General features: G+C 34.0%; 5 protein-coding genes across 6 annotated transcripts in view; 1 reads left to right on the plus strand and 4 right to left on the minus strand.

The window, feature by feature from the left end:
- The window catches only part of LOC111998153 (DEAD-box ATP-dependent RNA helicase 37-like), a 4,932-nt gene extending 802 nt beyond the window's left edge, over positions 1 to 4,130 (minus strand). The window contains 7 exon segments of the mRNA XM_065781034.1: positions 1,029 to 1,142; positions 1,309 to 1,439; positions 1,442 to 1,475; positions 1,904 to 2,146; positions 2,685 to 2,768; positions 2,873 to 3,727; positions 3,860 to 4,130. Coding sequence (XP_065637106.1) covers positions 1,029 to 1,142; positions 1,309 to 1,439; positions 1,442 to 1,475; positions 1,904 to 2,146; positions 2,685 to 2,768; positions 2,873 to 3,622 — 1,356 coding nt within the window. The 5' untranslated portion in view covers positions 3,623 to 3,727; positions 3,860 to 4,130.
- Positions 4,131 to 14,287: 10,157 nt separating this feature from the next.
- LOC111998147 (serine/threonine-protein phosphatase PP2A-4 catalytic subunit) lies at positions 14,288 to 24,508 on the plus strand. Its single transcript, XM_024030249.2, has 11 exons — positions 14,288 to 14,569; positions 14,701 to 14,757; positions 15,455 to 15,538; positions 16,473 to 16,544; positions 21,279 to 21,350; positions 21,736 to 21,776; positions 22,845 to 22,911; positions 23,295 to 23,486; positions 23,652 to 23,741; positions 23,828 to 23,935; positions 24,064 to 24,508. Exons 1-11 carry the CDS (start codon positions 14,486 to 14,488, stop codon positions 24,127 to 24,129), a joined length of 933 nt encoding a protein of 310 aa, XP_023886017.1. The 5' UTR covers positions 14,288 to 14,485; the 3' UTR covers positions 24,130 to 24,508.
- A 941-nt stretch (positions 24,509 to 25,449) lies between these two features.
- On the minus strand, positions 25,450 to 29,669 carry LOC111998148 (lipid phosphate phosphatase delta). The gene is made up of 8 exons (XM_024030251.2): positions 29,388 to 29,669; positions 29,160 to 29,255; positions 28,982 to 29,056; positions 28,742 to 28,872; positions 28,068 to 28,171; positions 27,851 to 27,979; positions 27,055 to 27,170; positions 25,450 to 25,966 (listed from the first exon to the last, which is right to left on the minus strand). Exons 1-8 carry the CDS (start codon positions 29,547 to 29,549, stop codon positions 25,565 to 25,567), a joined length of 1,215 nt encoding a protein of 404 aa, XP_023886019.1. The 5' UTR covers positions 29,550 to 29,669; the 3' UTR covers positions 25,450 to 25,564.
- A 10,559-nt stretch (positions 29,670 to 40,228) lies between these two features.
- LOC112009246 (disease resistance protein RPV1-like) lies at positions 40,229 to 53,633 on the minus strand. 2 transcript variants are annotated; one of them, XM_065781036.1, is made up of 11 exons: positions 51,833 to 53,633; positions 49,177 to 50,287; positions 48,728 to 49,000; positions 47,611 to 48,597; positions 46,716 to 47,506; positions 46,520 to 46,605; positions 45,599 to 45,704; positions 44,564 to 44,612; positions 44,390 to 44,439; positions 42,923 to 42,978; positions 40,229 to 40,609 (listed from the first exon to the last, which is right to left on the minus strand). In XM_065781036.1, the coding sequence occupies exons 1-5, from the start codon at positions 52,333 to 52,335 to the stop codon at positions 46,856 to 46,858; spliced, it is 3,525 nt and encodes a 1,174-aa protein (XP_065637108.1). In that variant the 5' UTR covers positions 52,336 to 53,633; the 3' UTR covers positions 40,229 to 40,609; positions 42,923 to 42,978; positions 44,390 to 44,439; positions 44,564 to 44,612; positions 45,599 to 45,704; positions 46,520 to 46,605; positions 46,716 to 46,855. The 2 variants fall into 2 exon arrangements, with proteins under 2 accessions (XP_065637108.1, XP_065637107.1); XM_065781035.1 differs by having other exon boundaries at positions 44,366 to 44,439.
- Positions 53,634 to 62,593: 8,960 nt separating this feature from the next.
- Positions 62,594 to 63,460, minus strand: LOC112015567 (uncharacterized). Its single transcript, XM_024047976.1, has one exon. It carries the CDS (start codon positions 63,458 to 63,460, stop codon positions 62,594 to 62,596), a length of 867 nt encoding a protein of 288 aa, XP_023903744.1.
- Positions 63,461 to 72,089: the final 8,629 nt, after the last annotated feature.

Here is a 72,089-nt window from a genome sequence, read left to right on the forward strand (position 1 = left end):
TAGAAAAGATAACTACAATAAACAGACAGGGAAATTTTTTCTTCTGCCTGTCAGGGCAGGGTGATAGCTATGTGTTGACTGGCTTGGCTTTGGCTTATATCAAAATGAGCTTAGCCTGACTGGCCTGAGGCATATTGGTATTTATGTCAGAAAAGACACAAGCTCAGATACTGTAAAGACCCTAATCAACCCTGCATAGAGATCTTTTTCTCACTTAATATTTTGTCAGGGCAAAATCCTAGTTGAACCCAAAGAGAAATCATCAAAATGTTGGAAAAGGTAACAAATCACTATTTTGAGCTCCAGTAAATGACAATAAAAAATGAAAAATAAATCCCCTGGAAGCAAAGAATCAGTGTGTGTCATCAGGAATTGCTGATTTACCATTTATTTTTGTTGGTACATCTGCAACACATTGCAATGACAAAATAAATATCCCACAAATATTTTAAATATCTAGTAAATGATGTTCTGCATCATGAAATTGTTGCTAAACATAAGTTGTTGTCCGGATTAATCACTCATGAATTCAATTAATCTGTAACACAATAATTAATCCTCCAAATTAGTTAGTGATCTATTCCTATCATTTCTAATCTGGAGTGTGATAAGCTTAAGCTAAAGTTTGCTATAGCTTATTTTTTGTGGCTTATTTTGCTTAAAAATAAACTTGGCAAAAGTGCAGTTGTACCTTCAAAAATTGAATCTTTAAAAATCTGAACAAATAAGCTAAATAAGATCCCCAAAAAAAAACACCAAACCAAACAAGTAGGAGGAGAACAAATGAGAGCTTCATGAGGAGGGGAGGAGAAGGGATGGGGGGAGGGGGGTACTTTATTCAAATAAGACGGAAAAAATACTGTCCTTGGCACTTCCCCCCTTATAAGTGCAAAGTGAAGGGTGAGGTTGTGGGTTCAAGACCCACGGAAGCGTATGTAACTTACCAATAAAATTGATAATAAGAAAAAATGGACAAGATTGGAATCCATCCAATACTTCATTCAACTGATCCATTCCAACCAATTTACCTGTTGTGTTCTATCACCATGAATGGTAGTTGCAGGAAATCCATTGATACACAACCAATGTTCTAATGAGTCAGCTCCCTTCTTTGTCTCCACAAAAACTAACGTCAAAGATTGCTGCAAATTCAAAAAGGCAATTATGAACATCGTGATAACTCATCAAATTGAATCAGATTGGATATTATCTAAATTGGCAGTTTAAATGGTAAGTTAAATTGGTAGGTAAAACATATGGAACTTCATAGGGAAGTCCAAATTGAAGACTGAGAATGTCTCATGTTACCTTGCCATTAATTCCATTTTCCCTCTGCGCATGAAGAAGGTCCATAAGATGGCTTCTCTTGTCAGACTCATGGACAAATTCAACTCGTTGAACAATCAAATCAGTGCTTGAACCAACCCTTCCAACAGCCAAAATATATAATTTGAAAGAAAATCAGATGCCAATCTCTGCAATGCCAAACCAAAAATGCAAAATTCAATTAGATAGATGCAAGTTGCAGCGATCTTTTTCAGAAAAGGTTCAATTATTAACTCTCTTTGCATAAAAAATGACAAGGCAATCTAAAAGAGCTTGCCGTGCCTAGGAATATGATAGAAGTAGCACACACCACCCACTCAAAAATTATATCCCATGAGGATGTCAAAACAAAAACTCAAAATCACAACTTGACCACTCAACTCCTCTGCATTTTATATTCAGCTTTCTCACAAATATGCATATAGATGCTTAGATTTATGAAGAATTCAAAAGGCAACTTCTTATACTTCTTCTAATAATTAAAATAATATCCATAACACTACACTGAAAAACATAAAAAGTCCATAACTTGCCAATAGCTAAAGAAATAAATTTAAATGCAACAATAAAGGCTAACCTGTATCTCTTTAGGAAAGGTAGCACTAAACAGCATGGTTTGTCTCGCACCTGGCGGAGGCATGTCCATTTGCTCCACTATCTTTCGGATTTGTGGCTCAAAACCCATGTCCAGCATCCTATCTGCCTCATCAAGAGCCAAATAATTGATCATCTGCAATGACACTCGAGCTCTCTCAAGCAAATCAACCAATCGCCCAGGAGTTGCCACAAGAATATCAACTCCTCTCTCAAGCTCTCGCAACTGACCACAAAACACAACATTAGTGAATGGTAAAAGTAGTAGGTTGTAGATATTCACAAAGAATGGTCACCAAGCTGAAAAAAAAAAAAAAAAAAAAAAAAAAAAAAAAAAACTTCTAAATTAGCACCCCCCCCAACACAAACCCCAAAAAAAGAGCTATCAAACCAATTCCGATATGGTAAAGACAAACACAAGTGCAAGATATTACGATTACGTAACATGTTGGCTAAGATTCATGGTGAAATTTAAAATAAACTCCAATCTACTCTCCAACCCCGCTTCAAAAGTACAAGGGCCACCTTAGATATCAAATGCAACGCAAATTCTCTTTCACAGTATTTTCATCATTATACAAAGTTATAAAGAACACAAACTACAAATACAAGAAATGTAGTACAAGATAGACATATTGTGTCCATGATATGAACTTTAAAGTCAACCAGTTGATAACTTAGAAATAACAGACCATATATTACAGAAGCAAACAAAAAGAGGACTAGGAAGTACGCCACCACAACTATTTCGAATATAATGAAACCTGCTGGTTGATTGGCGCTCCTCCATAAGCGACCACCACCTTGACACCAGTTTGATAGGAAAACTTCTTAGCTTCATCATGTATCTACAAGTAAATCACAAAAGAAACAGAAATCAGCAAAAAAAAAAAAAAAAAAACAAACACCCACAGTGAGAACACACATCAAGTAGTAGAAATAGGGAACCCACCTGGCACGACAGCTCCCTCGTAGGGGAAAGAATAAGAGCAAGAGGGTACACAGTTCGCGCTCCGCGCGGTCTCTGAACACCGTGGCCCCTCATGATTCCACTGATAATTGGAAAGCAAAAGGCAGCAGTCTTCCCCGACCCAGTCTGAGCACAGGCCATCAAATCTCGCCCCGCAAGAGAAATCGGTATAGCGTAACGCTGAACTGGAGTCGGCTTCACATACTTGCACCGCCTTATATTCTCATTCAACGCATCCCCCAAGTCTATCCCTGCAAACGTAATCACGGGCGGCGGCACATTGTCCCCGCTGGTCTCCACGGGGATATCCTCATAAGCATCAAAGTTAATACCCGAATTCTCTTGCTCCCCAAAGGCTTCCTCAGCATTCTTCTCGTCCTCACGAAAAGGGTTCACCTCGCGCTCCCTCCCGCTCCCGCGATCCCACCCACCACTTCTACCACCATTCCAAGCATTACCACCGCCTCGACCACCATATCCTCCCCCGCGCCCAAAATCAGGCCTAGAATCTCCACCCCAGCGCGACCCAGTTGCCCGGTCGTTAACTGGTGAAGGAGCAGGAGCAGCGTGCGGTGGTGGAGGGAAGGGATCGGCTGAAGGTTGCTTGTTTCGAAGATGGGGCGGAACATAAGTCGATCGGGTTGGGCGTTTTAAGCCATTGGTACCAGATGAATTGGTGGTTGCATTTTCAGATGCAGAGTTGGCCACAGAATCTGCCCATGAAGTTCTCATAATTGCTAAAGCTCTTTTTTCCCTTTTTCAAATCCGCCTAATGCAAACTCCAAATCAAATTAATCCTCTTAAGCCTTTACCCTCTACAACAACTTGATTGATCAACTACAATTAAAGCTAAACAAACACGAATCAAACAATATACATGTATAAATTTGAACAAAAACACTATGCAATTATAATAATGAAATTAGTTTTGAAAGCAGAAAAATCAATAAGCACTTTTATTCTACGAACCTCGAGTAACGAGAGAGACAGAGAGAGAGAAAAATGAAGAAATTGGATCTAAAAGAAATGGAATTTTGGGGGAAAACGCTATGACTTGGTGAAGAAGAAGAGCTGGATCGGACAAAGAAAGCGAAAATATCGGTATCGATTCGAAGTTGTGAAAAGATCAATGAAATGAGATTTTTCAGGTTTTTTCGTTTCTTTTTCTTTTCTTACCTTTTTTTCAATACTCTTTCCTCATTTTTCAATTCTCGTCTCGCTACCAACCAAACCCATAAAACCAAAAAAACTACTGATGTTGAGTTGTAAATAATACTAATAAAAATGTAAAATTTTGTGTCCGTACAATGTTGAGAGAAAATTTTGCGTTACTTGAAGCTTGTGTTATTAATTTTAGAATTAAAGTTTTAAAATAATGGTGGTGGAGCGTGAAATTGTGTAGGCTTCTAATTTTCTAGTTTTGATTTACTAGCGTCCATTAATTACTGTAATTAATTATTATTATCATGGTTAATTCTCCACCTGATTTTTTTACAAGTTCGTAATTTGCTTTGTGTTTAATGGGTTATTTTTTAAAAAAATTGATATTTCTTTTATAGGAAATATAAAACGCTGTCAAGATAATCGGCTATTCTTTTTCTTTTCTCTTTTTAGAATTTCGACTAATTTTCAGATTGAAGATGTTACAAGTAATACAAATTTTATCATATTAAGACAATCCAAATGTTTTTATAAAATAAAAAAAAAGTTTAGTCATAAGATGTTAAAGCCCACCAATTATATTTATTGTCACATTTATTTATAAGTTTTATGTAGTAAAATTATACTACATTTAGCATTTTTCATAAAAGACAGCTGCTTTGCTTTCCTTAAATGGACAAACTAGGTGCTTACACGTAAGTTTAATTTGGAATTTGGTTTAAGCAAAGTTGGTATTTTTTTCTTCTTGCGGGCAAGTTTAGTAGTACTAATAAAGGATATCACTTGACACTTGGCTTAATAGTGCTAACGTGTGTCTTCATTGGTGGATCGATATTGAAGCAAAGTTTTCAACTGAATTTTGGCATATTCTATTTGTGAAAGTTGACATCCAATCTGATGGAAAAATATATGTTTGTATAACATACAAAATATACGCAACTGAAAATTAACGGATCTACTTTATTCGTAATTGATAACATATATTATGTAAGTTTCAGAATATAGAATTAAGAAAGTGTACCTTGGTGCGGTGAAATTCAAAATCAAATATCAGAAGTTCTTGATAACACTTTTAATTTTCACACAAATTCCACTTGTAGCCAAGAAGTGTGGCCTCTCAATCAGTTTATATGAATGTGTTCAAGAGAGAATTAGAGAGTGTCCAACACTCACATACAAAACCATTTCATTCTATTCTTCTAAAATTATGTATGTTTCTCTTCTTATAACTGATTATCTAATTTGGCTAACCTTTTGAGCATTTTTAATTGGGCTTTAGTATGTGGCTTGGAGTGGGACCAAAATAGAACAAATAAGACACTAACTCTAATGGGTCTTGGACTTTTCTGTCAACTCTTGACAAATCTAAAGTTACCATTAATTATATTTAATACCACTATATAAATATAATTGCACTTTAAACCTCATTAATAAATTATATCCCAAGACTTTATTGTACATGCAACCCCTTCATAAAATATATCCCAAGACTTTACTGAAGTAGTTAGGCCTAACATTCTGAATAACCAAACCTATTAAACTTATCTCAATGGAATATTTTGTATTTCTGTTAAGAGACCATGAATTCCATCTTGAGAATATATATTCCATCAACACTAAATGTGGTTGCCCAACATACTGAAATTTTGACCGTGACTTTAGATCTCACTCCTGATATATCAAAGCAACTTACGCTTCATGATCATGTCCATTATTCTCTCAAGATTAAGATTTCATGTAAATAGAAGTCGTGAGATTTATTATTTATTTGATAGTCGATAGATAAATAATAAATCTCACAGCGGTCCAGTTCAATATGTCTTAACTCTTAAAACATATCAACTAGAAATCTCCACTTCCATGATCAAGACAAATCATCTTAGTTAATGTGTTATAGTCTTCATAGATGAAACGCCCAATTTAATCACCGATTACAAACTAAAATTCTGGGTTTACAAAGAACTTGTGATTTATATCTTCTGTGACTTTTCACATAAATCACATACTATGCATGTCATGGACTATATGATAATGTTCAAATATTCATGTTACCATTATTTTAAATAATAATAAAATAAATTTATTAATCACAACATTAAGTCATACATAATATCATACATAGCATCATACAATAGGATTTAAGGGTACTAATCCTAACACAAACATCAATCGACACCCTAGGAAGATCTATTTTGAAGATTCGGGCATCAGTTTGTAAGAAACCAACATAGATGTGCAAATTAAAATCAAGATGGCAAAATATCTTCGTCCGGGTGAGCTTTTTCTTTTTTCCTAGCTCAAAGTTGGGATGAAACTAAAATGATGGTCTATTTGGTTGGAGTTATTGAAAAATAAAAGGATAGAAATAAGGGGAGGATAGACAAGTAGAGAGAGATAAGATATTTTAGTTTTATCTTATGATGTTTGATTGAGGATGGAAAAGTGGAAAGATTGAAAACCTTTTGTTTGGTTGAGAAAGAAAAAATGAGATGATAGAAAATATTGTTTATAAAAATTTATTCTCATGCACCTATAAAATAATTTTTTTTTAAAATATTATATTAGAAAAAAAAAAATCTAGAGCATATATAAAAAGAACATGCCAAACATTAACTTAAAGTAGGAAAAAAATAAAAAATAAAAAAATGGCAATTATCATCAACCCTCTCTCCTCTCTTATTTTCTTTATGAATTTGGGTGATGGGGTTGAAATTTGGTGAGCCCAAGGAAAAAATTGTCAAGCCTCACCATTTTCTTATCCCTTTTTCATCCCCAACCAAACACTCCTCCTTCTCCCCCCCCCCTCCTTCCCAATTTTCTCTCTTATTGACTATTCCTTAGTTTTCCACTAAACCAAACAAACTCCAAATTCTGCATGTCTTACCACAAGTACGAATGTATGCATTTACTATTTTTATACATATTTTATTATTATTTTTGTCACTTAATATTCTCACTAGTCCCTCCCATTTCTCTATCATCATTCATTCTTTCATCCTAATTTGAGATGGCAAAATGCCCTTTATCTCAATTTAAACTACCCCACCTTGAAGAATGGCTGAAAGACTGATAATCCGATTGAACTACTTACCATTTCTACCCCTAAATTAGATGGTGGGAAAGTTGAAAAGAAAGAATTTAGGTTGCAAAAAATTCACAAACTAAAAGGAGCTTTTACTAGCATGTATGTGCAATGAATTCAAGGACTAGAACTCCATGGTCATGGATTTCCAAACCAACCAAGAGCTCTCTCTTTCACCTCTTAGGAATCGCTTATAACTCTAAATAAAATTCCACAACCTTAACGCTGCTTTGCCAAGGTTATGATAGTCGATAAGGTTAATAGTAATCCCTTAGTTTTTTGGTTTGTGATCCCATTGCTCAAAGCTTAATGAAACTATGTCTTAAAATGATCTATTGGGCCACATAATTCAATCGTAGGCTCGTTCTTTAAACCATGTCACCCATATCTTATCTTGGGACTTATTTGTTATGTCATAAGATTTGTCAAGCTCAAACCCCATACCTTTATTCTCTATACACTTGACACATTCTTTAGGCCTTCTACTTCCCTTAGACACTCCCACTAACCATTGGAGATAATAATCCCCAAACCTTGTTCTTCACCAATCTTCAACTAGCTCCACTACTCCTACCTTAAGGAAGCCAAGTAGTGAATGACCAAGCTCGGCTTGACAATAAAAATAAAATATTCAAATTTGGCTAGCTTAAATTGAGCCTACAAACAAAGTTCAAACTCGAGTTCATTAAAAAATCCAAAGCTTGAACTCAATATCAAGCCCTTGATCTCAAGCAAAAACACAAAATTGATATCAAGCTCAATATCAATCTACTGAGCTTGATATCACATAGAAGCTTAAGCTCTACATACCAATTAAATTATATTTCATATCACACTTTTGATTTTTCTTTAGATATCGTTCAAATTACAACTTTGCATTCATTCACCATTTGTGCGAATTATAATCTTCCTATGCTAGACATCATGCCATTTACCAAAAAAAAAATCATTAGTTTTTTATTCTAAAGTCCATGTCTTGTTCAAAAAATTAGAAATATGTTCCATGAAACACCTTCAATATGCACCAAATTACACAAACAATAACTTGCATACAAAACTATCAAAATAATAAAAATGTATTGGAAAAAAATAAAAAGACAATTGGGAGAATTTGAATAAAAGAGAAAGAGAAAAATTCTCATGAGCTTTCACAATTAAATAAAAGGGAAGAGATTGGCAGGTTTGAATTTGTTACTCATTTAATTTTACACATATTGATTGCACTTAACCACGTTAGAATTATGGCTACTGCAAGCATCCACATCTCTCATGTTCCTCATAAGATAATACTTCACACTTGACAAAATGTCACAGAGTTTCCATCCCCGAAAGAAGCCACATTTGGGACCAACCTAATCATTAAATTTTAATTTCACAATTCACAATTCAAATTAATCACAACTGATAATTCAATTCAATTCAATTAACTTATAACATGGCATTGTTGCTTACCTTAAATTGACTACAACCCAGGAATCTCCTTCCAAAGTTATCAGCTTTCAGACTTGTTCGCATGACACAATTCTCATGGGCACATAAATGCCAATCTAAAGCACGGTAAAAACCACTAGTTGTAGAACCATTGCCACTTGATGAAGACGTAGCAAAAATAGTTGATGAAATTTTCACTAGTAGCACTAAGTATCCCTTCCACCTTTAAAAAATTACAAACAAGTATACTAAAGATTAAGCCTTGAATAATATCTATGGTATATACTATATCAAGATCATATATGATACGAGCTAATTGAACCCATTCCTCTATCTAGTTCAAGTTTATAGACAAACCCAGAATTCCAAGAATTGAAGAAAAGAAAAACCTGGGAATTCTCTTCTTCTTCTTCTTTTTTTTTTTTTTTTTGAGAAGAAAAACCTAGAAATTCAAATGCCCAAATTATACAATGTCTTTATCTAATTTCCAAAAACAATTAGAACCCTAGGTTCAGATTAGTACTTAGAATGAATAAATTTCCAATAAAGGATCTGTGGGTCTCCTTCTTCCTTGGTTTCCTTGCATGATTAAAACCCAGATGATTCTTGGTCTTATATCTTAGTGGGTAGCAATGCAGGAACCTCAGTTTTGAGTGGGTGAGCAAGCATGAGATTGTGTTTTGGGAAGAGGAGTGTTTGATCTATTTTATTATCTGATTTTGGGATAAAACATGTTAGAGTAACGACATGTGGGGAGGTGGGTTACGGAGCATTGACAGAATGAACCATAAGTGGGCAAAGTGTCAAAAATGAAACCATATATAGGCAAGTTGAATTTCAGACAAACCACAGGTGAGTAAGTTATAATTTCCCCATATGTTAATGCATATGTAAAACAGATGAACAATTTGAGTATCAAAAATTTCTCTTCTATGGTATGCATGAAAGGTTTCTTAATTTGTTTACCCCACCAAAAGTTACTCAACTTTGAGTTTAGTTCCCAACATAGTGAGCTATGTAGATCAAATACATCTATTGTATATGGGATAGTCTAAGCTGCACCTTTGATGAGGGTTTCTTTACCCATTGAAGATAAGAATTTCTCTTCCCATATTTGGTTATTTTAACACATGTAAGAACAAAATTGCATACCACTTTATTTATTTATTTAAGCACCCTTCAATTTATTAGCAAAAAAAAAAAAAAAAAAGTACCCTTCAAGTTTGGGATATTTTTATTTTCTCTCAAAAATTTTCAAATGTTCATTCACTCCCCTAAGAGCATTCCCATCAGGTCTCTCATAAAATATGCCATTTTAACACATCAAAAACCTACTTTATCATTTTACCACATCATTTTACAATTTCTCATTTATCAGATGTTCTATTTTTCAATTCTATACATTAAAATAATATTTACAACACAATAAAATAATATATTAATTCCTCCCATCATCAACAACAACAACACCAGCAATAACGGCACAACCACCACCACCACTGCCACCAACAACCACAGCAGCAACATCACCGACAGCCACCACCGGCACAAATCCATATCCACCAATGCCACCTTAAAAAAAAAAAAAAAAAAAAAATCCATAACCCACCAGATACATAAACCTCAAAACCCATCCCAAATCAAACAATCCAATCCCAAATCATTGTTATCCTCCAATCCAATTTCTCAAACCAGATTCAACCCCAAAATCAACCATAAACCACTAAAGGTAAAACTAACGCACACAAATCAGGACAAAACGACAAGTAAAAGATTCAAAATTTTCAGCATATAGTTTACCATGACGGACTCGCCGTTTTCAAGGCAGTTGATGGATTCGGACTGGAAGGAGTCTAAAGTGAAAGGGAACTCTTTCGCCGGCGCCGAAGCAGGAAAGAAGGAGGAGGAGGAGGAACATAGCCTTCCGGATACGACACGTCGTGTAAGCAAGCAACGGGTTCTTCATCGTTGTTGGCGGAGGGAAGCGGCGAGTCGCTTTCTCTGTGCTTTTGTTTCGGCGGAGGTAGAGGTTCCGCTGCGTCGATTTTCTCTTCAACGAACCCATGATTGCTAACGGCGGCTTGATCGGTGAGGCTTGATCGGTGATCGGCGGCTTGATCGCTGTTGATTTGAGGATGAGGGAGGGTGATCTGAAGAAGAAAGAGAGAGAGAACATCGGCTGGAGAGAGAGAAAATAACGAGAAGAGAGCTTGATCGGTGAGGCTTGATCGGTGATCGGCGATCGGCGGCTTGATCGGTGATCGGAGATCGCTGTTGATTTGAGGGTGAGGGAGGGTGAGCTGAAGAAGAAAGAGGGAGAGAACACCGGCTGGAGAGAGAGAGAAAATTATGAGAAGAGAGAGAAAATGTTGAATTAAATATTGAGAGGAGAGAGAAAATGTTTAATAAAAAATTAATATTTAGAAATGGCATTTTGGTCCGTACCGTCTCAAATATGAAACGGTACTGTAGCATGTTGCATAATTATAGAACATTTGAAATACCTGATGAAGCTTAAACAGTAACTTTTGGTGTGCCAAATGCCAAATATTTGGCATTTGGCACACCTGATGAGAGTGCTCTAATTTACCTATTTGAGTGTCACTGTCACCATTTTGTTATCTTCGTACCATGCATAAATGAGAGAGAGAGAGAGAGAGAGAGAGAGAGAGAGAGAGTTTTTATTTGATGTTGATAAATTGGTTATGCTTTGTCGAGAAAGGATTGAAGTCTTGCGCTTGGATCTCTTAGTTCTTAGTTGGGTTTTTGTTTGCATGCCAAGAAAATGATGAAAAGAAACAAATTAGCTTTATTTTAACTAGTAGTTTACATAATTTTAAGATTTTAGAAAATGAGAGCATGTTTAGTGAGATTTGATTTGAGTACGCTTTTGGTGTTTGCTTTATAATAAAATTTCAATTTTTGAGGAAAATGAGAAATTGTCACTAGCATAACAACAAAGAAGTAAAAATTAGAAAAATAAAAAGGCCATTGATATAAAGGTTCTAGTCGATGTGGTTCTTGGCAATGGAAGGTTTTTTATTTGCATGTCTGTTTCTTGTAATTTAATTTAATTAATTTAAAATAAATTACAATAAAAATTAATTTAATTAATTTCTTGTTAGAGTTTTTATTTTAATTATTTTGGTTTTTTTTCATAAATTGTGGAGTACAGTTATTGTAGGGTCACAATTTGTAGCCCAAGTCATAAAGATATGAGATATAGGCTCAATGAACTTAGTGCAATAAATTTGGAGAGAGTGGGTGAAAGAGCTGGACTTTTTGTGGATTTGACAATGGCTAATAGGGATTTAAAAGATGAACAAGCAAGAAAGACATGTAAAACTGAATGAAATGATTGTTCGAAGAGATAGACTATGAATTAAACCGATAGAATTGAATGTTAATATAATTTAAGTGCTATAGTAGTTCTTTTCTCTTTTTCTCTCTTCTTTTTCTGATCCCCCTCTCATGGGACATCTTTCACCTTATGTAGTTTTTTTTCAGACCATCTTGATCCTACACTTGTTAATCATCTAGACCTTCACTTGAGTGCACGTCCCATCAAACATCATTTTTGGCTTTCGGTGAGTTGTGATAATTGAGACTACACTGTTCAGGGGTCTTCTTAACATAAATGCGGCTAGAAAAGTTGCTGCAGTGCATTTAATGCGGTGGTAGCAACTTTTCCTTTGGATATTTTTGAGTTCCTATCGCCTTTGTACGTACCTGGATTTTATCCTTATCGTTGAAATTTCCTGGAAAGTCACCCAAATTGCCCAAATACAGACTTGATCAATATTCATCGTATCCGAGAAGGAGCTCCTCCAATATTCATCGTATTCGTGAAGGAGCTCCTCCTCGGACTATATTCCTCCATTTTTTCCTGATTCAATTCTCAATTTTGGGGTCTCTCTCAATCATTTACTCCTCCGAGGACATGTCACTGTCCTCAGATAAGGCCTAAGGCCCAATATACGAATTTGGGCCCTTACTCCCACAGTTATAATGAGAAAGAATAATTTAAATCTTAAATGTCTCCGTATAAGATGTCCATTGAGCTACAAAACTAGCAAAATGTTTTATGTAATAGTTAAATAAAATGATTAAATCCGTATGCCATGAATTATTTTATTTAAGAGATAATTTTAACCTATAACATGATTTTAGTTGGATTAACAAACACATGTGAGAGGTTAGGTGTCACTCAAATACTTGCTATTAACAGAAGCACTCTCAATCATGGTTGTCAAAATCGCGATCTGGATCATAGGATCGCACGATTTTACGATTCCACCTCACCAAAACTTTTAGGATCGTACTAAGATCGTAAAAATGATAGGATCGTACATAGGTTCGTGTAGGATCGTATAGGATCGCAGGATCGTATGAGATCCTCCCAATCCTACCAAAAACATAAATTTTTGGTTTTTTTTTTTTTTTAATTTTTTTATGGGATAAATTTTTTGTTTTGATGAAACTTTAAGGGCTTTTATTTTTTCATATTGTGATGGTATGAATTTTTATTTTATTTTTATAAAATTATGTTAACCTAAGCAAATTTTTTTATAATTTCTAGTTCACTTGTAATCAAAATGAAGGAATGCTTCTTCATTTCTTAATGAATAATTTGATGTTGGCTTTGCTACATTTTAAGTTATAATGTTATTAAATTTGTTTGATCAATATACTAATTTGTGTTTTAATATTACTAAAATATTTTTTTATATATAATTTTATCAATTATGCTTGTACAGTTGTATTTGTATCTTGATTGATTGATTTTTTTTAGCATGCTCTTTAATTGTTGCTAAGTGGTATAACTTGAATAGTTGAGGGTGAAATTGTATTTTGATGTCTTTTGTAGCTATAGTATACAAATATATAATGTCTATATAGATGATGAAATGAATGATGATGATTAGGAATTTAGGACGGTGGTTATAAGAACCTTAGAATGTGAATAATTAAACGTTCACTTCACCTTAATATTCATCTTGCTTTTGGATTTCATATTGTAGTTAGCTAGTTTCCATTTGCTAGCTTATTTTGGATTTCAAACTTGGAACTTAGAACTTGGAAAATATTTTCCACATGTTTTGATAAATATTTTGGTATTGCAGGTTCCAATTAGCTTAATTGGTAAAGTCTTTGATAATTGTATAAGAGATCTAGAGTTCAAACCTTGCCTACACCAAAAACTGATTGGTGTCTTGGTTTGATGATAAAGAGACATCATTAGAGGTAGACGCTATAGGTTAAAAATCTTTCTAACAAAAAAAAAAATTGGTATTAGGTTGCTAATTAAACATTTATTGAACTTTTTAGATACATTAAGTTAAAACTTAAATATATTAGTTTCGTTAGTATAGACTTAAAGATATATGACATGTCATGCAATGCATACATTAGTTTTTTTATGGATGAATTTATAATTTACGTGATTATTCAACGTACAAAGTTATTATCAATGTGGTTTTTGTTTTAAATTTAAAAATATATAAGATCTTACGATTCAGGATCCGACCCTATAATTTACGATTCTACTTACCTTTAACGATCCTACGTAAAATTCAAATTTTAACCACCTTGCTCTCAATCAAATTGTTTAAGTAATAAGAAGATAATATCCCAAACTGGAAAGTATAATTTGAGATTTAAAAAAATAAAAAAGAAAAAGAAAAAAAAGAAGAAGCCTGTTCTACCGTATAAGGCGAGTGCTACGCGCTCACACATTTCTTCCTCCACGCGCTGTCCCATTTCGACTCTACTGCATCTGCAGGAGCAGAGAGAGAGAGAGAGAGAGAGAGAGCGAGAGCGAGAGCGAGAGCTAGCAAGGACAGGAGAGAGAAAATCTCAATTCTAGGGTTAGGGTTTTCCCCTATAATCTTCACCTGGTCCGATTTCGAATCCAGAGCAAGATGGGCGTCAATTCGTTGCCATGCAACGATCTCGACGAGCAGATCGCTCAGCTCATGGAGTGCAAGCCACTCTCAGAGCAACAGGTTCCATTCTATCAAATTCTTATTTTTCTGAAATGGAAAATAAATTTAGGATCTGTTTGGTTGCCGAGGAAACACGAGGCGAACGATAACGAATTACAGCTTATTGCAAATCTGTATTGGCTTTGCTTCAGGTTAGAGCTTTGTGTGAGAAGGCTAAGGAGATACTAATGGAAGAAAGCAATGTCCAGGTAGCAACGGCTATCCTTGTTTTTCCTAAATTTTCAACTTCTGTTTCTGTCATTTGAATCCATTTTTGTTGTTGAATCTGTTAGTCTTAGCTTCTGTTCCATTGGTATTTCATATAATTAGGGTGTTTTCCTCATTGATATGATTATATAGTGGAAACTCAGATTCTTAGATTATGGGTGCTTGAATCAGTTGGGAATATTGTCTGTCTTTCTAGCTAACCTTGACAAAGACAAATGAAGGAAAAAAGAAAGATTTTTTGATATAGAGAATGAAAGGCTCATTGGTATTTCATATAATTAGGATATTCTTCTCCTTGTTGTGGTGATAAATTGGAAACTCAGATTCTTAAAATTATGGGTGCTTGAATAGGTTGGGAATGTTGTCTTTCTAGCTAACCCTGAGAAAGACAAATGAAGGAATTATTTATTTATTTATTTTTAAAAGAGAAGATGAAAGACTTGCTATTCTTTTGAATTAGTAACTATCCTGCAATGGGTTGTTGATGATTTTGGGAATCAAGCTTTGTTTTGAAGGAATTTATATTATGAGCAATAGAAATTTGCTTTTTGAGTTCTATATGCGATTTTTTTATTTGCTAGTATGTATTGTGATTTGATTCTTCTTGTAATATGTCATATTACTTATCTTATAGGAGTTAAACATTTATTATCTTTTTATATTTTTCTTGTATCACAGCCTGTGGAAAGCCCCGTTACAATTTGTGGCGATATTCATGGGCAGTTTCATGATCTTGCTGAACTTTTTCGAATTGGAGGGAAGGTATTAGTTCTGGCCATGACATATAATTTTTTTTTTTCATTCAACTCTTCTGTTTCAGCTGGGGAATGTCTAATTTAACTAAATGAGACATGTCAGAAATGCTTTTGAAGGATGAAGTGCTCCAGAGGTATTGTAGAGTACATTGCCAGTAGTCAGGGAACTACTCATCTATATCACTGCACCATGGACTTTAGTTCAGTTCATTGCGATTATTCTGCTTATCTATATAAACCTTTTGTTTTCCTTGGAAATATAAAGTTGGTATTAGTAGAATAATAAATAGAAGTTAGGGCCTTGGTACAATGGCAAGTGCCTTCCACCAAAATCAATAGGTCGCGGGTTTGAGTTCGGGACTCAGCCTCTCCCAAAAAATAAATAAATAAATAAAATGGGGAGGAGGGGAAGCCTGCCCACCTATTATCTCTCCCAAACCCCACAAAAGTGGGAGATTTGTGCACTACGTATGACCTTTTTTTAGTAAATAATAAATATCTCACTCAACTTTGTAGAAACGGGTTCTGTTTCAATCATTTTCTTTTTGTGTGTTAATGGTCTATTAACTTTATTTAATTAGAAAGTGTACTCATGACTAAAGCCAAGTCAGTGCAGTTTTAACTGAATTTGGTTTATATTATATCATTTCATAATTGTAAAATTCTTCAAAATGAAAATCTTTTCCTTTGTTCCTTCATTTCTAAATGTTTTCTATGTTTTTATTTGAGTGATGTTACATTTCCCAATTTAAAACAAGCTCAGCAAGACTAGTTCGCATGGCTCTTTCATAGCATTCTAAATTAACATTGAATCATTATGTTTGTTGTTAACTTGTTATTATTATTTATTTTTGAATAATATGTTTTTTCCAAATTTCCTCTGAATCTTCCTTCTTATTAAGTTTAGAACTAAATTATACGGTTATTTGTTTCATTGACAGTGTCCAGATACAAACTACCTCTTTATGGGAGATTATGTGGACCGTGGGTATTATTCTGTTGAAACTGTGACGGTATGTAAGTTGAATAAAGAAATGGCATTATAATTTTCCTATCACGAAAAAAAAAAACAGATTTGAAATGGCTTCAAGTATTGGTACTATCATTTAATGTTTTAGAGTTGGGTTCTGGTTACCATATTTTTGTATGCAATGTCAAGTGCAGAGCACAAGTTGGTAAATTGTAACAAGCTTGGTACTTCTACATTTTTGTTAATTTTTCTTGTTATTTTCGTTTTTTTGATAGTTGTTTCTTGTTATCGTGGTTGGTATTAATAAAAATATTAGGTCTTACTATAATTACTAAGGTGCTTCTTCCAATATATTCTTGAAGTGTGCATTTGGGTTCCCTGCATTTGTGTCTAGCTCCTGCGTTTGCCTTTTTTTTTTTTTGGGAACCAGTGCCTTCCATGAACAGTGCATAAGCCAATGAACAGTAACTTTTTTATTATTTTTTATTATTGTTTTCCGTTTTCATCAAAATAAGCTGTATCCAAACGGACCCTAAGTGTTAAAACAGTACAGCTTAACTGTGCCATAAGGACTCCTTTTTTTTTTTTTCCTTTTCCTGATAGGGGTTTCTTGTTATTGTGGTTGGTGATAATAAAATATTAGGGCTTACCATATTTACTAGGAATTTCTTCCAATATATTTTTAAGTGTAGAAACAGTACAACTTAAATGTGCCATAGGGACTCATTTGTGGAAACGGATCATGGCAATAAGGTATGGGGGAATGGGGGAAGTTGGACTATGAAGCAAGTGCTAAGAACTCATAATTGTCGCTTAAGGAATAGCATTAGAGCTGGGTGGTGGGATAGATTTTTTTCAGCAAGGTGCACTTCAATATGGGGTTTGGTGATCGAGTGAAGTTTTACCATGATAGGTGGTGTGAGGATCAATCTTTGAAGTTGCTGTACCCAGGTTTATACTTCTTTGCAGTTGACAAAGATGCTTATCTTCGTACTTGGAATGTAGAACTGAAAGGAGTGAGAAGAATTGGAATGTCAAGTTTAATAGACGTTTTAATGATTGGGAAGTGGGATATGATGATTCTATGCATGGAGTACTATATTCTAGTATGCCAAGGAGAGTAGGTCTTGACAGAAAGAAAGTAGGTGATTTCAATACTATCAGGTACCCAAGTGAAAGGCTTGGCTGTGAGTCTTTTAGCCCTGCTATGTTTGCATTCTCGAATTTTATAGAGAGTAATTCTTTAGTTAATTTACCTTTAGAGGGGGCTTGCTTCACTCGTTTTAGACATTTTGGTCTTCCCTCTATGTCAAGAATTGACAGGGCTTTGGTTTCTCTAGATTAGGAGGAACATTTTGAGAATGTATCCCAACGAGTGCTTCCTCAAGTTATTTTAGACCATTGCCCGCTTTTGTTGGAAGCTAGTGTTGTTTGACGTGGTCAAAGTGCCTTTAAATTTGGAAATATGTGGTTGAAAGTTGAGGGTTTTGTTGATAGAGTTCAGCAATGATGGAATGGGTATAGTTTTGCGGGCTCTTCAAGTTTTATTTGGCACAAAAATTGAAGGCTCTGAAAGCAAATTTAAAAAAGTGGAACAAGGAGGAGTTTGGTGATTTGGCTTTTAGAAAGAAGAATTTGCTGACTGAACTGATGGGTTTAGATGCTAGAGAGGAGTTGGTGGGTCTATCGAATGAGGAACAGATTCGTCGTATTCAACTCAAAGGAGACATAGAATAGTTGGCTTCTCTTGAGGAGATTTCCTGGAGACAAAAGTCTTGGGCCTTGTATGTGAAGGAGGGAGATAATAATATTCTTTTCTTTCATAGATTAGCAAACTCACATAGAAATGCTAATCAAATTAAGAGGATCGAGGTGGATGGTGTTCTTTATGAGGATGAGTCTGACATGCGCTCTCAGTTAGTTCTCTTCTATCAAGGGTTGTATGAGGAAATTGAGGTGGGGCACCCTACCATGGATGGGTTAGATTTTGCATGTATTGAAGAGGATGAGAGGTTGTCCTTAGAGAAGGAGTTCATGAAGGAGGAAGTCATCCAGGTTTTGAGGGAGATGGAGGGTGATAAAGCCCCTAGTCCTGATGGTTTACCATGGCTTTTTTTCACAAATGTTGGAATGTTGTGGAAAAGGATTTCATGGATTTTTTTGATTATTTTGAACGGTCTATGAATGCTTCGTTTCTCACTTTAATTCCTAAGAAGTGTAATGTCGTTAACATTAAGGACTTTCGCCCTATCAGTTTGGTAGGTAGTGTGCACAAGTTGCTGTCCAAGGTGTTGGCTAACAGGTTGAGGGTGGTTTTGGATAATCTCATCTCTGAGACTGAAAATTCATTTGTTGGCGGAAGGCAAATTCAAGATTCAGTGCTCATTGCAAATGAATGCCTAGATAGTAGGTTGAAGAGCTGATTACTGGTTGTGGTTTGCCAGCTTGATATTGAAAAAGCATATGACCTTGTGAATTGGGAGGCCTTGTTTTATCTGTTGGGCCGTATGGGTTTTTGGTTGAAATGGAGGGGGTGGATTAAGGTTTGTGTTACTTCTATCTGTTTTTCAATCTTGGTAAATGGATCCTTTGAAGGTTTTTTCGGAAGCTCTCGTGGGCTGAGAAAAGGTGACCCATTATCCCCTATTTTGTTTCTCTTGATAATGGAGGTTTTAAGCAAACTTTTGAGGAAGACAAAGGATAATAATCTAATTTGGGGTTTTCATGTGTGAAGTGAATTTTGTTGGTGTGCGTATTTCCCATTTGTTGTTTGCTGATGACACTATCATATTTTGTGATGCTTCTAGAGAACAGATGTTTTCCATAAGGTTGGCATTGTGTTGTTTTCAGGCTTTTATGGGTTTGAAGGTCAATGTTGGGAAAAGTGAGATTGTCCTTGCTGGGGAGGTGAATAATCTAGATGCATTAGCTAATATTCTACATTGTAAAGTGGGCAGTTTGCCTATGAAATATTTGGGGATGCCGTTGGGAACTTCTGTTAAGACAACTTCAATTTGGAATCCTATTTTGGAGAAGATGGAGAAGAAATTATCGAGTTGGAAGCGTCTTTATTTATCTAAGGGTGGTAGGCTCACGTTACTGAAGGGTACTCTCTAAAGTCTTCCAATGTACTTTTTATCTCTTTTTACTATTCCTAAAGCTGCGGCTGCTAGATTGGAAAGTATTCAGAGGAATTTTCTTTGGGGGTTTTCTGAAGGGAGTTTCAAATATCCTTTGGTGGCTTGGGATAAGGTGTGTTTACCCATTGAATAGGGTGATTTGGGGATAAGAAGTGTGGTGTCATTTAATCAAGTTTTATTAGGGAAATGGTTGTGGAGGTGTGGTCATGAAGTTACCCATCTTTCGCGGAGAGTTATCTCCATAAAATATGGTAAGGGTCAAGGGGGGTGGAGTACTAAAGTTTGCAGGAGGACTTATGGATGTGGCCTTTGGAGAAGCATTCATGGAGGGTGGGAGAGCTTCTCTAAGCATCTGTCTTCTGTAATGGGTGAAGGCACTCGTATCCGCTTCTGGCATGATAGGTGGATTGGTGATAATCCCTTAAAAGATCTCTATCCTGAGCTCAATGTGTGTTCAGCTACCAAGGGTGCTTGTATCTTTGAGGTTTTGTGGATTCTGGAATGGGGTACTGTTAGAGTGTGGGATTTAAGGTTTTATAGAGCTTTTGAAGACTAGGAGCTAGCTGCATCTTTTTCTCTACTTTAGTTTATCCAAACTCGTATTCCTCGGGGTGATAGGAGAGATACTCTTTGTTGGTGGCTCAAAGGTGATGGTAAGTTTGACACCCGGTCTTACTACCATGCGATTCAAGGTACTTCAAATTCTTTGTTTCCTTGGAAGGGTGTTTGGAAACCAAAGGTTCCTAAGCGAGTGGCTTTCTTTCTGTGGACAGCTGCACATGATCGGATTCTCTCGTTGGATAATCTCATGCTTAGGGGTCACCCTTTGGCAAATCAGTGTTGTATGTGTTGTTGGGATAGGGAGTCGGTGGACCACCTTCTTCTTCATTGTTCTGTTACACATACCTTTTGGACTTTTATGCTTCAGGCTTTTGGTATACATTGAGTTATGCCAGGATCGATGGCAGGATTGTTATCTTGTTGGCATCAATAGCTTGGGAAGCATAATTTGAACGTTTGGAATTTGATTCCAGGGTGCTTAATGTGGATTGTTTGGTTGGAATAAAATCGTCACTCCTTTGAGGACAATGAGAAAACATTGGATGAGTTAAAGGTTTTATGCTAGCGTAGTCTTTTTGAGTGGTCTCGTTGTTGGGGTTTTACTGATTATTCTTCTCTCTCTGAGTTTATGTTTTCTCTTAGATTAGTTTCCTAATTACCCTCTTTTTTTTGCTGTTTGTTTTATCTTTTTCTTGTTGTTCATCATCATGAACAACTTGTACTCTTCCTTATTTACTCATTAATAATAGTTCTCTGATTACCTATTAAAAAAAAAAGCGAGATCATCCTTTGGCATTTTGAAGCTGTTTCCCTTCTCATAGTGTGGGTTGGCACATTCAAAATGTTTGGGATTCACCTTTTCAAGCAATACTAAGAGGCATTTATCCTACTAGATTTGTCTTGAATTTGGAATTTTGGTTTAGAGAGTATCTGCTTTTAGTTCACCATTCTTGGGATGTAGTGTTACGCCTTTGAGCTAGAGCTCATTTATCTGATAAGTGTATGCTTTCTTGGGGTGACCCACGGTATTTTTGTGGTGATACTAATTTGTTAATCTATTTTGTTAATATATCCAGCTCTTGGTGGCCCTGAAAGTGCGTTATTCTCAGCGGATTACTATTCTTAGAGGAAACCATGAAAGTCGTCAGGTATACTTCTGCAGTTCTGCTATCTTCTTTTTTTCATTTTTTTATGAAATGTTTCCTTCTGTTTCCAACAACTGTGATGAGGCTTGCATGCTGATGGCTGTGAGAATAATGTTGTTTGTTTCTGTTACAAAGATCATACATATACCTTGGAGAAATGATCTGAATCAAAGTATCTAATCTTTCATTATTTGTTATCATATAGAATATCTTATTTAAATATTGGGTGGTCTTTTTTGTCCATATAGGTTCTATTATTCTGATAACTTAGTGTTATTCAGCATGTTATAATAGAATAATTTTTACCCTGAGAACTGTGTTCTGGTGAATGCTACAGTGAATCTTGAGCTAATTATTTCTTTTTCTCTTTTGTTTTTCTTTTTGGCAGATTACTCAGGTTTATGGATTTTATGATGAATGTTTGCGAAAGTGAGTTTTCTGTACATTACCTTGGTCTCGTCCTAATTGAAACAATATATGGTAACTTTCATTAAGAGTAATTTATTTTTATACTTATGGAGTATTAAATGACATTTAAATTTAAATTTAAATTCCTCATCATTGATGCTTATAGAGTTGAAAACTTTTTTCTAATATGAAACTTGTGTACGGAAAATCTTTCTCTTTTGCTCTTTATTACTGTATCTGGAATAATCCTAATACAGAGTTTCTGAACTGGATGATTTGACAATACTCATGGTATGTACCCTTGCTGGATGGAATACTAATCTGTGCAAATCCCATGGCACCACTCAGTGGGAATTTCAAAGGATTTTCAGATTGGACATGCGAGCTTCCAATTTGGATGTATTGGCATTGTTTTCAGCAAGTATGATTTTTTCATTGAAAATGGTGGAAAGCATGTGCTTTTATTGTACTGCCTAATATTGGACAGAAATGAAAAAAAGAAAAATAAATGATATTAAGGCTATGTTTGTTTCGCGTGAAAATATTTCTGATTGTTCTGGAAAAGAAAATATTTTCAAGTGTTTGGTTGCATTTTTAAAAATCTCCAAAAAACAATTTCAATAGGTTGGTTGCATTTTTGAAAATGCTATGGAAAGCACATTTTTTCTACTACTTATTCCACATTTTCTTATCTTCGAAACATGCATATGTGTGCGTGCGCGTGCGCGCACACACACACATATGTAATAAAAAAGGGAGAAGTTTAGCTGGTAATCGGCAACTGGAGACTGGTGGAATGTCTTGGGGTTGAGTGATATTAGTGCTGTCAGAGTTTAGTGCTTCACTTTTGTTTGCATGTATTTCTTGACCTATTCTTTAGACCACCTTGTGTTTTTTCATACACGAGGTAGCTTTTTGCAATAAAATACATTATTAAAAAAATAAAAAGAGTCAACTTGACTAAAATGTGTGGTTGACATGCTAATATGCACCTGTGCAGAAAAATGTATTTGGTTCTTTCTCCTCTTGCAAATTGGTGATAATTCTCGTTTGTTTCATTTTTTCTTCCTTCCTGATGATAATTTACAGGTATGGCAATGCTAATGTGTGGAAGATCTTTACAGACCTTTTCGACTATTTCCCATTGACTGCCTTGGTTAGTAAATTTTTTCCAATTAGTTCTTGCTATTATTTGATGCTAGTACATTTGCATACTAAAAGGACTAAAAAGTGGGGAGGCATTTACCTATTAACTGAATCCCTAATATTATATGAGAGAGAGAGAGAGAGAGAGAGAGAGGTGGGAAGGGGAAAGGGTTGGGGGGAGTTTTTTCTAGGCTCTTAGCTGACTGCTGGCTCTTGGCTATCTATTTTCTGGGTTAATAATACAGTCATTCTTAAACTGACTTCTACAATGAAGTGAATGGTGCATAATTTTCCAATATGGCTTGCTTGGTAATTGAAGGGAAAATGATGGTAAAAGGATTTTGATTGTTGATTGGTATCATAAATGTACATGTCCTATTGTCTTGTTTTTAGGTTGAGTCAGAAATTTTTTGTCTGCATGGTGGGCTGTCACCTTCAATTGAAACCCTCGACAACGTAAGGAATTTTGATCGTGTTCAAGAGGTTCCTCATGAAGGACCCATGTGTGATTTGTTATGGTCTGACCCAGACGACCGGTGTGGTTGGGGTATTTCACCTCGTGGTGCTGGGTATACTTTTGGACAGGTAACTCTCTCTCTCTCTCTCTCTATATATATATATAGATATATAGATATATATATATATATATGTTTTCTCTATTTATCTATTAATAATGCCACTCTTTGAAGTTTTAATGGTCCTGTGGTCTCCTCTATTTTCTCTGATTTAATATTCACGTTCTTCTCACAGGATATATCTGAACAATTCAACCATACAAACAACCTAAAGTTGATTGCTAGAGCTCATCAACTGGTTATGGATGGATTTAACTGGGCCCATGTAATTATCATTCTCACAGATTTTTGGCTTTCTTGTTTAGAATTATGAGGTTAAGTATATTGATATAACATTCTTTGCTGGAATAGGAACAAAAGGTGGTTACTATATTTAGTGCACCCAATTATTGTTATCGCTGTGGGAACATGGCTTCTATATTGGAAGTTGATGACTGCAGAAGCCACACGTTCATTCAGGTCTCTCTCTCTCTCTCTCTCTCTCTCTCTCATCCACATGATGTATGCTACCAATAATAATTGATGCATATAGTTTGTTGTTGGATGCATCTAGTACTTGCATTTACTTGAGTTGTTCGTTGTTGCAGTTTGAGCCAGCTCCTAGGAGAGGAGAACCAGATGTTACCCGCAGAACACCTGATTATTTCCTATGAAACAGCTGTCTTTGTGTCATAATGATAACCGGTTCCTTACCAAACTAGATATTCTCATTACTCTGCTCTGCACCTTTGTGTGGGAGATATAAAATTTATGACTTCTTCCTTGCCATGCTTTTCTGGTGGTGGTTGTGGGAGCCAGTAAGATGTATTATAGGCAGGTAAAATGCTCACTGATTTTGTCTTGCACTTTAAACCTTGCTGGATTTCCTGTCAGAGAGATTGCCTAGCTGACAGCATGGAGTGCGAAATGTATTATTTCTACTGGAAGCGTCAGTATATTTTTTTTTTTGGTTTCCAAGAATGATTGGCTATAGTGGTGACAAGACAATTTTGCTTTTCTCAATTCAAAGTCTACTAGTTTCCATTTTGATAACTTGTTCTGAATTTGTAACTTGGGGGGAGAAAAAAAAAGAAGGGGGGGGGGGTTTTTTTTTTTTTTTTTTTTTTTTTTTTGAGGCCTGGAGATGGGGGGTGTGCTGTCATGCAGACTAATCCAATTGGCTTTAGCAAAAATGGGTTTGCATGCATCGTTCCTGTTTGAGGTCAAAGCCATGATATAATCTTGACCATTATTCATTCCACGTAAATTTTCTTGAATCTCTGACCAAGGAATTTGTTATCTTTCACAACGCACATACACGGACTTCTTGCGCTAGTGAACTCATCCTCTGTAACGTTTCTCATGGATGTACTTCTGTACTAATTTAATTGTTGGGTAAGTGATGCATAACTATCTTCTCATGTTGTATTGGAAATGTTTGCTTTAAGGGTAGTGCCAAAGAAGCATGATGTTTCCCTGCTCATCTAGCATATAGAGCACAGGAAGCTTAACAAAATTCTCTCCCACCGGTGGGAGTGCCAGTCCAATATAGCCATTTGCACCAATGCATGTTTCTTCTGTAGAATACAAGATCTAGCTCATCATTCCACTATGTGCTACAAGGCTCTTGAAATCCATGTGTTCGTGAAAATCCAATTGACCAGCCTCACTTTATGAGTACAGTCCTTCCAGATTGACATTACCAAAGTTGACTAGAAAGGCACTAAAGTATTTGGGGTTGCAAGAAAAATTAGATGTTTTATTAAGAAATCGAACATCTTAAATTTCCGATAAGCAGTCTTAGCCAATGAAACTCGCAGGGAATTTTATAAATAGATACCTGTTTCTGTAACAAATTGTAAGGAAATTCAAATGTTTACACAGCTTTTATAATTAGATTTTCACTAATCAAAATATATTATATACATAAATAACATTAGCATATGCCCGTTGAAACTAGCTAAGAACGTAGTAAAATTTATGATATACATAAATAGAGCAAAAAATGAATGGTTCTCACTAATCAAAATATATGATATACAGAAACAACATATCATACGCCCGTTGAAACTAGCTAATAGCGTAGTACTATTTTACGAAAACTAAGAATTACAAGCTCAGGTGAGAAAAAAGAGAAGGAACAAGGTCTACCACCGACCACGCAAGGCCTGCATATTGAATAAACCTTATACCCGTATCAACATCAAATGAACCTTGTTGAGAAAAAAACAGCCTTTGGATATAACCAGATTGTTTACTCTCATCTGATTTTTTCCCATTTCCATTCAGAGTTGGAATGTAGTTGGTTGATTTAATTGGGACGCCCAGTGTGTTTGATACACCAGGTAGAATCCATTTCGCTAGAGCCTTGCTACAGGACTTCACAAGAAGTATTGTTGGTATTCCAACCAGCATTCTTCCCACAAAGTTTGATATTGTGAGCTGTGGGGTGAATATGCGCGCAACGGCTTCATGGTGAAACTGATGGTATGTTTGCTGGATCCCAGATACCTGAACACAATTAAATTGATATTTCAGTTCATGATTATTAAAGCACAACATTTTGGGAAGAATACTCAAATTTTACATTAATTTGATAGCAATTTCCTTGTCTTTTCCTTTTATATACAGCATATGACATTTCTATAAAAGAATAAGAAATTCATGCTTAATAAGATCACATTTATGTCAAATACAAAACAGTCAGTTATTGGGAAAAATGCCCTAATACCCCTTGAACTTTGGGGTAGTTGCATTAACACCCTCTAAACTTTTGTTTGAGCTAATTTGGTACATAAACTTTGATACAGTAGCAAGTTTTTTTAATTTATTATTATTATTATTATTATTTTAAATCTCTTCTGCACCACATTCATTTAAAAAAAAAAAAAAAAAAAGAAGTGAAAATGAATGGGTCCTACTGCAACAACATAAAAACTTTAGTTGGTCTATTTGTTACAATACCAAAATTTATGTATTAAATTGGCAAAAGAACCTCTATTAACTGATTGCAGGGACCTGATGAAGACATTCACTAACTCTGTGGCGCATGTGTATAGGGATCTGACAAATTAGCTAGGATGGGAGCTGATACTATATCAGACTACCTCTTTTTGTATGACTCACAGCCTGTGGTGGTTGATCTGCTGGCTATTGATAAAGCCGGGCTTGTTTGTAATAGACTTGTTGTTCTTTAGTTTTTAATTTTAAAGTGTCATTGACCAAAAGAAAAAAGAAATAGTTAAGAGAACCTATTTGTTACAGTTCTAAAGTTTCTGTACTACATTAGCTAAAATAAAAGTTCAAGAGGTGTTAGTGTGACTACCCCAAAGTTCAAGGGGTGTCAGAGCATTTTACCCTCATTGATTTATTATCCACTTTTTATAAGGAAATACACTAGTTACCCAGTGACGACATGATCTTAGTTGTTTGTCTTCATCAGACTTCATTAAATAATAACTAAGGGTTTAAGTCTTGTCCTATCCAAAAAAAGGTAATATATTTAAAAAGAGCATATTTACTTCCTATTACAAAAAGAAGTTGAAACTCAAACATAGCATTAATTTAATCTTATTCTTAAATGGGTGAAGATTGCTTACAATTCCAAATGCAACACCATTAAAGGCTGTGTGGTTCTCAAAGCTTGGTGTTGGAAGCTCAGGAGTTGGATAAGCAAAGAACAACAGGATGCTTAGGGCAGCCCAAAAGGATGTAACTGCATTTGAAACAAAGTGTGCACTAAGAGAAAATACAAACCCAAGTTGCCTGAGTTTTAAATTTCAAAGTCAATACATTTCTTTAATTCTGAAATCTTCATGAAGTTAGCTTCTATGAAACAAAATATCTAGTTTTCCAACAGAACTTCCCAGAAGTATGTTTCAACATTCCGATTTATCAGAACCAATTGTGGGATAGCAATTTTGATAACACAAATTTTGAGCACCACAAATCAAATTCTAGTTTTGTAACTATGAGGTCTCCATGTGTCCCCATTACTATTTGACGTGGAAGAAAAAATCCTATATGGGAACTTCTATAGACTTGGTGCCACACTATCTACGATGCCACATTCGAAGCATTGTCCCCTATCAGGCTAAATTCTGGTCCTGGTCTTAGTATTGTTAGTTTCATAGCTCCTTTTTCTGACTTATGACAGCACGTGGTGGCATACCTCCCTTTTCCATGCTTGAAACTTTCAAAACTGCTGGGTTGTTGTAGGAATTTACATCACCTTGAAACCTATCCTAAGGCTGCATAGCTAGTTCTTACCTTAATGAAGTTTTTCAAATCCTAGGTCCTTTTGCTTTTCAACTATCCAAAATTTGTAAACTATCAAGTATCAATAAAAATATACTATCCTTATAAAAAAAAAATTGCCAACAAAAGTACGCTTACCATTTTGTCCTGAAACAATAAAATTGTCGACATGTTCATGAACTGTAAGCCAAAATGCAAGGATCACCAATCCAATGCCAAGACCACCTATGATATCGATCAAACTGTGCATTCCAAGGTAAATTCTTCCTAGCATTTAGATCAAATTACAGTTTAAGGATAAGCAACGATACACTACAAAGGCTTCCAATAACTTCTAAAAGAAAAGTAAACTTACCCAAACCAATGAGGCCCACAAACAAGCAAACAAGGGCAAGCCCAACAAATTTCATGGAGACATCTTCATATTGAATATAAGACAAGACATAGTGCAAAAGGTACCTGAAAACCCCCAGTGCAAGGAGGACTCTACAGTTAGTATACAAGAGACAAGGTTCTAAAATGCAAAGGCAAAAAGAAAAGCTCTCCACTTGTCCAATTACAAATCAAGAATCCAACTGTTGTAAATAAATGCATGCATGCTTTGGGGATTATCATAACTGATGTTGAAGACCTATAATGGTTAACAGGTAACAATATAATAAAAACAAGAAAATATCCTATTTACTTTATTAATTGATTGATGTTTAATTCACTGCTAAAACGATGATTAGCCTACAAAAGCGAAAGTTTTAAAATGATGTGTGAACACCATTGGACTTAAATCATGAAGCATGATTTTTAAGCCTCTGGAAATATCTTTAGTAACATTTCATGCCTCATTAGCGAGTGAGGCCACCATAATTAGCTTCAATAAATTTTGTAACCATTTCACCTCAAAGTATATTGTCAAGGCTATGCTCCAAGTCTCCTCTAAAAAGAGAACCTACTCGAAGACCCGCTAAATTTTCCTAAATGGCTACACCATGAATATTTCGGATAAGAAATGGGAAATGAGGAGCAAAGATGTACCCAGATAAGCAAACTGTGTTAAGAGTGTGAGAAGAGGGCAATCCATATTCCAATGCATTATTTTCCTCATCTTTTGTGGCAGTTATTCTCCTAACAGGTGGTGAACTGGGTCTGGGAGCTGATACCATATCCTGTCAAACACAAACAACATAGATACATACCTTAATTGCTAACAAAGCACCAAACAAGTAGAAAAATATGAGAAGCTTGGAATTAAACACCAAGAGAAAAAGTAGATACCTTTATAGTGTTTCCTAAATAATCACAAAAGGCCATCAAAAGGGTCATTTGCCTAGCCAATCTGCCATGGCCACTCTACAATATTACCCAAAAGCCAATCAGTTTGAATCATTAAAAATGCTGATATATACAATAGCTCTAAAGCCCATTATCCACATTATAGAGAGACAGAACATACCCAGAATAGCAAAGGGAGAAAGGCAGTGTAAAAGGGCACAGAAACAACACAGGACAACCCAGAGAACAAAGCATCAAAAAACCAATGCTGGTATTTCTGAAAAAAAAAAAAACCCAAAAAAAAAAAAAAGTTAACTCCAATGAAAAGCAAAAACACATATATATAGAGAGAATTGAACAAGAATGATGATCTGGGTTTTCGTTTATAGTTGCAAAAGTTGAATGAAACCTGGATCTGGAAGATGAGAGGAGTCCCAGCGATGACATGGTGAGCCACCCAAGGTTGCAGGAAAGATCGAAGCTTGCGGGTGACGTTGAGGTATGAAGATATTAAAATCCATGCCACAATTCCACCTAGAGTTGCCCCTTGCCACACAGCTATGCTTTCCATTTCTCTATCTCTCTTTAGAAGAGGAATCGAAATCGAAGAATAGAAGAGACGCAGAAAACAAAGGAAATATAGTAAAAATAAATAGAAAAGGAAACAACTGGCTGGCTTAGACTAAACTAAGGTCCTCGGTTTTATATTTTATTATATTATTGTGTTATATATTGCTGAAAATTCAAAATAGTCCATTCTCAAAAAAAAAAAAAAAAAAATAGTCTTCTTTTATTTTTATTTTTAAGGGTGATGATTTTTTTTGGCGCAGACGGTGTCACAGTGCAAGCTACGCGGTGAAGAACATTCTACTTTACCAAAAAAACAAAAAAAAAAAAAAAAGCAAAAATTTATAATAACAAAAAGAAAAAGTAAAGGCAAAGTGGACGCTTGCATGTGATGTGATGGTAGTTATTTCGTATTTAGGGGGAAGAAAATAAAAATGTAAAAATACAAATTGCATCATCTAAATTTGATATAAATTTTTCATATAAATAAAAGTTTAACTAAAATTTATTTGAGTATTTAACTTTATTTTCGTTCAATTAAATTCTTTTAAGTTTCAAGTTTACTCAATTAAAATCTCTCTATTGAATTTTGTTAAATGTTATGGTTAAGTGTTCAAAAATTATTTTTCTTTAAATTTATTAGAAAAAAAATTCAATTAATTATTGAAAAATGTATTCTAGATTAAAAAAAAAATTAATGGGAAATTGATGGAGAGGTCTTAATTGAATAAACTTGAATTTTAAATGAATCAATTGAAGTCAAGCAAAGTTAAAAGATTTGAATGATTTATGGTTAAATATAGAGGGTGCACTTTACATTTTTGCTTAAAAAAAATTCATATGTTTGTGAAAAATTAGATTGCACTTTATCCCCTAAGCTATAATCTTTTTACACTTACCACTTAATTGTAAGAAGACATGATTAACCCCCTAAGCTAATATTCATGTAACACTTTACATCCCTACTGTCTATTTCGCAGTTAAATTGAATGGAAACAATCACATACAACTTACGTGACTTACACGACTTTTTCAGTCTAACTTAATTGCCAAATAGAAAGTAGGGTGCAAAATAGTCTAATCTATTATGGTATTCTTATAGTTTTCTACACTTATTACGGTATCCTGCAATTTCACATGTGGGTCATCAAGGCAACTCTTGACACACAAGTTAGCAAAACACTTGTTTGATATAGATAATTCTATTATGTGGATTGAAAAGGAACCATGTTCTTTAACACATGCGTTATCTTATGATGTATCTTTTATTTTAGTTAATAAATAAAGTTGATGAGCTTCCTATACCAAAAAAAAAAAGGAGAGAGAAAAAGATAGTAGGGTGCAAAGTGTTACACAAACATTAGTTTAGGAGAGTGATTGCGCATTCTTGTTGTTCAAGAGGTAAGTGTAAATGGGAGTATAGTTTATGGGAATAAAGTGTAATTTACCTGCAAAATTATTCATAATGTTAAGGATATAATAAATTTTTATATCTAACTTGTTACCAAAAATCTCAAAATTCAATTATTTATTTTATTTTTTTTGTATTTTTAAGTGGCATGAATCACATTCTTATCACATTCATTTATAAAACTTTTGTAATAAAATTTGTATTGTATTTTTAGCCATTTATAAATATTATTATTTTGTCATATTTAAACAAAAGTTGTTGTTGCATTAAAAAAAAAAAAAAGGCTGTTGTGATTAAGAGGAAAAAAGAAGAAAGAAAGCAGTTGCATCTTAAATTCTCAATTATATAAAAAAAGTCTAAATTCTTTAATAATTCGACTTAATAGCAAATAATAAATTGAAATTCAAGTGATAAATCAACAACAATAATATATTTTTTTTGTGGTCTTATTTGTTGGAACCCACTTTCCCTTCCACTTTTTACGTATGTAAAAGAAGAGTGAATAACAAATTATTGCTAGTGTGTTTGTTTATGTACAAACCCCCCATGACAAAATATGTGTTTTTTAAAAATAAAATAAAATAATTCAAGTAGAGGTATCAGGTCTAAAAAATGTATCCGAATCAAGTGGACGTCCCTTTTATGGTCACATGTGATCAGAGTCATAAGTGTTTCTAGATTGGTCCTCAGAGACTTTTTTGTAAGTGGCTTTAATTTTTTTCTTTTTTTTTTTGGGAGTTAGACTTTGTGTAAGTTGTATATATTTGACCAATCTTTGTCCACTCATGATGATTAATAAAACATAACCTAATTATTCATAGTTTTTTTTTTTTTTTTTTAAATTATTAATAGTTTTGAATTCCAAATAGAGTATTTGATGGCCCCACTCAAACTGTGATGTTTTCATTAGTTGCCGAAAAAGTCTAGGAATACAAAATTTTTCATAATTTTTTTGCCACAAATGTAATGTGGCAGAGTGTGACCAGTGAAGTAAAAATAGTTAGTCTATGTGTAAGTAATGGTTAATCACTCGTAATCAGAATTATGGTAAAAAAATGTGGTAAAAAAATTGTGGAATAATTTGTCATCATAGAATTACTCTTAGTTGCTAAGGTCATGAGTGAAATAAAAAACTTCGGGTTGTCTAATTCATGCACTTCTTTTATGATGGGTTAATAAAGTTATAGATATGCCATGCCAAAAGAATTATAATTCAATCGACATTTTATATTATATTATATATATATATATATATATAATAACAGGTGAAGTTGAGAGAAACTCAAATTATAATTTCAAATTAGAGTTCCAATTTTGCACAATGTGTCCTAAATTATTTATTCTTAAAGAGTTTTATTTTTTAATTTTAGAATAAAATGTGGGACCACATCATAAATATTCATCTAAGTGAGTTATTAAGTACAAAAACCAAATAGTCTAGAATAAATGAATCATTAAAAAAAAAAAAAAGTGCTTCACAGTAATTTAAAAAAATGGACAATTTACATTTTATACATAATGATATCCTTACAAATTTTTTTAAAGAGTTAATAAAATATAAAAATGACTATCAATAGTATTTAAATTATATATATATAGGAATTATATTATGCATCTTATTGTATATCTTTAAGTGCATCCATGGCTCCATGCATATATATATAGGGTTACAAGCTAGTTATTTATAAAAGAAATGTTTAGGGTTTTGTTTGATGGGAGGGAAGTGGAAAGAAAGGGACCAAATTTCCATTATTTGGTTAGAATAATAATTAAAAAGAAAAAGAAAAAGAAAAAAGAGAAAGGAAATGTGGAGAGAAAGGCCTTCTATGGGCCCCACCAATTTTTAATTTTTTCCCCTCCAAATCCATAAAAAAAAAAAAAAAAAAAAAAAAAGCCCTTTGGAAATTTTTGCTTTTTTTGTGAAATTACTTTTATATTCTCATAAGTAATTGTGGGGCCTGTTAGTTAAAAAGGGATAGTAATCCTCAGAAGTGGGCTCGGGGCCCAACGACCCAATTCGAGGACACTTCGTTATCCGAGGATAGTCTAAAAAAGTTTTATTATTACTAAATGGGTAATATAGGAGAAACGAGTAGATATTATATATACGGCGGCATAGTACACGTCCGAGGACACCAAAGTCCGAGGTGAATGTAACTTTCATGTTATTGAGAAGACTCCGCCAAGTTGTATCTGAACTGGAAATTGGATATAACTTAAGAGGGCGTCGGGGAAGGTAGCAAATATCTTCTAAGGCCATCACCTCCACATTAAATGCTTTCCAGCTAACACTCTGGCCGCATTAATGTGGATGTGATACCTGAACAGTAACTAAGCATTTTTATGGCCACTAAGCTGAAAGTTCCGGTAAGTGCTGGATGGGACAGAAAGGAGCTCTCAAGATAAGAACTACACGTGTACAATGGAAACGGGGGGAAAACGGAGTATATAACATAGGAATGAAGGAAATAAAGGGGGATTTTTTGGCAGAAAAAAAAAAGAAGAAGAAGAGAGAGATTGACTGAAAGAGAGCCGATGAGAGATTTTCTCAAGGAATGAACCTAGAGTATCCCTTATTACTTGATGAGTAGAACCTTTCATTTCAAACAGTACTAGTTCTTGGACCCATACTCTAAAAATTTATTGTTTAGGCTTGTTGGGCTGAAAACCCATTCATACTCAGGGTCAATCCAAACTGAGTCCCTACAGTAATTATTATATTATAATTTAAATGGATAAAATATAGTAAAATAATTTGTTATGAGTATTATTATTATTTTTTAAATTTCTTCTCTCCTTTCTCTTTTCCTCAATATCTAAACACATATGGGAAACCTTTTCCTTTCTCTTTCCTCACGCCTTTCTCTTCTCTTCCCTCCTCTTCAACTATTGAATTATAAAAAAAAAAAAAAATTTATAGTTACTAAAGAAAGGATAGAGAACAAGAGAAATAAGAGTGAGAGTAGGCCCATTATTTGACCTTTGCTTTTCATTGTTTTGAGTGGGACTATTATTTGACTTTTGTTTTTCATTTTTTTTTTTGGTGTGGGACTTAAGGGGATTGGGTTTTTATGTTCATTCCCTTGTAATATGACCTAGAATTTTTTAAAATAAATAATACCATACGGTTTAATTTAAAAACACACATCTTATAAATTGATGCACTAATTTTTAAATACAAAATAAAAAATAATTCAAAATTTTAATTGTTATATTATTGGTGTGACACTAATCAATTTATTAAAGTTTATTTTTTTACTAAGGATTCATGATCATGGCTCCTTTACGGAGTGTAGCCCCATTGTGAGCTTTTGCAAATATTGCAATCATGGTTCCTTTGTAGGCTTATGCTACTAGGATCCATATTCCTTGGTTTCTTCTTTGTTTGCTTTGAGTTTAGGCATATTAGATTGCGCTTGCTACATTTCTTGCTTCATGGGTTGGCTAGTAATAGCTAAGAGCTTGCGGTTTCCCATATAGCATTTCTCCTTCAATGATCACTGGCATATGTCTTCTCCCATGAAGTGACTTGCCAACATCTCATAGGAGCTGATTAGGGCAAGTTAGTTGGGTGAAAAACATAGTGGCTAAGAAATTGAGTTGCTGAGCTTTTGAGCTATCTAAGCTAGCAGTTACTTAAGATTGGCTATTGAGTTGGCATTTAGTTAATTGTGATGTTAGTGACAGTTAGAATTAGTTAGTACCTAGCAACTTGTAACATAATGTATAACTATAATTTATATTTGATTAGCTACTATAAAGGGCTATGGTTACTTGTAATTCACCATCTTCAGAAATAATAAGCAAAAGTACATTCTTTTCTTTTTGAGTTCTTCCTCTTCTCTCGGTGTTTTAATTCTCTAGGAGGTTTAGTTCCCTCGAAGAACTACTCATAATCTTCTTAATTCCATAACAACCAATGGGTTGTTATAAACATCATTTTGGGAGATCAAGCATCTTTATGCCTTTGCGGTAGAATGCTTTCACGGTAGAATGACTTCAATAAGATAACCAAGTAGTCTCCTACATCAATAAATTGATTGACTTCTTTCACAGTGGAATGCATGGGCAATGATGCCTTGGGCATTGATCCAACTAATGCCATTTTTGCACAAAAGCCTTGTCTTGCCCTAGTGACTACTTCGTTCTCTTTTCGAGTAATGAGCATGACGAAAGAAGTTTTGGTGTTTTCTCCAAATAAATGGTTCACTTATTTTTGGATGGGTTTTAGGTCATGAAAAACTATGTCTAATGTTGCTCCTAAACACTAAACAGAGAAAGACCATAAATGCTATTTGTCTAGGTTCATATTGGTTTCTCTAGGCATGCACCTTGTGGTGTCCACCATTTTTCAACCTTTTGGTATAGATGCTTTTCCCACCAAAAGGCATCTTTAAAGGGGTCACAACAAAGTACCAATACTAGGGTATTCCTCCTCTCTACCAAACCACATCTTCTGAGCTTCAATAGCAATAGGTCTTGTTTTCTTTCGACGTTTATGGAGGAGCAAAACCCATCCTTTTCCTTTCTTTAGTTAATGACTCATTGGCTGCATGCCTGATGATTTGAATCATGGAATCCCATTCCTTGAACAATATTTTTCCTGTTTTGCAACTCTCTCCCTCTTTTTCTTCTTATCTCCTCATGGAAGCATCTAGAGAAGGTTCTTGAATTCCTCTGAACTTTCCTAGTTCTTTTATATGAAAGGGTTTGGGCCCTTTTGGCCCTATATTCCACTTCCCTTGTGCAAGGGTTTTGGATCTCTGATATACCCACTTATTCTCATACCCAAGATGGTTTTGTAGAAGACCCTATGTGGGCATTTTAAAAAAAAAATTCTCTTTAATATATTTGGGCCATCCTTGGGCCCACTCTTCCTTTACTCAAAGGCTCTTTATTGGAGATCATTCTTAATCTCTTTCCTTATCTAAGGGTGATTGGGCCATCCTCGGGTCCCACTTGTTACCTCATTTTAAGACATTTTGTGGTAAGACCCTTCCTTGTGCCCCTTTTTATACTTAGTCAACTTGGTAGGGAATGGGCCTAGGTGCTAACTCTCATTTTTGTTTCCAACCTCCAAGACTTGGTTTACCAGGCTTTGGGCCTTACTCATTGGCCCAAAGATGTGTGAAAACTTGAGTATCAACATGTATGCAATAACTTTTCATGGTTAATGGATGATGAAAATACCATTTTTGTAGCAATCAATTTGTTCCTTACCATTAACTTATGAAATGCCTACGTGGAAAACAATCAATATATATATAAAAGCAGAGACCATATGCGGGAGTGCATGAGGTCTTGCCAAGTGGCACTCTAATTTTGCTTTGTGCATTTTTTTTTCTTTTTACCTCTTTCATTAAGTATTTTTACTATTATCCAAAAGTTCATATTAACTTATTTTACTGTTAGCTTATTAATGTCTCATTAATTTACTAAACTTACACCACACCTTTCTTTATTCTTCATATCTTTTAGTACACCCACCATTTTAGTATTTTAAAGAAAGCAAAAAAATAATAATTAAGGACTAATAATAATAACTAACCAGATAAAACCTTGAAGAAAGATAGAGAGACACAAAAATGTTGTGGATTGTTATATAAAATGCACTGTTTCACTATACATTACTAAAATAAAAAAATCTAAGACTGACAAAACATTTGAAAGAGAGAGAAAGAGGAATCTAAGGGGTCACCACCTTTGTTATACAGGCCACCTACTACCATCAAGACACCTAAACCCCTACGGTTTTTTTTTTTTTCCCTTTTTCTTTTTAAAATTAAGGGCTTAAATATGATTTAGGTTTACAAATATAAACATTAACATGAGCATGAACATGAAGGTAGATTTCTATTCATTTTCTTGAAGAAAAAATATACTTACAAGAAAATTCCAAACTTTATTAGGTAAAGAAGAATCGAGTTATAGATAGCAAAATCAACAACCCAAAATACTCAAGGACTGAAAAAAAAAAAAAAAAAATGACACTGAAACCCCTACGGGGGTTTTTTTTTTTTTTTTTCCTTTTTCTTTTTAAAATTAGGGGTGGGTAATTTGGTTAGATAGTGTTTGTTTTGGGTATATAAGTAGAGAGAGTATTTGGTGCACAATATAAAGTCATATTCTACCATGGTTCAATTTTAAATCATCTATAAGACACATGTATACACATTTGTTCAAACCATGTCATAATGTCGCACTATCAATAAGGGGAAGACGATCAGAGAGTTGGACAAACTTTCATTTCATAGTATGAAATATGTGAACACAACACAAATTTGTTAATTTTCATGGTCCCGTTACTCTTTTGCATTTATTTTTGGTTTCATGATTTAAAAATAAATAAATAAATAAAAATAGTACCTTAAGAAGGGTACAAATATGCAATGAAGCTATTAAACTAATTTTTAATACCTTAAAATGTATATGTTTCTTTACTCTAATTTAGTTTACTTTTTCTTTATAATATATATACACAATATTATCAAAAACCATCTTACATAAAATATTAGAAAATTATCCATGCATCGCACGGGCAACTTACTAGTTTGTATAATTGACGCACTTTAAGCTTAGGTGACAATAAAATAATATTTAAAAAATTTTAATTGGTATTTAAAAACGACACATCATATTCAAAAATCTAAATTACAAAAACAAATAAAATGAATAGCAAAAAACACAAAATCAGGCCTTACCTCTGCCGAATCAAGTGATCCATATACGCTAGAAATTTCCCAAACCCATTAGTAGTCGAGAGCCACACCCACCCAAACCCTTAACCCTGGAACTTTTATAACCCCACTAACTATACAGTGGCCTATAGGAAACTAACACGTGTCATTTACTAACTAACTATAAATTATTTACAAAAGTACATGTAGTTTTATGTACAAAAGCCTATTCTACTTAGCATATTCCTGTGTGAGTGAATTTAGTGTTGAGTTGATTTTCATCTCTCAACACTCCCCCTTCGTTTCTCCAAATAAATAAATAAATAAATAAATAAATAAAAACTCCCCTTTCAAGATGGAGCAAATGTTGATGACTCTTATCTTGTTGAGCAGAAAAGAAAATTGAGGAAACTTGAGAGCCTTTATGAAAATGTTTGCCATTAATGTTAAATAGAAATCTTGAGGGTCTTAATTGGCCCATCTTGAATCTTTTCCCTAACAAAGTGGCAATCAATATCTATGTTCTTAGTCCTTTCATGAAAGACAAGGTTGACAACTATGTGTAGAGCTTCTTGACTATCACAATACAATAGGACAGCTTGTGAATGTTCTATTTGAAAATCCTTTAGCAATGACGCCAACCAAACAGCTCACACATTGTTTTTGCCATAGTTGTATGTTCAGCGTCAGTAGAAGATCTAGATATTATTTGTTGTTTCTTTGTTTTCCATGAGCCCAAGGAATATTCAATGAAAACACAATAGCCTGTGATTGATTTTCTTGTATATGGACAACTAGCCCAGTTTGAGTCAGTGAAAGGCCCAATTTTCAACTAGTTTCCTAATTTTATTGGAAAAAAAAAAAACTTATTTTAAATGTGAAAACTCTGGAAAAAATTATATTTTTCAACTGAGAGGATGACATGAGAGATTAATATGTAACTTGTTATGCTTTTAAAGAAGTGACATAAGCCAATTTTAAATTTGATTGTGTAATCTCATTTTTCAATAAATATGTGATTAAAGTATGTAAACTTGTGTTTTTGAATTAGTCTTTTTAAAATCCTGTCTAAACACTTGTGTTACCTTTTAAAAATTAAAAAATTAAAATGGTATTCAAAACAAGGTACTATCTTAGGAGCATCAAGTGTGCATGCCCAAGAGTTTTTAGAAGTTACAAAGAAAGAGGATTTTGAGTTGAATCCCGCAGAAACTACCGCTTGTATATGTATGGTTCCTCCTAGGAGCTTCTAAAAAATAAATGTGGCTTTGAAATCTATTAAAGACACAAATGTAGTCGGTAGTGGCTGTGTAATCCGTGGTTGTGGAGGTCATCTAGTAGCCGCTAGTAGTGCTCCAAGTCCTAAAGTAGGTGATTCACTATGGATGTTAGCCCAAAGTGTGATCAGTCTTCAGCTATATATGCCAAGATTTGGGTCTTTGCTCCCTACTAGTAGAATGTTCTAATTCCCAGTTGTTATCCTTGCTGAAATTAAAGATGCGCCCACTAGAAATCAGTGAGCTGTTATAAATCATTCAGGATTTGGCTTCTTCTTTTGAGACAATTTCTTTTCATTTGGCTTCTTTTGGCACAATTTATTTTCATGCAATTCCTAAACAATGTAAGAAGGTTACAATTTTGTTATACACACACTATGCTATGATTTTTTTTCCCCATATTTTTGTCCCCCATATATAAGATCTCAGCTCCGTCCTGTGCCTAATCCCTTTTTCGTAACTGAATATCTGAGTCCGAGTCCATGTCTTTGGTTTGTATTATTCCCTCCTTTTAGCTTAAGAATGCTTAAGGAATGCCGCAATTAATTAGGAAACAAAATGAACAAGACATAGGTGATAAGTCATACATAGAAAGCCCATGATTTTTACTCCAAAAAAAAAAAAAAAAAAAAAAAACATCGCTCCAAGTGTCTACATAAGTCATATATCACACACAGAAAACCTAACCCCATAATGATATCTACTTCACTTTTGAAATATAAGAATAAACAATTCAAATTTTGCATAATTTGGTATTATCTCATAATTTGAGCAAAGAGCCTTCAACTTACTTCCTTTCATACAAGTGGGAGGGAAAAGTCCAAATATTGAAGAAGAAAAAAAAAACATTATAATCCTCTCAAAATAGATCAACCAACACCACCATGTAAATTGTAAACATTACTCTTGCCATCAGGATGCCAAATGAAGGCCATGGATAGGATTACCAAAGAAATCTGAAGTGAAATTTTTTGTATTAGAATTGAGATGAAACTAAAAGATCTAAACCACCAATCCACCATACATCTACAAATCAGCAAAGAAACTCTTTGAACTCTACTAAAATCGATTCCTTTAGTTGCACTTTTCTCTTGGTACCTGAAAGATTCAAACATCAAAATCAAATACACACATAGATGCCCCCCTCTAATTAAACAGAGCCATCTTGATCCCATTAATATATTGATATTAAAAAAAAAAAAAAAAAAAAAAAAAATCCTCACTACACATCGCTCCAAGTGTCTACATAAGTCATATATCACACACAGAAAACCTAACCCCATAATGAATCAATGATATCTACTTCACTTTTGAAATATAAGAATAAACAATTCAAATTTTGCATAATTTGGTATTATCTCATAATTTGAGCAAAGAGCCTTCAACTTACTTCCTTTCATACAAGTGGGAGGGAAAAGTCCAAATATTGAAGAAGAAAAAAAAAAAACATTATAATCCTCTCAAAATAGATCAACCAACACCACCATGTAAATTGTAAACATTACTCTTGTCATCAGGATGCCAAATGAAGGCCATGGATAGGATTACCAAAGAAATCTGAAGTGAAATTTTTTGTATTAGAATTGAGATGAAACTAAAAGATCTAAACCACCAATCCCCCATGCATCTACAAATCAGCAAAGAAACTCTTTGAACTCTACTAAAATCGATTCCTTTAGTTGCACTTTTCTCTTGGTACCTGAAAGATTCAAACATCAAAATCAAATACACACATAGATGCCCCCCTCTAATTAAACAGAGCCATCTTGATCCCATTAATATATTGATATATGATATTCCCTCAAAACAGTTAATAAACAAATGATCAAAAGGTGATAAATGATCCATAGTAATAGCATTTTAAAAGAAAAATTAGATTGATTATATTAAAAAATTGATGATAAAATCGGTCATTTACAAGGATCAATTACAGTGTCCATCATCTAAACAAGCTTATAAGAAAAAGCGGAGTTGTTTCAGATGCAATGAAAAACACAATAAGCAGAATCCAAATTATAAACCATGTGTTGGTTACAAATTCTATTGCAAAGTCAAATGCTTATTCCTAGTGAATGAATGTACTTGTCATTGGCTTTCAAAGCCGTCAAAAATGCATATGTACTAGAAGCAATAATTTGTTCCATATCTCAAGGTAAGATCATGGTGTAGAAAGCACAAAGAAATATTAATTTTAACTTAGTTTTATTTAATTTTGACAATCAGTTGTACTTTATTTTAAGTCTTATAAGTTAATTAGGTTGTTTCACAAGGTGATTTTTATAAATCAGACATTGGGATTTTGCAAGTCAATTAGAATTAGAATTTCACAAGTCCAATAGAATTATGACTTTCATATAGTAATCAATATATATATTTTTGATAAGTGACATAGTAATCTATATTGTACACCTTTGGAGACAATTTTACAATTTTGCTTTTGATTAATAAAAACTTCTCCTGGAAATTCAACAGTCTACTATTTTCTCCCGCCGATGCTAGTTGCTTACTCCTAGCTCTTCTATCTCGCTTGTTATCGACTCCAAACAACCCTAGGTGTTAACTCGGTGATTTTTATTGTTTCCATTTCTCCAATTTTTGTGGCTTCAAGTTTTAGTTTTGTCCTATGTCATAACACCTAAGCCAATTATATTGAATTAACAAGTGGCAAGCAAACAAACACTCATTTGGGGATTAATTAAGCAGCCAAAAGAATACAAGGGTACATGAAGCTTTAAACTACAGCCCCACCATTGCCAAGTTGCCCACTAAAATGTGATTAGAACAAGATTATTCAAGAAAATTTTATTTTGTCACTTATAAAAAAAAAAAAAAAAGAAACGTCAAACTATGGTAAATAAATAGTTTTAAACATATCTTCAAATGAATTGGTTTAAAAGCATTCCAATGAAATAATATTTGATGAAAATGATTAAGGGTTTTCTCAAAAGATGAAAGATGTGAGATATTTTTTCACATAAAATTCCTTAAAAGACATGGTATACCTTTGTTAATATCTGGATCACTAATTTCCTCATCCATCTTAACACTATCATGGTTGCCACAGAAGCTTGACTTGTTAGACTTTTTTCCAGAACCTCACAATAAATCAATTAAATCTCAATCTTTTAGGCATGAGGCTGGATATATAATGTTTATTTATTTTTTTATATTTTTTTTATTTTTTGCATAAAAACATCACGAATACTATTCCAATTAGATGTTTGTGTAGTTTGAGGCATGTCCCTCTCCTGTGTGTTTGATTGAATTAAGTAGCTCAAAGTGTTTTCTGGTTTGGCTATGTTCCTCGTTTGGTCGAGGTAATCTCTCTTTTTCTTTATGAAGAATTTGTGTACCTTCTTTAGTTAAAGTTATGTCATTCATTCAAAAGAACTAAAAATAATAATCAAAATCCCATTGTTGCATTAAAGAAATTCAGAGTTGATGGTTGCTCATAATACAAAGAAGATATTGCAACATCTTTTAAATATATATATTTTTTTGATAGGTAAGTTACACGTGCATCTACTAGGTGTTAAGCCCCTATCTCAACTTCCACGTACTCTATCAAATATATATTTATACAAGTAAAAAGATAGAAGTTTGCAATAAAATGTAGCGAAGATCACTTTTGACATTAATTTTTTTTTTTTTTAATAAAAAACAACTACACAATGATGGCAACAAATTGAACAATGAGGGAAATGCAACCCGTTTGACCAATGCTCTTAAATAATCTCAAGAAACTGACCTTGTTCCCCCCAAAATATTGACTCAAGAAAATGCCCTATTCATAAGTTGTCAGTAAAAAATATCTCATGGATTTAATTATTGTCAGCACACACACCACATGTAATACACAACCATTTGAAGCATCCAACAATAATTATATTTACTGAATTCTCTAGAGGTTTCACATCATTGATAATTATATTTACTGAATTCTCTATAGGTTTCACATCATTGTATAAACATAATATGAGAGAGAGAGAGAGAGAGAGAGAGAGATTCAGACCTTCAACGTATGTTCATGTGCTATACTGCCAAGAAACTTTAAGTTGTGGGAAAATGCTACAAGACAAAGACATATATTAAAAAACTTGGCATAGTGATTAATAGCTGCTAGTCCAGAAAAAAAAATAGCGAGGATAAAGAAGAGGGATACCAATAACAAAATATACAACTTACACCAAAAATATGACATGTACCGGTACTAATTATCAACACAACTCTATACTTATATAGGCAATAGATATACCAAAATGAAAGTGTCAGCATTTGAGGCATTCCCATTATTGATAGGTTCATTAGCCCAAAAAAAAAAAAACTATTTGCTGAAAATTTAACTAATACATCTGCTGATCTGCAGATAATTTTCTTTATTAGTAATTTACATGTGCACTTGGTCTTATAATAGATACACCCTACTTATATAGGTGATAGATACAACCAAATGAAAGTGACACATAATTTTTTATTTTTTATTTAAAAAAGATAGTGATTGCACATGTACCCATAATCTTAAATCGACAACCTCACCCGTCACTTTTCTTTTATAAAAGTAGTGCTTCACTCACCAAACAAACAACCGTGGCGTTGTAGAGCACATTACAGGTATAATAAAATTATTGAGAAAAAAAATCCAAAAAATAGGTCCCAATTTTATCTCTACAAGAAATGCAGCACTTCTCAATTGATTTCAATTGCTTTTACTCCCTTCAATCTTAATTAGTGCTTGTCAATTATAACAAACTATAAAATTTGGACTTTACTAGCGTTAACACTTATTGCTTCAAGCACCACTTTGTTTCTATGGATCCAATAGGCCAAAGAGTGTGGGAAAAGATGATAGGAATAGAGTTCCCAATTCCCACTAGCCATTTAGCTTCTATGAGAAAAGATCCCATGCATTCAGTCTTATTCACAAACTTAGCAATCCCAATACTTTTCAACTGAAAATCATCTTCCATTGGCAACCTCTCCCAAGTTTCCAACAATTAGTTGCTTAAGTAGTCTTATGATGAAATCTGTTATCTCAGTTCTTTTCTAGTAAGACCTAGCATGGATTTATTGTGTAAAAAATAATGAAATATCACCAGAAGAACCAAAATCTCAACAAACACCTATCTCAATTTTTTTGGCAAAGAAAATTAAGATAAATAACACCTACAAGACATATCACTTATCTTATGTTTTAAATCTCTTTTGCTCATTAGGCAAGGTTCATAAGTTAGGAGAATTTCATTTATCTTGTCCAAAATAATGGAACATTGAAAAATATCTTAACTTGACAAGATTGGTTGGCACTTGTCAAGCAGACCAAATATCTTTTTGGATTAAAAGAATCAAATTATTGTCTCAGTATTTGAATTCAAAAAGTGAAATTACTCTTAGTACTTCAAAGCTAGAAGTACTTCCAAAGATGACATCTTGAACATAACGTAAATGTGTTACCCACCTTTTAAGATGTGAAGTGTAATACCTTGATGACCTGAACATAGGTATTGTCCATTGTAACAGCTGCTCCACATTCTTAGTCAAACATACAAATAAATAAAGATTTGAGACAATTAATTATTAGAAGTGGATTTAACTTTCTAAATCATAATTGACTGAATAATAAAATTTTAGTTCATGTAATAGCAGAGGAGCTTACTTTTCACTGTACAATGCAACATTTCTCCTTCTTAAGTGATGAAGTTGGCCTAGGAAACAAAAAAGGAAAAAGATATGGATTTTTGTAGCTATCAGATGCTATCAAATGGTAGACAAAATTGGTTAAAGAGATTAGTAAGGCAGGGAATCAGCAAAACAACTTCTGTACAGTGATGCCTAAGAGGTCTGAAACTCCCTTGAACCAAAAAAGAAGCAGCAGAAATAATCCTTTAGACGAATAGGCCCTTTCAAGATTTTATAACAATAAGCATTACATAATCTAGCATGCCTTTATAGATCTAAAGCATTTTAATGTCTAAAAGTTGAACCTGAAACACCTAATCTACTTAATATTAAATCTAATATCATAAATGCAGAATACATTAAAAAACAACGATATAACTTGAAAAAATATATATAATTGCACAGAACATAGAAATCTCATTCACGTCCTTCTTTTAACTAGTAAAGGATATGATTCTTAATTGTTGCAGGAAATTTCTCAAAAGTTACATTTTCTTATGCTTTCTATCCAAATCTAAAAGTTCTCAACAGTAAAACCACATTAGAAAAGATAGAAAATGGAAAAGAATAGTAAGCATAGGAGCAATGAGATCAATAAAATAAAAATAAAAAAAGTACTTTTAGTTAGAAGATCAAGGTTTGGCTGCAAGCAAATTCAGGTTTAAATGCACGCTTTTGTTGTACTTGGTTTGACGATGTAGAAAAGAAGTACGCAAAAATTCATAAGGAGAACTATAGATACGCATTATAGAACCCCACAAATATGGCTATCATAAAAAATAAAGAAATTTCCAATTAACATAAGACTATTCAGTAACAAAATTTTGACTCTTCTCATAAGGAGGATAGTCTCATTAGATTTGACATTGCCACTGAATACATGAGCATTTCTTTGAAGCCAAACATGATAAAACATTATAGACCAAGCAAGTTTGCATATGATGCATATAAAACTTTTACACTTCAACTTATCTGTATCCCACAAAACCACTTAATGCATGCTAATATATACCTGGTAATTTATTAGACCCCAAGACTTAAATTTTTCTTAAAGCCTCTTTGAGAAAGGATACTCAAACTCAACGAACAAGTGATGATTCCTACTTGCAAGGTAGATCCTGCAGAAGACACATAACATGTCACCTTCATCATTTTCATAGCCTATCTCATGTGGAATGTCTAGTTATCTAAGCAAGACAACAAAATAATAAGGGAATGTTAGAAATAATATATGAATGCCAGGTCAATTTCTACCACTTCACTTCAGGAAATCTGGTCCATATTTACTCCCAATCTGATTTACACCAGATGAACAGAACTGCAAGGTTTAGCAGTTTCTTCTAAATATGATTTAATCTCGCTATGTACTACTCACAACATGCTCAATGCATTATTTATTATTCTTTAATTAGAAGGAAAAATGCAACTGCACCTTAAACGGAATCAAACATTGAAGGAAACTAAACAATTACATACCAAATGCTGTTAAAAAGGAAGAAGAATGAATATTATAATAATACTAATAACAAAACAAATGAAATCAGGATAGCTTTCTTTGCTTCATAATACAGTGATACTCTACATACCATAACCCCACATTCATCTATCAAAACAGAAGATTGGAAAAACAGTAAGAGATCTTATTAAGTCTATTCCTTCAAGTTGACTTACAGCTCACCCAACTTATATATATAACCTCAATATCATCTTGAATCTTCATTCAAGTTGAACTCAAGTATTTCGGTTTTTGGTAAAAAAGTAACAATATACAGATTCAACATACATAGCAAATGCATATTATAAAAACCATCATAGATTCCAGTACATTTCAATATTAAGCATTGCATTCACCAAAGCAACAAAATATGGACATGAAAAAACGAAAGCCAAATTGAATAACATGAAATTAAGAAAGGGAGAAATCAGGCCTTACTGTCAACAACAGAGGTCTTGAGCTGTTTCAAAACAATGAAGGTAAGCTTACTTGGCACATGATTATGCTCCAACGAGGCCAAACAACTGCATTACAATAAATAAATTAAAACAATCAAAATTTATTTTATAGATCATAGTTACAATTAAATTCATGATTTCCCAATAAATGGAGAGAGAGAGAGAGAGAGAGGCACCCAAAGAATGGTCCACTGTGTCTTCCAGGATATTCTCTAAAATCATAATTATGTGTTGTTTGGAAAATGAAGAAGAGATTGAATAAGAGAAGAGCTCCATCTCCCAGGTTTAGAGCTCCGCTCTCTGCTGGGCTTTGCCGTCAGAGACAAATTCTTCTTCGCTTTTGGAGTCCTGTTCCAGCATTTTGCTCAGTCTCATTCGGAATCGAGGAAGACCCACAACCATTCATAGCACACGGACGCGGCAAGCAAGGAACATCTGAATTCTTAGGATAGCAGCTGCATTCTACATTGACCCCGATCCATTTTATCAAATCAGTGCCGTATTCTAGCTCAAATATAGAAGAACCTTCATTGGGGTTTTCGATCCAATATTCACCCTCAACTATGATGTGATTCTGTTCAGATAGTTTATCCAATTGCCCAAGGTATATAGGAAACAACCACAGTTTCTCTTCTGACCATCCTTTATATAGACATTGTTGTACACACCCATTGATGGAAATGTTAACACTATAATCGCTGGACATATGTGCCTCCAACGTTCCTAAAGCAATACAGATGACTGCTTTTGAAAAGTTTTTACCAACCCAGAAGGATACAGAATTTCCAAAAGTCTGATGGCTGAATTTTAAGTCCTTTGGAATCTCTGTTACTGGTAGTCTTAATACCCCATAAATTTTATATTCATCTTCAGATTCAGATTCAGAGTCATGAAAGGGATCCATGGATATGTTGCTTCTTGCACCTTCATGGAATCTATTCCGTAAAATCCCTAGAATTTCTCCAAACTGTTTACATTAAGCAAATACAGGAAATTGAAGTTTAGAAAAGTAGAAAAAAAATTTTGATTATTTATTACCTACACATAAAGGGAGAGGGGGAGAGACCTCACCTGAATCAATAATCTGCTAAATGATTGTGGATCCACCGACGGGCATTCCTTTACAAACACTTCTCTTACAGACTGTGGAAGCGTTGGAATTTCCCGAAGCCGCTTACAATTTTCTATGTGAATAGATTCTAATCTAGCAAATCCGCTAATGCTTTGGGGAATGCTAATAATAGTGGAATCACATATAGTAAGATAACTCAATAGGGGGAAGTATTGAAAATCTAATTCAGTTATATCTCCATCCCAAGAGTGGAGCCACAGCTGTGTCAAGCTCAGAAACCTATATCTCGAAAAGCCATCAAAGGAATTGGCAGTGGGAATATCTATTTCCTCGAGCAGTTGCAATTTATTGCGGCTATGCAGAAAATTCCAAAGGTTTTCTTTGTTAGATAGCGGAAAAGCTCGAAGCCCTTTGGTGAGATGCGTGAACGATGAAGGCCATTCTCTAATACCACTATTATTCACAAATAAACCCCGCAAATATTTCATTTCTGGGTGAATATCAGGAAACTTCTCAAGCCTTCTGCAGTCTCTCAGAAACAATGTTTGAAGGGATCTCAGCTGGAGGCGGCTTGGAAGAATCTCAAGTTTTATGCAGCTTTCGAGGTTCCAAGATTTAAGCTTATCAAGATCTCCAACTGACTCATGAACCTCTATTAAGTTTTTACAATCATTCATTTCCAATGACTCTAAGTTTGGGGCACAAATAGCAGGAAACTTCTCAAGCCTTCCGCAGTGACTTAGACGAAAATATTTTAGGGATCTTAACTTGGGCCCACTTGGAAGAATCTTAAGTTTACTGCAGTTTCTGAGGTTCCACGTTTCAAGCTTATCAAGATCTCCAACCGACTTATCAATCTCTATTAAATTTTCACAACCAGACATGTCCAAATTCTTTAAGTTTGGGGCGCATAATAAGGAAGGTAATTTTGTAATGACTTTACACCCACAGAGATTGATATTTTTCAATTCTTCAAACGTGCGGTCCTACAGGGAAAAAAAAAAAAAAATTCTACAAATTTTAAAAATAACATTTAAAGAAATCAAAATTCATCATTTCAAAAAAAAAAAAAAAAAAAAAAAAAAAATCAAAATTCATATATACTAGTACTCATACCTGTTTTAATAGTTTCTCCAATCTAATCTGACCATTCGGCATATTCAGCACAACAAGATTGTAAGGGTAAAATTTTAATGGCAAGGGAAAATCATATTCTGGCCATTGAAGCAATCTTAACTCGTCGGGGAGATATTTAAGCTCTTTAGAAATTCGTACATTCTTAACTAAGAGAAATTTGAGATTTCTCATATTTTTGAAAGCATTAGCTTGCAATTTCACCAATCTTGGTATAGGTGAGTACCACATTATGCCTCGAATTTTATTTGACCCCTGGATAGGACAAAGAATTAGTTGCACTTCATAATAGAATTTGACAAAAGTATAACAATTTTAAAACTTTAAATGAAACATATATGATAAAATTATATTTTCTACGATATTGAACCGGGAAAAACAATCAATGAAAAGTATTTGGGAAAAAAAAGGTGGAGAAAAAGAATTTATACCATGTTTTTAGTCAGCAATTTATAAGCATCCTCATAATACCATATCCTGCTGCGATTTTCAAGCTCTTCAGATTCTTGATCAGCGATTTCTCTACCCATTTGTTGTAGCAAGTCATGCATCCACAATATGCCCCGATAGTCAACAGTTATGAGACACTTTTCAATAAGTTGACTAATACCCAAACTTGAAGGTAAATTGCAAGCATCTAATATATTCACAACTTCATCCATTTTGAATCCCTTAAAAAAACATGCAATATCAAGAAAAATATCATTTTCTCTTTTTTCCAATCCATCATAACTTATCTTGAGTTTCTTAATAATTTCTCCATGTAGAATCTTCTCATACTTTTTGACTGCACATGTCCATTGACCTATACTTTTGCCAAACAAATCAGAACTCATTATTACTAGAGCTAATGGAAGGCCATCAGCATAAGACATAATGTGCTCTGCAAGATCTGAATATCCTTGCTTAGGATTATTGTTTCCAAAGGCGTGCATATTGAAAAGAACACGAGCATCACATGGATTCATTTTTTGAACCTCATAAGTTCTTATTTGAGGATCTCTTCCTAGATTGGGTAGAACATTTCTGTCTCTTGTTGTTATGATGACTCTACTTCTTGAAGCAAGCCAGTTACAATATCCAAGCAAATTTTCTATCTCTTTTGATTGATCCACATCATCAAGAATTAAAAGAACTTTCTTATTGCAGAACCTTTCTTTTATCATAGTGATTCCTTCAAGTACACTATTCACCTTAACAATTCTACTTCGTAAGATCTTAGAAAGTAGTGTCTCTTGTAATTGAATAATGCCAGCATCTGTCTTTGAATTTTCTCTAACATTTTCTAGAAAGCAGCTTCCTTCAAAACGATTGTTAATTCTATTATAAACAGCTTTTGAAATTGTAGTCTTACCCACTCCCCCAAGACCATAGATTCCTACCATGAAAACACCATTGGACTCCATATCTAAAAGCAATTCTATGACTTTCGCTTGAGAATCTACTTCAACTGGATATTTAGCAATAGGTAATTTTATGTGAATTGATTTAATAATTGATATCTCTTCAATAATTATTTGGATCAATTCAAATTCATATTCACTGCAACAACAAAATCACAAAGCATTAAAAACAAATAATGAGTTGTAGTCAAAGTAAATATAAATATGTAGATCAACTAAGTTAAATATGTCCAATTTAGTGCATTAAAAAATTGACATATTTTTAATTAAAGTAAATGGTAATATAGTTTAATGGACTGATTGATAATTATCATTAACTTTAACACATTCATTATTATTATTATTTTTTTTGGTTAGAAAATTAGAGTTGGGCTTTTAGCAAAAAATTGCACAGAAACTCCCTTTGGTGAGGAAACAAACTTATTGGGTAACTCACTTACACTAGTTTAACAAAATGAGATTAAGAAATTTTGGAAAAATTTTCTAAGAATTAAATGAGAGAAACTCTTAATTGTTAATATTATCCGATTAAATTCTTCTATTTCTACCATTTACTAGGGGAAAAAAAAAAGAATATATTCAAAATTTGACATTTAACAGCCATAACAAAGCCATTAAAAGTTTATAATTAATTAAAGAATACAAGGGTAGTCATAGTGGATAAAATTATTTGAGTTAAAATTCTTTTGCTTGTGCCATTAAGTAGTAAAAGATACAATCTAAAAAAAGGGGGCAAATTACAACTTACTCACCTGTGGTTTGACCGAAATTTAAATTGTCTATCTGTGATTTAAAATTTGACACTTTAGCTATCTGAGATTTGACTGAAATTTAAGTTACTTACCTGTGGTTTGAAATCTCATGATGCAAGTGTTTCGCTAGATTCTTTTTTATCTTATTTGATGTTTGTTGTATTTTTGGAAGAGATAGACATAAAAGTGGAGTAAAATTACTTGTTTAGCCATGTTTTTTATTAGAAGTAGGTTATTGAACTCTAACTTAGTTAATCTCAAATGGGTAAAGTGTCAAATTTGAAACTATAGTGCAACTTAAATTTTGGCCAAACCACATATAGGTAAGTTGTAATTTGCCCTTAAAAAAAAGCAAACAAACAAACTTATGTACAATAACTTAGTTTCAACAACTTAGGACAATTCATTAGGTTCCCAATAAAATTGAAACCCTTACGGCATTGAGCAATAAAACACAAATAACCCTTAGGTGAGGAAACAAACTTATAATACGAGATTAAGAAATTTTGGAAAATTTTTCTAAGAATTAAATGAGAAAAACTTTTAATTATTAATATTATCCGATTAAATTCTTCTATTTCTACCATTTAATAGGGAAAAAAAGAATATATTCAAAATTTTGCCTTAAAATATACTTTCATAATTCGGCATTTAGTAGTCATAATAAAACGAGTAAAAGTTTATAACAAATAAAAGAACATAGAGTCTCACTAATTGATAACATTATCTGAGTCAAAATTATTCCATTGCTATCAATATCATCGACCTTTATAGCTTAACTACAAAGTAAATAAAAAAAGGTATATATACATATATATATATATATATATATATAATACTTTCATAATTTAGCATTTGGTGAGAATATCAAAACCATTAAAAATTTGGAACTCATAAAATCACACAAGAGTAGGTATTAGTTAAATACATACCCATTCTTGTATTCATGTCCACACAAGTTAGCTACTTCAGTTAAAGCTTCCCTCCATCTCTTAACCTTCTCCATGTCGTCTTTGAAATTTTTCTCGTGGTTATCTAGTGCTGTCCCAAACTTTCCCTCTTTTTTTCTAACTTCGGATGGAGTCACTTCGTAGAAAATTGGATAAACCTTCCAGATCTGTCTAGTCTTTCTACACTCAAGAATCTTGACGAGTTCATTCAAACACCAAGTAGAAGATGCATAATTTTCAGACAATACAACGATCGAAATCATTGACATTTCAATGATTTTAAGAAGTTCCTTTGAAATTTCTTCTCCCCTCTCAAGATTGGTATCAAAGAAGGTGTTTAATCCATAGTTACGCAAAGCAGTGTATAAATGGCCAGTAAAACCATAACGTGTGTCTTCACCTCGAAAACTCAAGAAGATATCATGGCTCCATTGGCGAGTGGAAGAAGAAGAGGAGGTTAATTCTTCTCTAGTTGGGGAAGCCATCAGTATGATCTGTTAACTGAAGACTGGAAAAGATCTAAAAAGAGGAGTAGAAGAAGGAAAGAAATATCGAATTAAGATGTAATGAAATGGGAATTATAAGAGATGAGTGAATGCGTGCAATTTGAAAGGTTTTGAATGTGATTGAGAGAAATAGTTAAAGGAATGATGATTTTCAAGAAAGCGTGGTGGAATAGTATCGAACTGGAAATTTGGAATTGATTGGGAAAAAAGAGAGTTTGGTCCTCATAGAGAAAAAGATGGCGAGAGTGGATCCTAATAGATACTGAAATAGGCATTTAAGATATCAAAAGTAGCACCGAACAATGGTGCAGTCAATAAAGTGTTACCGCACTCATAAGTCATGACTTAGAGCATTCACATCAGTGGATGGAAACTCATGTATAATAGAAAAAACTACTATTTTTACACATTTTGGCTCAAAATTGCTCCACATCAGTGCTTCCAAAGTCTGGTATAATCATTTATATTTATCCATGAGCTACAGTAACCGTGTATATATACACGGTTACTGTAGCTCTTGTATTTATTATTTTATTAATATAAATTCGCACCAATTTTTCTCTCTCTTCTCTCCGTGCACAACTACCTCATCTCCTCATCTTTTTCTCCTCATCAGATGCACACAAACACGAACACAGCCACACACAAAGAACACAGACAAACCCACACACAAAGAACACAGACAAACCCACGCTACAGTTGCTGGAGATCGGTGCTTGCTGGAGATCGGTGCTCGGAGATTTGACCGGTGCTTGCTCGGAGATCAGATCGGTACTTGAGGAGTGAAGCTGATCGGTGCTTGCTGGGTGTCCGATCGGTGCTTGCTGGGTGTCCGATCGGTGATCGGTGCTTGCTGGGTGTCTGATCGGTGATCGGTGCTTGCTGGGTGTCCGATCGGTGCTTGCTGGGTGTCCGATCGGTGATCGGTGCTTGCTGGGTGTCCGATCGATCGGTGCTTGCTCGGTGCTTCTGATCTGTTGCTGGGTCTTGTTGTTTGAGAAGCTTCAGTGAAGCTGTGGAGAGATGGAGATAAAGAAAGAGATGGGTCTTGTTGTTTGAGAAGCTTTAGTGAAGCTGTGGAGAGATGGAGATAAAGAGAGAGATGAGTATTGCTGGGTCTTGTTGTTTGAGAAGCTTCAGTGAAGCTGTGGAGAGATGGAGATAAAGAGAGAAATGAGTAGAGAGAGATAGCAACAGATCAGAAGAAGGGGTAGAGAAAGTGAGATAGAGAGAGAGAGAGAGAACGTGTATGTATTGGAAGTTGGGAGAAATAATAAAAAAATTAAAAAGAATGAATATTTTATTATAAAATTTTGTAAAATAAATGAATTGATGTGGGTGTTTTGTAAAAGTGTATGTGTAAAATAGAAAAAGTTGGTTTTTAGTGTAAAAATAAATGTGTAAAATAGAAATGCTGATGTGAATGCTCTTACCTTTGCTATCGTCAATAAAATAGAGGTCCGTCCCTCTTCTACGAAGTTTCTGCGATGCAAATTTTCCAAAGAGGCTGTACCCCACACGTTTTCGATTTTCCAAAAAAGCAAGAAAGTGGGAATCCATTTTCCATAAAGAGGTGAAAGTGGGACTCGATTTTCCATTAAACTTTTCGCCCTTTTCCGACAACGCACATGCCACAGGCATTTAAGATATCAAATGTAGAAAAAAAAAAAAGATATCAAAAGTAGCACCAAACGGGGCCTAAAGTGATACCACACTCATGAGTTATGACTTACCTTTGCTATAGTCAATAAAATAGAGGTCCGTCCCTCTTCTACGAAGTCTCTGCGATGCAAATTCTCCAAAGAGGCTGTCCCCGCACGTTTTCGATTTTCCAAAAAAGCAAGATAGTGGGAATCCATTTTCATAAAGAGGAGAAAGTGGGACTCGATTTTCCATTTAACTTTCCTTCCTTTTCTGACAACGCACGTGCCACATCCTGTGCTTCTTTCCCACGCGTTAATGATGATAAATATCAAGCACCAAGGTTCATGATTGGGTGGGTGGCATTGGTTTTAATGTTTAACTGAAAAAAAAAAGTTTTCTTTTTCCCTAATCAACTCTTCACAAGTTTCGCAAAAAAAAAAAAACTCTTCACAAGATAACGTTGCTCGTATTATACCATAAAAAGGTTAAATCATTAATAAATTATCAAAACAGAGGAAAACACTAATACTTGTGGATACAGCTTTTTCATTTTTTAAAAAATGTACTTCATAATTTGGTTGTCCATATATTAAATTTTCATTTCCTTAAGTAAATGTATATATTTTCACTATTAGTTATGCATATATCATATATGACATAAATTATTTTTATACTAATATAGTTGTATATATAGTTGTGAGAATACGTAATATAACAAACCAAAGTTTCAAGATGAAAGAATTCTTGTGAAAAATTAATAGCCAAGACACTAATTGATTAATGCTTCCTCAAAAAGACACTAATGGGTTACAACTTACAAAAAAAAATTTATTAGTTGAACTAATTGAAACTTATTATTATTAATTTTTATCTTAAAATACTTTTATCTTTTAAAGTAGGAGGAGAAAGGAAGAAAAGAGAAATAAAAAGAAAGATAGTAATTCCTCAATTTGGTTACCATGGAAGATAAGAAAAGTGTAGAAACTATTTTCCTTAAGAGACAATAGTAAAAAAAAAATGGAGCCCACATAAATAACATATTATTATATGAAATTACATATTTACATTTACAATGGTTATACCAGTCAAATGACTGTAATTGCTTTTTAAATTGCAGTACTCTTAGAGGTTTCAATGTGACAATACAAAACTATTAAGATTTTCTAAACTACACTCCTTACAACCAACGCTCAAATTCAGAGAAAAGTTCGACCTTGTCATGAATAATGTTCCACATGCAAAATCCCAAGGAAAAAAAAATTTATATATGAATATTGTTCTCCTAACAGTGTAAGTTTTCTTCTTTGATGTTTATAAAAATAAAAATAAAAATAAAAAAAGTGCACAAAATTAGTTGCAAATATATTTGAAAATTTCCCGTAATTATTCTTTTTCTTAGCATTTTATAAGTTTAAAGACCTTCTAGAGATAACTTGAGGCTGCTCATCTCTTAGTTTTTGAGATGGAGCTAAATAGGAAGATGGTGAAAAAAAAAAAAAGAAGAAGGGAAGAACCATGTTTTACATTATCTGGTAGAATAGACATTAAAAAACGAACATCTAAATTTTTTATTTTATTTTATATTTTACACTACAAAAAAAAAGGGCTATAGCTGCATTTAAAAAACGCAGCTATAGACCCTAAAAACGCAGCTATAACCTATAGCTGCGTTTTTATAGCCGCGTTTCCAAACACAGCCTATGCGGCGTGACTATAGCCCCCTGCGGGACCTAGAGCTGCGTTTTATACACCCTAGAGCTGCGTTTTCTCACAACCCATAAGCTGAAGCCTATAGCTGCGTTTTTGTAAAAAATGTAGCTATAGACCCTCTTTGGGCTGCGTTTAAAACGTAGCTGTAGGCTCAAACCTGTAGCTGCATTTTCTAAAACGCAGCTTTAGGCTGCCCTGTAGCTGCGTTTTTCAAACCCAGCTAAAGCCTCTAATATGGGTTTTGTTTATAGCTGCATTTATAAAAACGTGGCTATAAACATTTTTTTCCCTTGCTAAATTTCAAATTCTTGCCCAAATTTGCATGAAGAAATACAAAACAAGTTCCCAACAGATACTTAATATATACTAAATTTTTTGAAGTTCATTGCCAAAATTTTGCTAGTTCCCAACAAAAAATATATCAGTTTGTAAGTTCTACTGACAAAAGATCCTATACATCACAAAAAATCTTTTGAGACCAAAAAACACAAGTAGCAAACCATTTTCCTACACTCACAAAGTTAAAAAGAACCATTTTTCACAAACAAACACAAGTAGCAAACCATCTTATGCTTTGTAATCACTTGTTTGAACTATTGAATATATTTTACATAATAAATTAAGCTCATGTTCCATACCTATCTCACAAATATATGTGTTTAGTTATAATTGGTGCATAATAGAATTGATAACGATTAGACCTAGATGAAAGTGATGTTAGATGTATAAATTAGTAAATGTGCCATATCGTACAATTTTAAAATCAGGACCAGCTAAGAAAAAGCAATAAAAACTACAACTTATTTTCCACAAAGCTATCCGACTTCCCTCCCTCCAGATTGTCTTAAAACACTCACTCGTACGCAGCACTTACCATGCAACATGAATTCAGTAGGAAGGATAAAACTAATAGTCAAACCAAGAAAATGCTCTATTACAATCTAGCTAGAACAAATTAAATCGGGCTTCTAAGTTCTAACACATGACTTGGAACTCCTAGAGAATCTGTAAGTCAAAATTTTTCAATTGATTAAAAATTTAAAAGAATGGTTTATATTCATCCAAATCTAGATATTTGTCGCCAGCAAGCCAATCTCTAGATTCTCTAGAGTGTAGAGAATAGACAAGAATTAATTAAAGGGCACATGCACATGAGTACATCAGTACACACATAAAGGTAAGCTCACTCCCTTTTAATGAACTTGGTGATAGAGATACCCAAGCCACAAGTCGATATCAACTGAACCTATAAACAGTAGCCTTGAAACTTGTTCCTCATGCAAAGCCCTTACTCACTGAACAAATACGAAATATGAAAGAGGAACAAATGGCTATATCAAAATTTATGTCAAAACTAGCCTCTTAGCCTCAATGGTTTAAGCAAGGAAGGGCCACTAGACTCGCTTCTTACTATCGATACTGACAATAAACAAGAATAGTGGGTAGAAAAAAATCTCAGGACAATTATACATTTATAATCACTTTTTTTTTTTTTTTTTATCTATATAATATGTTTGTAATTATCGTTCATGTAAAGTATACACAATTGTATAAATATACCATGTTGTACACATTTAATATTTAGTCTATAATGTAAAATGTAAATAGGAATATAAAACTTAATTCAATGCAACTAGAGATCCCTTTTTCCATGAAGCTTCTGCAATACAATTAAAATCTTCTAAACTAGGGTGTCCCCACACGTTTTGAGTCTTTTGACAATGCCAAATGCATGTACAAACCTCTTTATTACCATCACTTTTCTCGGTAAGAGTTTTGCAAATGGCTAGATTTAATTTTATTTAAAATTTACACCAAAAATCCTTCTTGTCCACACGTTAAATGCGTCATTGCTTGAAAATTATTCAATGCATAATTCTCAATGTTAATTACTACACACATGATATAGAGAATATAGTTTTGGATTTTACTTTCCACCATGGAAGACGTAGGGCTCATATATTTATATCAGTCAGGCACTTTGCTTGCTTCACTGATTTTCTGCAAATAGTTTCAAATTTTTGAGGCAGCTTCTCATTCCCAGTATCTGTAGATGTAAATACATATTGCTCAATGACATCAACTGATGATGCACAAAATCGTCAGTGAGTGAATTGCCCACATGCACAACAACCGAAGGTACCTGAAGAATGAAAGGTGAAGAAATGAAGTGTTCATACCAAATGTAACAAGGTCTTTTATAATTAAAGGGTTAGCTATTGAAGAGGCAACCTAGTAGATGTTAAGGTCTCCTTTAATTCACAGCCTTTCCATGCATTGCATTGGCTGCAAACCTAAAGCTAGCATTCACAATCATGTCAACTGGGACCTGCAATCAGCCATTATATGATATATATGGTCAAAGTCTCAAAGAGGAGCAAATCTAATACATGGTTTGAAGAAAGGGTGATATACATAGGCAAGTATATATGTCAGTTATACTTGTCCGGATATATGCGTGAGGATCGGGATTAACTATAACTTTAATTAATAGTACATGATCTAATAACTTTTTTTCATTTAGGTAAAATTTAAAAATATCATACTTGGATTATGTACATGACATGGGCCAACTCAGTGGGTGATCGGTTAAAGAATGTGTAAATCAACTGGATATGCACATATTGACTGACTTACCTTCGTCCTTTAGGTGTGTATGTGTTTCCCTACAAACATAACACTCAAAAGGTGTGGCAAACACCTAGCCAAAAAGAAAAAGAAAAAAAAAAAGGTGTGGCAAACAACTACTTCTGCGGATTTTTGCCTCCCATTCCTAGCTCTGTGGGTTTTGAAAGTTACGGGTAGTGCTCCTTTGCAGGCATGAGCTACTTTGTTGGGCCATCCATATAAATTCTCTTTGCAAGTTTGATATATTTATGTTGTGGCCCATTTGTGATTTGTGGCAGACTTGATCCTTCTAAATTTTCCATTGGACCGCTTTTGATATGGTCTTTTGATATGTTGTTTGTGGCATGACATTGTGCTAAAATTTCAAGTTTTATTGGCTCGTGTGTTTGAGTTTTTAGAGGGAAAAAAAGAAAGAAAGTGTGAACAAGGTTACACTCGAGGAAGGAATAGTGAGCCAAATACATAGGCTAATGCAAGATGTACTGCAAAGTTGACTTCGTGGAGCATATTCTAAATTAGTTAGGTGACTTGTTATGGACACCACTCTAGGTAGCGCTTGGAATCCAAACCAGCCAAAACTATGTAGGAAGAGATATTCAAAGCTATAAACTAAAATGAGTTAGGTGACTCGCTATGTATGGACGCCACTCTAACTAAAATCTGTCATACTCGACAGCACACATCAATAGATAATAGGATAGTTGGATATTTTGAAACTGCTAACCTTGTTTTCTGTTTAGTTATTTTATTAGTCGAGAACCTAATATGACTAATGATTTTAGATTTCTGACACAAGAGTGTGTATGGGACACATGAAAAGACAACTTTATAGAAGCCTATAGTAAGACAAATCATATTCGTCCTTGATAATTCAAGTACACTACTTAAGATCAAAGCAGGAGTCAGCATTTTTGGGTCAATTCAAAATTAATTATGCAATTATTTAGAATGAATTTGCTATAACCAGATGCCAGGCCCAACCATATACCATTAAAAGCTCTATGTCTTTAGGTCCCAACACATCAAACCATGCACAATTTGGGTATTTTTTTTAATTTGTTTTAAAAAAATGTTAAGAAGTAGATAAAAAATTGACTCCTAAATGTGTGTCCATCATTGATTTAAAGTGATGAAATTTATTGACACTGAAAAAGGGAAGGAAAAAGATAATATTTGAGTTTATATGCTTATAGGCTAGACATTTAATTGGTTTTAAGCATGTGTGGACTAAGCTCTCTTGTCCAAATAAAATACTATTTCATTATTCTATTTTTTGTGTTAATAAATTTGGGCCAACAATTTTTCCTGAATAATGTGTTTGTTCACTAATATATATATATTCATAGTCCTTCATTTATAAAAACTAATTGTATTGAGAAACTTTCATAGAGAAAATATTTGTGTGCATACAACTCTGCCAAGTGTCAAAGAGAGGGAAAGAGACATAATTCAGTTCGTTGAGCACGGATATTGCAGTTCTTTTTCTCTTTTTTGTTGATCAATTTATCCTGAGGGACAGACATTCGTGAGTCTCTAAGTACCATTGAATGTGTGCGTGGTGAAATTTATTTTAAGAAAAATGTGTCAAACACAAGATTTTGATTAATTTTGCATTATTTATTCTCCATGCATTTGGTCTATGAGTTATTTAATTATTGTATAGATTTCTTCTTATGTATTTTATCTAGTTGTATATATTTTTGTTTATGATTAGATTTGTATGTTGTTCTTGTTTACATAATTACAAAAGTAATTGTTTCTTAAATATATTGAACATTTTTAAAGGGTGTTATGACTATTTTACAACAAATCATAGTTGTCAGTATCGTATTGTGTACAAAAAATTTCGTATTGTAAGGACGTATCGTAAGTGCGCATAAATCGTCTGATACATAAGTGTGTATCGTATGAATCGTATCATATCGGTGAATCGTACGTATCGTACGATACATAGACATGTGGGTTTAAAATGGATTTTTTTGTTAAAATTTGTGATTTTATTTGATTTAAACAAGTTGTTAGACTTTTTTAATACAAAATTATTGGGAAACTTAATCGAGTCTAATGAAATAGCAAGTCTATGAGTTTTTTTTCCTCCCTTCTCTTTCTCCTACAAAATTTAGACTATACTCATAACACTCACTTTCATATGTGCAAATTTATTTTCTATGCTATTAATAATGTATTAAATGAAAATATAATTATTTTTTATTTTGTTATTATTATTTCGAGTCTAAAAAGCTAGAATGCCAAGAAAAAATATAAAGAAAAAATTATTAGAATAAAAAACCAAAAAAGAAAAAGAAAGTAAATGTTGATAATAATAAAGAAAATGTCTATGAAAAAATAATTTTGCAAAATGTTGAACATAATGATAACATTGACTTAGATGGAGTTGATTAGCCAAGATGATGAAAATATATTATTATTTTGGTTCATATATCATGTATTACTTTTGAGTTTAATCAATTTGAATGTGCATGTTATAAACATAAGTTAATTTGATTTATTTAGTTAGCTTTGTTGAATTTTATTACATAAGTAATGATTAAATTGGTCATTAGTTGAATATATTTTGAATTTATAATGAATATACCTTTTATATATGTATATCTATAATTATTTTATAATTTTATTAAGTATTTGTGTATCTTACAATACATGATTCAATACGATATACAATAAAAAAAATAAAAAATCAATTCACGATACGATTTACGATTTGACAACTATGCAACAAACTGTTTGGTCTAGCATAATATACTTGAGAAACAATGAATTTCGAATCTCTCTCGCTTTTTGTTTTGTCTATTTGTTTTTCTAAAGCAAGTATATTTTCCAATTTCTAAGTCTTGTTAATGGGTCTTTTTAGTAGTTTTTTTATTTTTTTTATTTTTTTTTATTGGTTCAAGGTTTTTATTTCTATTTTTTATTCTTATTAACTGTTTTTTGCCTTGAAAATGTAAGTTTTCATTCTTCATGCTCGGAGGGTTGTTCCAAGTGGTTTAATATAAGTTCTAGCTCACGTGTGAATAGAAATCGAACAGAATACTGGGTATTATTTTTAGACTTTGGCTTTGTGAGAAGAAGGAATTTCTTCTTAAAAACTTGTCTCTCGGTGGATTCTGATAGGCAATGAGTTTCTTGTTCATATTTCTTTGGTGGATTCCTCAAAGTAGTGAGTGTTAGGGGCGGCGCCACCTTAAGGACAGGGTGGTCCCAGGACCACCTTGACTTTTTTTTTTTTAAAAATATATATAGATATAATAATAATAATAATAATAATCAGGGTGGTCCCAGGACCACCTTGACTTTTTTTTTTTTAAAAATATATATAGATATAATAATAATAATAATAATAATAATAATAATTTAAAATTTTTATTTGTCTACACTTCAAAAAAAATTTGGGAACACTCTCATTTTTTTTGTATGCCAATAAAATTAAATTTTGCTCCATAATTTGTTCTACATTCAGTGAATGCTTGGTTGTGTACATTGAAAGAGATGTAACTTGTAGCATTGATAATGAGACTATCATATTCCGATTTCAAAATATGAAAACTCTTAGAAGGCAATTGTAAACTTTACGTATTTACGTATTTTTTTTTATTGTTGTTGTTGTCAATATATGAATTTCTCTTTTTATTAAATTGTATAATTTATGCTTCGTAAGGAACATCTTGAGAAAAATTCCTGCAACCGCCATAGGTGAGTATTCCTATCTTTTACTCTATATTTCTTGGGTGAATTCTTTGAGTGATGAGTCGTTTATTTATCATTGTGAATGTGTACTCATATTCCCTCAAAAAAAAAATATGGTACGCATTTCATATTTCATCCTCTTTTTGATTGAAAAATGTGTCTCAAACAAACCCATGCATGCAAACCAAATTTATACTCCACTTGGATAAGCTAAATATTGATTTTGTATCAGTTCCTTGAATAATTTTAAATCGTTATTCAAAACCTTGTTTCTTGAGAAAGCCTTTCCTTAAAAATTTTAAAGCTAATTTTTTCAATGAAATAACTGTTTTTTTAATTATATTTTATTCTTATTATTATAATTTTTTTTTTTGATTTAGACGTAAATGATCATTGATGGTTAAAAACTTCAAAACATTAAAGCGAACTTCCAACTACTATTTATCAAAAAAATAACTTTCTTCCGAATTTGAATTTGAACTATCTGAGTCACTAAGGGTAGTGGCAAATACTTTACCCTTTGTCTTTAAATAAGTGGGGCATTCTTTCTTTACATGCCCACAAAGCATGTGACCATTTGAGATGGACAGGAGTCTTTTGAATCCTTTTTTTTGAAGTCTTTCTTGTCCTTCTCAAAATTTGAGAATTTGCCATTCTTAAAAGACTTTCCATCTCTCTTGAACTTTAGGAACTTACAGAAGTTCTTAGCAAGGTATGCCACATCTTTTTCAACCTCGTCCTCATCCGAGGAGTCTTGAACTTCCAATCTCTCATTGACTATCTTTAGAGCAAGAGATTTGCTCTTCCTTTGTGATGGTAGAGATAGCTCATAGGTTTGAAGAGAACTGATGAGTTTTTGAGTTTTCATCTCATCAAGGTCTTTGCTCTCTTCGATGGTAGTGACCTTTGTACGGAAGCTCTCTGGCAATGATCGTAGGATCTTCTTCACAATCTTGGAGTCCTCCGTCTTTTCTCCCAAGTTGAATTTCCCAATCACCACTTCATTTAGCTTTCCATAAAATGAGTCGAATGACTCGTCTTCACTCATTTTCAGCTCCCCGAATCGTGTGGTAAGCATTTGCAACTTGGTGTCCTTCACCTTTTTGGTGCCTTCATAGGTTGTCTCCAAGATTTGCCACGCCTCTTTGACAATTGTAACATGAGAAATCCTGTGAAAATCATTAGGAGAAACACCACAAAAAATAGCATTTAAAGCCTTGCTATTAGCGTTAGCTGCCACAAGGGCTACCTTATCGCATGTGGATTTGGCGGCTTCCGGCCTAGTCCATCCTATCTTGACAACGTCCCAAACACTATCATCAATGGAACATTGAAATGCCCTTATACGAACTTTCCAAAATGCATAGTTGCTCCCATCAAAATATGGAGGAGCATTAAGCGATTGAGATCTATCCATCTCAAAAAGGGTCAAGGATCGCACTAAGGTAATGAAACTACAACAAGTGCACCCCCTCTCATACCATTCAAAAGTTCAATTAATGCGTAAAATACTAATAAATGTTTGGACCCCCAAATTCAACAATATCAACACAAACTTATACACAAACAATATATGTGCGAAATGATGAATATAAGCTATAACCAAATTGGTAAAACACTCTAAACCATAATTAATCACAAACACGGTAGCAATTAAAGGGTAAAGAGTAAGGGAAGAGAGATGCAAACACAAAGATAACACCGGCACGTGTTATCGAAGAGGAAACTGAAGAACTCGGCGGAAAACCTTTCCGCCACCCTCCAAGCGGTCAAATGATCCACTAAAGAATAAAGTTGGGATACATGAATTGTAGAAGACCTTCCAAGTCTAATCTATCCAATGCACCTAAGCCCTTCAAGTTTCTTGCTCCAACAGGGTTACGTCTAACCTTGTCTTCTTTAGCTTCCCAGATCCCACAATATGCCCATTGTATCAACCAAATGAATTGATCATCTCTGAACTGCTTCCCAAATACCAAAATACCTCCTTAGTGATATGGGTATGGTAAGATAAGGATTTGGCAAGTGTACCTCTCAAGGATATGTTAATGGAGAGGGTGACAGTAGAGGAATTTGGAAAATCAAATGACAAAGATTGTGGATGAGTCAATCTTGTTTTTCTCTCAAAATTCTCTCTAGAAGCTCTCTACATTTCGTAGGTATAAGGGTATTTATAGTGGTGTATGTGAGGAATGCGAAAAGTGTTTTCATCCAAACAGGGCATTCTGGCGACTCAATCTCGCGAGTGGAAAGAGTCACGAGTTTGAGTTTTGAGCTAACTGCCTAGCCAGATTGTAAATTTTGTCCTGTAGTGCTCCAGCTGTTGTGACCCTTCAGTTCCCTACATGCTTCACATATATGCCACTTTGGCAACTTGCCAGTCGCGAGTCAGTCGTGAGATCCAGTCGTGAGATCCAGTCGTGAGGCTCCTTTGTATGCACACATCTTGAGTTTTCTTCACACTTTCTTACACACAACCCTTACATAATTCCCACCTAAATGCAGGGTATCTAATTGCTAAAATACATGCAAATTTGGCACGGGATAAAGCCAACACATGATTGAATAAATTCAACCTTACAATCTCTCCCTTTGGCTATTCCATGACAAAACCCTAAAACAGACTCTAGACTTAAAATGTGAGTAGGGAACAATTACCAAAACTCACTCACATCTAACTCTAGAAACTGTGAAGCTCTTGAACCAAACGGACAAGTTTTCTTGAAAATAATAACACAAGATGATCATTGTAAGCAGAAATCTTGAAATACATATGAAACTAGTATAATGCGATCAAGCAATAAAGACTATAGCAATAAAGCATGACTTGACCAAACATGAATAATCACTATAAATAGTGATCACAATGATCATTCACACAAGGAATGAACATCCGGACATGCAAGCAAATAAGCTTAATGTAACATATTATTTGCATGTCCAACACACAACCGATGCAAAAACGTAAAGGTAGATGCATCAAGGATATAAGATCCAACATGGGCACAAGTGTGGAGTAATAAGGAAAATGCATAATATTAACTAAAAGTACTAGGCTACAAAAGCTAAGGTACATATTTAGCATAGTTTAGATAGCTAAAACATAACCATTCATAACACACTATGTCCAAATATTTTAAAACCAAGTACTAAAGTTATAGAGTACTTAAAAACCAAACCAAGGTACTAAAATAAGTTCTATGAAAACCCGTAATAAAAACTAAATCCAAACATAAACCATAAAAACTTATAATATTTCTCCCCCTCAAGGTAAGGCTCCCCCTCAAGAGTTACTCCATCTACTCCCCCTTTTTTATCAGAATGGCTAAAGGGTTAAGACTGGTCAGTGAAGCTATCAAACTTGGCTGCAAGCAAGTTGATATGTTCTTGAATAGTAGGCTGCCTTTCGGAGTGCTCATTTTGGACTTCTCACAAGCTGTCAATCCTTTCAAGAATTATCTGAAATGCATCTGGAGGCACTTTTGAAGATGATGAGGCTTTGCTCCTTTTACCACGACTTCGTGAAGTTGAGGGTTGTCCTTCCGTTTCAGTCTCGGTGTCCATAGGCTCTCCTTGTGCCGGATCACCCTTCTCTTCATCATCCGGAAGACGAACTTTGATCCTTGCGATTGTTAGAGCATTGATAGCTAGAGGAGTAGGCATGAGGCTGATGTCTTGGGGAATTTCCATACCTTTTGCACGAAAGAGCCTAATGAGTAGACTAGGGAGAATAAGCTTTGCCCTTGAAGTTGTCCTTGTTTCATCGACAATGATGGAGAATGCAAGAACACTAATGTCAATGTAGGTATTTTCTTGAAGCTCCATGAGAAAAATGGCTCTAGCATTGTTGGTGGTGGTCATCTTCACCGGGTACAGATTGAACATCATAATGTATGTAAGACATCTCAAATCCGGTGGAAAGGCAGTTGTGTTGAGACATCTTCCTTCTCTAACACCACCAGTATAGGATTGAATTGTCTCTATGGAGAGCATTTTATCCTTGAAGTGAGTGAAATCATGTTCTAGATCCTCAAAGCCAAGAACATCATCAATGTCTTCCACGTCAATGGTGAACTCATGGCCTCTAATCCAACAGTCTATTTCATCCTCTTGTAGAATGGCATTGGTATAGAATTCCCGAATCAATGGTTCACAAACCCCGAGGAGATCACCAAGAAGCTTTTCCCAACCTCTATCTTGAAAACAACCTGGGATAAAGTAGTCCTTCAAATCAACAAGGTCCACGAATCACTTTTGGATGATTGGAGCCTTCTCAAAGAATTGATTGTATCTCTTAAAGTGTTGGGTAGAGCAAAATTGAGTATTGCCCATTTTCTTCCTCTTGTCAACGCGTTATGCAGTGGTTTCCTTCTTTGGAGTCATCTGTAAAAACAGAGCAGCAAGTACCATAAAACAGAGCACAAAATATGATAACAAACTCGATTAGTAACTAGTTAGTACCAACACAATGGACATTGAAACACACCCCTAAAAATAGAAATTTAAAGAGTAATTCAACTGAAATTGATATGTAAAGACATAAATCATCAATACATGATAGAATTATGACATTAAGCACTCAAACATGTCAAAGAGTGTATGTGTGTGTGCATCAAATGTAAAACGTGTGTAAATTAGGGCAATGTGTAAGAATACGTAATCATATAATGTTTCAAAATCAAAGAAACATGATTATCCCTACAACCTTTGTATTCCATAGAATCCAAAGAAACACACAAAAGCATCTAAGAGATGATTTATCATGAACATGATATGCACAACACAACCATGGTATAATGCACACAAATGAGAAACAAACATGTAAAACATGTATAATAGGCATTACACTAACAAACCAACAAAACCCATACATCAAACTCAACAAAACATCAATAAACCATGTTCTAACATCATATTTTCAAATGTCAACAAAAACACACAATCCAAGAAATTTAGGGCTAGAAACATGAAATACTTTGAGAATAAGAGAAAACCCATACCTTTTTTTGAAGATTGATGAAGAAAATGGAGGTTTTGTGAGAGAAAATGGTGGTCTTGGAATAGGGAGAGGCGAACAAGACAATGAACAAGCACGTGATGCGAGGGAAATTGAATAGTTTTTGAAAACTGTCTTGAATATCACCCTATTTGTGCAAAATACGCGTTTTTCGAGACTAGAATGAGTCGCGAACAAGTCGCCAAAATCTCGTGCCACAAATTTTGAAAAATTTGTCTAAGTGTTTTTTGTGACTGGAAGGTCCATTCGCGAGTAATTCACGAAGAGAGTCGTGAAGCATTCTGAGTAAACTCGCGACTGGAGCTTCCACTCGCGAACCAGTTGCCAACTGAGTCACGAAAATGCTAAAAATCTAGAAATTTTGAAATATTTCTAAGTCTTTTCTGTGACTCAGGGATTGACTCGCCAGAGAGTTGTGAGAGCTTCTGAGTAAGCTCGCGACTAGGGTCTCGCGACTGGAGTGACCTGCGAGAATGAGTCACCAAAACAGAGTTGCACAGTTTTTGAAATTTTTGACATTTTTCAAAACAAAAACACTTTTAAAAAAAAATTAAAATACTCAAAAATATTTTTGTGTTTGATTAACATATGATTGAGTAAGTGTAATATATTTAATCAAGTACAATCACACAAATGAATAAGACATTCATTGAACATAGACATGTGTGATGTGTGTGGGTACCAAAGATGAGATAGTCTTTAGTCTAATGTGAAGTTTCAATGATCAATTCAACCAAGACATACACAATTAGCACTAGGAAGAGTGACCAATCTCAATTATAGAAGTATGCATATATGACCTCCCACAAAACTTGATTACGTAATTTCGAAGCTTTTCATTTGGCTTCATACATTTCATAACATTTGATCATTGAGGAATAATACATCTCATTTTGAGATCGATATCTGAAATTTTTTATATTTCAATTTGATGAGTAAGCCTTTGGCTTTTGGGCAGCATACATTTTCATAAAAGTCACTTTCCCTTTTTCCTAGTCAAATACTAGTATGTGTGTCGACTTTTGTAGCTCATAATCTTTTTTTCATTTTGAGATTTAACATTGGTTGAGCTCTTTAAGCAAAATAATAATAATAATAATAATAATAATAATAATAATAATAATAATAATAATAATAATAAATAAATAAATAAATAAATAAAAGAGTGGGAAGATATATAGGCATAAGTCTGTGCAAGTCTCAAGATCAACAAAACCATTGACTAATCATTCATGACAAGTTTAAAGATCTATTTACAACAGTCACATACATGTTAAGATTTTTTTCCATAATAATATGAGTGCATGGAGAACAAGCTATGCTCGTAAATACACAAAACCATTTGTACGAAGGTACAAGGCAAAACATGCGTGTGACAAAACACAATAATGCCGATCAAACTTTTTGGATTTTCTACTTTTTAAGTGTTTTTGGATTTTTGATACAAAAGTATGTAAAGATTGATAAAAAAGAAGACATTCAAAGCACTTAAAAACAAACAAAAATTTGTCAAAACATGCTAGAATGATTACTAGGAAAACAACCAGACAAAGTCACAACATATAAAATGAATTGATGCATGGACATGTTCTAATGCTTATGCATGTGTACCTTTCTTCCCCACACGACATGTGCGTTTGGGGTGATATCCTTAGAGGATTGGGTACTTGAGTTACGATTTTTATTGGCACGGAATAAAGCCAATAAAATGATTGAATAAATTCAGCCTTACATTAGCCACTACTAGGTTTGAAGGCTTTGTTAAAACCCGTTGAGCAATCACCTTTGGCTTCTTCTCAAACTTCCCTTTCTCAATAGTTGGAGTTGCTACCACTAGTTCCTTTGCTTTAACAAACTTAATCTCCTTAGACACATTGGCAATTGAACTACTCTCTCCAGTGTATCCTAAGCCGCTTTTGTCAGAAAAAGGGTTTTTGATGTGCAAGCACTTCATTAAGCTTTTTGTAGGCAACCCACTTCACTTTAGCATTAGCCTGAATCACTTCAAGCTTAAGAAACTTGATCTTGGAATAGACTTCGGTTAGTTTTCCATTTAGTGTCTCAACTTCACATTTAGTTTCTTTGTAGCGCACTAGAAGACTTTTGTAATCTTGCTCTACTCTCTTCATTTTTCTTATGGCTACCTTAGCCAATCTTGCATACTCTTCGGTCTTTTCAAGAAGAGAATTATAAGTTTCTTGCAGTCCCTTTGTTCTTTCATAGACACATTCTTCACCTTCATCATTGGATTCCTCCCCAACTCCCATTGACCCCACTTCGATGTGCTCACCGAGCTCTTCCACTAGTGCATTCAAATCTTCGAAAGAGTTCACAAGTGCAATGGTTATAAATGCGTAGTAGTTTTCTTCTCCATCACAACTTTTTTCCAAATTTGAATTTGAACTATCTGAGTCATTAAAGGTAATGGCAAATACTTTACCCTTTGCCTTTAAATAAGTGGGGCATTCTTTCTTTACATGCCCATGTCTTTTAAACTTAAAGCACGTGACCATTTGAGATCGAGAGGAGTCTTTTGAATCCTTCTTCTTGAAGTCTTTCTTGTCCTTCTTAAACTTTGAGAATTTGCCATTCTCAAAAGACTTTCCATCTCTCTTGAACTTTAGGAACTTACGGAAATTCTTAGCAAAGTATGCACATCCTTTTTAATCTTATCCTCATCCGAGGAGTCTTGAACTTCCAATCTCTCATTGATTGTCTTTAGAGCAAGAGATTTGCTCTTCCTTTGTGATGGTAGAGATAGCTTATAGGTTTGAAAAGAGCCGATGAGTTCTTGAATTTTAATCTCATCAAGGTCTTTACTTTCTTCGATGGCAGTGACTTTTGTACGGAAGCTCTCCAACAATGATCGTAGGATCTTCTTCACAATCTTTGAGTCCTACGTCTTTTCTCCGAAGTTGAATTTCCCAATCATCACTTCATTTAGCTTTCCATAAAACGAGTCGAATGACTCGTCTTCACTCATCTTCAGCTCCTTGAAGCGTGTGGTAAGCATTTGCAACTTGGTATCTTTCACATTTTTGGTGCCTTCATAGGTCGTCTCCAAGATTTGCCATGCCTCCTTGGCAATTGTAACATGAGAAATCCTGTGAAACTCATCAGGAGAAACACCACTGAAAATAGCATATAAAGCCTTACTATTAGCGTTAGCTGCTGCAAGGGCTGCCTTATCCCATGTGGATTTGGTGGCCTCCAACCTAGTCCATCCTATCTCGATAGCGTCCCAAACACTATCATCAATGGAACATAGAAATGCCCTTATACGGATTTTCCAAAATGCATAGTTGCTCCCATCAAAATATGGAGAAGCATTAAGCGATTGACATCTATCCATCTTAAAAAGGGTCTAGGATCGCACTTAGGTAATGAAACCATAACAAGTGCACCCGCTTTCATACCAATTGAAAGTTCAATTAGTGTGTAAAACACTAATGAATGTTTAGACCCCCAAATTCAACAATACCAACACAAGCTTATACGCAAACAATATATGTGCGGAATGATGAATATAAGCTATAACCAAATTGGTAAAACACTTTAAACCATAATTAATCACAAACACAGTAGCAATTAAAAGGTAAAGAGTAAGGGAAGAGAGATGCAAATACAAAGATAACACCGGCACGTGTTATTGAAGAGAAAATTGAAGAACTCGGCAAAAGAACTCTTCGTCTCCCTCTAAGTGGTCAAATGATCCATTAAAGAATAAAGTTGGGATATATGAATAGCAGAAGACCCTCCAAGCCTAATCCACCCAATGCACCTATGCCCTCTAAGCTTCTTGCTCCAATAGAGTTATGTCTAACCTTGTCTTCTTTAGCTTCCCAGATCCCATAATAAGCCTATTGCATCAACCAAATGAATTGGTAATCTCTAAACTGATTCCCAAGCATCAAAATACCTCCTCACAGATATGGGCATGGTGAGATAAAGATTTGACAAATGTACCTGTCAAGGATATGTCAATAGAGACGGCGAGAGTAGAGGAATTTGGAGAATCAAATGACAAAGATTGTGGATGAGTCAATCTTATTTTTCTCTGGAAGCTTTTTACATTTCATAGGTATAAGGGTATTTATAGTGGTGTATGTGAGGAATGCGAAAAGTCAGTTTTCATCCAAACAGGGCATTCTGGCGACTCAGTCTCGTGAGTGAACGAGTCACGAGTTTGAGTCGCGAGCTAATTGTCTGGCCAGATTGTACATTTTGTCCTGTAGTGTTCCAGCTGTCGTGACTCTTTAGTTCCCTGCATGCTTCACACGTGTGCCACTTTGGCAATTTGTCAGTCGCGAGATCCAATCGCGATTTGTATGCACACATCTTGAGTTTTCTTCACACACTCTCACACATAATCCTTACATAATTTAAACCTAAATACAAGGTATCTAATTGCTAAAATACAAGCAAATTTGGCACGGAATAAAGCCAACACATGATTGAATAAATTCAACTTTACAAACTATACAACTTATACATCTTTCTAGCTAGAAACATAATGAGGCAAGTAGTTATCAAAATGTGACCAGTTCCTGTGTGGCTTTAAATCTCAGTACTATATTCATTAACTATACAACCTATAATCTCACTAGTATATATTCCTTTTGCTAAAATCTCACCAGTACGTATATTCATTAACTATACAACCTGTATCTTTCTAACCATAAACATAACAAGGCTAGCTAGTAGTTGTCAAAATGAGACCTGTTCACATGTGGCTTTAAATCTCACTAGTATATTCATTAACTTTACAACCTATCTTTCTAGCTACAAAAAAATCAAGGCTGTTAGTTGTCAAATTGTGACCTGCTAATGTGTGGCTTTAACAAGAGGCGTTGCACCGGTTTGAGTCTGGAGGTTTGAGTCGTTTCCACAGTAAGTCACCTAACTGACTAGTGACTATTTGAATTTCTATTCCTACAAAGTGGTAGCTCGTTTTGAAATCTCATGATATATATTTTTCAAAAAAAGTCAAAACATAATTAGAATTCAAATTAATTTTAAAATTGTTATC

Source organism: Quercus suber, unplaced genomic scaffold (genome assembly GCF_002906115.3).
Source record: "Quercus suber isolate HL8 unplaced genomic scaffold, Cork oak 2.0 scaffold_254, whole genome shotgun sequence".
Classification (NCBI taxonomy): domain Eukaryota; kingdom Viridiplantae; phylum Streptophyta; class Magnoliopsida; order Fagales; family Fagaceae; genus Quercus; species Quercus suber.

What these genes read in the sequence shown, in the direction of transcription:
- LOC111998147 (XM_024030249.2), top strand. Translation starts at nt 14,486, where the DNA reads ATGGGCGTCAATTCGTTGCCATGCAACGATCTCGACGAGCAGATCGCT. An exon ending in TTTTTCGAATTGGAGGGAAG is followed by an intron (nt 15,539 to 16,472) that starts GTATTAGTTCTG and finishes TTTCATTGACAG; the next exon opens with TGTCCAGATACAAACTACCT. An exon ending in GAAGCCACACGTTCATTCAG is followed by an intron (nt 23,936 to 24,063) that starts GTCTCTCTCTCT and finishes TCGTTGTTGCAG; the next exon opens with TTTGAGCCAGCTCCTAGGAG.
- LOC111998148 (XM_024030251.2), bottom strand. Translation starts at nt 29,549, where the DNA reads ATGGAAAGCATAGCTGTGTGGCAAGGGGCAACTCTAGGTGGAATTGTG. An exon ending in TTCTCCCTTTGCTATTCTGG is followed by an intron (nt 29,057 to 29,159) that starts GTATGTTCTGTC and finishes GTAATATTGTAG; the next exon opens with AGTGGCCATGGCAGATTGGC. An exon ending in TATTGTTTCAGGACAAAATG is followed by an intron (nt 27,171 to 27,850) that starts GTAAGCGTACTT and finishes TTTCAAATGCAG; the next exon opens with TTACATCCTTTTGGGCTGCC.
- LOC112009246 (XM_065781036.1), bottom strand. Translation starts at nt 52,335, where the DNA reads ATGGCTTCCCCAACTAGAGAAGAATTAACCTCCTCTTCTTCTTCCACT. An exon ending in AATTGCTGACTAAAAACATG is followed by an intron (nt 49,001 to 49,176) that starts GTATAAATTCTT and finishes TGTCCTATCCAG; the next exon opens with GGGTCAAATAAAATTCGAGG. An exon ending in TGGAGAAACTATTAAAACAG is followed by an intron (nt 48,598 to 48,727) that starts GTATGAGTACTA and finishes TTTTCCCTGTAG; the next exon opens with GACCGCACGTTTGAAGAATT.
- LOC112015567 (XM_024047976.1), bottom strand. Translation starts at nt 63,460, where the DNA reads ATGGATAGATCTCAATCGCTTAATGCTCCTCCATATTTTGATGGGAGC.